The 72,089-nt window shown below is 33.5% G+C and overlaps 1 protein-coding gene and 1 long non-coding RNA gene across 8 annotated transcripts; both read left to right on the top strand.

Moving 5' to 3' along the window:
• The first annotated feature begins 25,877 nt into the window (after nt 1–25,877).
• LOC148618140 (uncharacterized) lies at nt 25,878–37,769 on the top strand. Of its 2 annotated transcripts, none has more exons than XM_088586031.1 (10): nt 25,878–25,905; nt 27,291–27,388; nt 27,682–27,736; nt 28,484–28,620; nt 29,390–29,487; nt 30,085–30,242; nt 30,677–30,773; nt 35,202–35,349; nt 36,181–36,292; nt 37,527–37,769. In XM_088586031.1, exons 2-10 carry the CDS (start codon nt 27,362–27,364, stop codon nt 37,598–37,600), a joined length of 906 nt encoding a protein of 301 aa, XP_088442157.1. In that variant the 5' UTR covers nt 25,878–25,905; nt 27,291–27,361; the 3' UTR covers nt 37,601–37,769. The 2 variants fall into 2 exon arrangements, with proteins under 2 accessions (XP_088442157.1, XP_088442156.1); XM_088586030.1 differs by lacking the exon at nt 25,878–25,905 and adding an exon at nt 26,518–26,674.
• Nucleotides 37,770–39,584: 1,815 nt separating this feature from the next.
• Nucleotides 39,585–47,571, top strand: LOC148618139 (uncharacterized). 6 transcript variants are annotated; one of them, XR_015922661.1, is made up of 7 exons: nt 39,585–42,231; nt 42,494–42,567; nt 43,281–43,438; nt 43,953–44,047; nt 44,285–44,435; nt 46,568–46,734; nt 47,196–47,571. It is a non-coding gene; the product is annotated as an uncharacterized LOC148618139 (long non-coding RNA). The 6 variants fall into 6 exon arrangements; XR_015922659.1 differs by having other exon boundaries at nt 43,953–44,435; XR_015922658.1 differs by having other exon boundaries at nt 43,890–44,435.
• Nucleotides 47,572–72,089: the final 24,518 nt, after the last annotated feature.

Here is a 72,089-nt window from a genome sequence, read left to right as displayed (position 1 = left end):
ATACTATGAAAGTATTTGTATTCGTGGGTACCAGTTGTTGTGATTTTATGATAAAATATCATGTCGAAGTCTTGAATTTGTTGATTTGAAAAACACTATCATTCCAATGAATGGATAATTTTCTTTTCGTTTAGAACCAAATTTCGTGGTTTACTCTACCCCTGAACAATAATATCTTCAAAGTATTTGTTTAGACCATTGTATTTCTTCACCAAAATTGGTTTGTTTGTTGGTTGGGGTGTAACGTCCGAGCAGCAATATTTCAGCTATATTCAGATGATGAACATGAAATGGATGATAAAATGAACATGAAATGAAAAAAAGAATGGGACACAAGGAAAATAGGATCGACAAATTTTGATTGCCACTAGAAAAAGGGGGATGGGTAAGGTCGGGCAATTTAGCCTCCTGTGGCGGAGCGCAAAGGTTCCTACTCCTATCGAATACCACGGCAGGGTTCTTTAACGTGCGAGGAACGTGACATCTTTCCCAACACGGTGCACCACTATGATTTGCGGTCAGGTTTTCCGTATTATAGTCTAACAATCCCAGCATGTAACATGCCCGGGGTACCCCATTCCACCACCTGGGGCACACATCCCAGTTGCTTTGTGGGCAGAGCGCCCTAGCCCCCGGCTAGGTTTCTGAGCACTATTTAGTCGCCTTTTACGACAAGCTTAGCGCTGCTGTAGGCCTGTTCTTTTAACATCCGGACCTGCACGGGGCCACAACAATTTGAGTTACAAGTCAATATCAAATAATGCAAATGAACATGATAATCATTTACTGCATTATTGTCAACACAGGTATAAACAAATCTTTCGCTCTTACTTTCACAATTCTGCAAGGGATATATGTAAGGTAAAGTAGATCATTCCAACTTTAATGGGTAATTTGCCTACGAAACAAATAATACCTCAGTAAGCTCTTTACTATGTATATTAATATGAAGTGTTCTTTTTCTTTTTTCCCCCGTGCAGGTCCGGGTGTTAGAAGAATAGGCCTGCAGCAGCGCTAAGCTTGTCGTAAAAGGCGACTAAATAGTGCTCAGAACCCTAGTCGGGGGCTAGGGCGCTCTGCCCACAAAGCAACTGGGATGTGTGCCCCAGGTGGTTGAATGGGGTACCCCTGGCGTGTTACATGCTGGGGTTGTCAGGCTATAATACGGAAAACCTGACCGCAAAACATAGTGGTGCACCGTGTTGGGAAAGATGCCACGTTCCTCGCACGTTAAAGAACCTTACTGTGGTATTCTCCCGGAGTAGGAACCGTGGGGCTCCGCCACAGGAGGCTGGATTGCCCGACCCTGCCCACCTCTCCCTATTTCCAGTGGCAATCAAAATTTGTCGACCCCATTGTCCTTGTGTCCCATCCCTTTTTCATTTCATCATCATTTCATGTTCATTTTTATCATCAATTTCATGTTCATCGTCTAAATATAGCTGAAATATTGCTGCTCGGACGTTAAACCCCAACAAACAAACAAACAAACAAACTTTTTCTTTTTTTTCTTGTTTTGGGAAGATATTGAAGCACTTATTACATAACCTTTTTGATTTAGTGCATTATAAATTCTTCCCCTAGAAAATCCTGATGTATTCTAGTCTACAAAAGAAACGATTCAAGGTTTAATTTGTCAAAATTTATGTATATACATAAATTTTGACAAATTAAATCTTGAATCGTTTCTTTTGTGAAGCGTTAAAGTAGCTGAAAGTTAAATATATATTTCAGCTACTTTAACGCTTCACGTCAGTAAACAAGACTACAAAAGACCATTGAATCCATTTTATTCCAAAATGTTTTGAAACGGTACAATGAACATCCGGAAAGTTACTTTTTCGTCCGGTCACCGAGTTCGTCGTCAATGAAAACAGAATTATAATTGTCTGGTGTCAATATCTGGACTCAAGCTGTGCCTGGTAATGCTCTTTAGTCAATATAAGTCATGAAAATTTTATACTTGGTAACCTTATTGAATATTAATATGATTTTAGTCATGATGATTAATTATCAAAAAAATATTTCAATGCCTTAACCTACTACCATAAAAAAACATTTAAAAAAACACGGTGAACGACTCTGTTTATTAATTAGCATATGAATAGTCCATATAATATCAGTTTTGTACGAAAATTGAAGTATGATTTTTTCTACAAAATAGAGGATTTTATATAAGCCAATAGCTGAATATACCCCCCCCCTTCTTGTTATTTTGATAAATGAAAAGCCTAGTATCTCTTCTACAAAATGAAAAAAAATGAAATCCGATATTAAATCTGATATATTGATCCTTTTAAAGTGTACATGACTTACTTTTCAGTTATTTTTCTTTTAAATATATTGTCAAAATGACCCTAAAATACCAGATATGGTTCATTTTGGCCAATGATTCAGATTTAAAAAAAAAATAGCAATATTTTAGTTCTTATTGTTCACAATTTGCACGGTGAATTTTCATTAAAATTTGACAAATGTTGCCCCAAATTAGTGTAATACAAATGTACAAATTTAAAGAAAATTGAATTATTGGAAAATTTTAGGGGTAACCCAGGTCTACTACTTTAAAGCGGATGACCGTAACGGCCGTTACGGTCATCCAAAGATGGAGGATGGAAATTCGGATCAAAATATTTTTTTTCTTTAATAAAGTTGTCAATTCAAGTTATTCAACAAAATAATCATGATAAACAGAAAGTCATTCATCAATGCTTGATATTTGAAGCGGAAAACATATGGGTAAAATTTATGATTAACGAGAAATTACAAGGTAAAAATATCGGCGGGATGAGCATAACGAAGAATGTGGGCTGACCGTAACAGAACTAGAGTCTAACGAACGGGATTACCGTAACGGGTTTATTTGATACGAAATACGAAATATTGACCAGAATATTGTAAAAGATATTGATATGGGTAAAATAGTTATTGAATAGTTCAGGTGTTAATCCACAACTAAAAGAAGAAACTACATCGGTCTTATACTTGTTGAAGTTAATATTTGAGAGGTTTTGTGCTTTTAATTTTATAAATTAAAAAAACTTTTCCTTTTCTCTCTTTTTTCCCTACGTTATTATAACAGTATCAAATTAAGTGGAATATGAAAGGATGTTTATTATACTTTTGTAATAATTTATGTTATGTAATAGAGAATATATATAAAAATGATGTATGAAAAATGAATTAAACAGAAGCAAAATATCTAACTTAGTTTGCAGCTTAGTCAAGTGGATGGTGCACGATTCATAGAGGCCTTTACTGTCCCTTCTAGATCCTTGTACATACGTGTTATTCTGTTTTAAAAATATTGTGTCGGTAATGTAACATTAAACAGACATTTCTTTTCTAGGCCAAAAGATGTCATCAATTAAATGAAGTTTGCAATATATAAATTCAATCAGAAAAAATTGGTAGAAATTCACCAATTTCATTTTTTAGTATATTTTGTAACATGCATTTTGACACTTTTACATACTATTTTGAACCAAGAGATTTTTGGCAAGTAAATTTACCACTTGAATCTGTTGAATCACAAAACACTCTACTACTTAATTTTCTGACATCATTTGATATTAACAAATGTTTACTTCTTGCGTCTATTTTATATCTTATTTATCTTATCATAGCTGTTTCTTATTTCTCTTATAATTATGATCATATTCATAACAGTTCAGATCTCACATAAAATTATATTATGAAATTCGAAATTGTATTCCACGCATACACTGCCGAATGCATGCCAACAGTATTGCCTACCGCACGCGTCAGCCATACATGTACATTATCACAATGTTTCTGCATTACTTAATACGGAGAAACTTTGCTGTTCGGCTATTACGTTTAAGTTTTTGCTCCACGGAAAGATCAGGAAAGAACAATCGCCGAATCCATTGATTCAACGTGTATTATTTTTTTTAGTATTTTGTACAAAACACTGCTTGTAGTAGAAGCCATTTGGAATACATTTATTAAGTTTATCAATTTTAACACAATTCAGAGAAAGTTTGTGTAATTTAACGTTTGTCATTATGGTAAAGTACAATTCTCATCACGATATATTTCTATTTCTCATGTTACGGACATCTCTTATCGCATGTTACGGTCATCCTTACAAAAAGAAGATTCTTCGTTACGGTCATCTCGCCGATATTTTTACCTTGTAATTTTTCATTAATCACACATTTTACCAATATGCTTCCCGCGTCAAATATCAAGCACTGATGAATGACTATTTCTCATATTTATTTTGTTGAATAACTTGAATAGACAACTTTATTAGAGCAAAATATTCCGACCCGAATTTCCATCCTCCATCTTGGGATGACCGGAATATGACCGTAACGGCCGCTTTACCCTAGTGATTATGGAACGTCTAAACTGCCTGATGCGATGCACATTTATTTATGTGTTGTCACTTTTAAATTACTAGCTGTAATTTAATGATAACATGTCGCTTTGCCTTTTCGTTCTGCCATTTCCTCTTTAGGTTCTGTCATTACGTCTTTACGTTCTGTCTGTCATTTTGTTTTTACGTTCTGTCAGTTTATGATTACGTTATTTTAATATACTTTATGCCGATAGCTCATTACTTTATATGCATTCTTTCTTATCTCTACGTGCATTGATTTCTTGTTAAAGTATGTGATATGTTTTCTTTCTTTTACGTACAATGTTTTCTAATTTACGTTTTGCAGGAAGTATCTAATGACAAATACGAACCGAAATTTTTCTGCGCTGCTCAATTTCTATTATCTCGTTTTATTTTGTAATAGAAGATATTTTTAGAAAACCAGGGCTCAAAGGACTTGCAGAATACTTTAAGAAAGAAAGAGTGAGCTCAGATATTATTGTGAAGCTTTTAATTTAACGAAATGGAATATTTAGGCGTTACAGACAGGGCAGAGATGATGAAAATTATACTGGAATGCTTAACCTTTGACAAAAACAAACAAGTAAAGATTTGAATTACTCTAAAATTTGACATACCAAAGGAAATACTTCTAGGTTGGTCAATTTTACCGTTTTCAGGCATTGAGTCTCAAGAAACCTTTCTTCAAGAGATTATGAGATGGAAAACAAGATTGGAAATTCATCACGCACAGAAACCATATGTCATTTGTGAAACTATTAATTTCATCGACAAGAAACTGTACCCGGATATTTAGTTTGACATCGATTTGAAAACTGTTAATGACAATTTTAAGTTTGACCACGCAAAAAATCGAAAAATGTTGTTGGCCTGACAGTAATACACCAAGCTCAAACTAGCGAACAATAAGCAAGTAAACAATAAGCTTGATCATGCTAGTAAACAATAAGAAAGCGCGGGAAAACTTCAATACCTAAAAACCATAAAACATAACTAACCCACATCGGATTGTGCCATTCACACATATCATTGGATAATTTCGTAATAAAATTTGTGACAATGCTATTTTTATACACGTACTTCAAATGCATTTCAAATTGCTTTATTGAAACTGAGATTGAAAACTTTAAAAATGAGAAATTTTGAATGCTATTTCTAAACTTAACATTGGCTGGATCTAAAGGCAACAGAATGTCCAGTCTACTTATTAATATTTTTTTTAATGTTTTATTTTCCATGTAAAAACAAACCAAAAAATTGAATTCATTAGTTATTTACATTTGTAGCTTTCCTTAGACAGGCTTTAGAAAGTAGTTTTCATACTGATATAATTTATTTTGGACTTAAGTTTGGGACCCTAAGTTGTAGATCCGTTAACTTTAATATTATAACTCAAATCAGTTACTTGAAGATAGAATAATGTCGAAAATAAGCAACTCCACTTCTATATAGATACAACATATATACACTGTAGATAAAAAAAATAAATACCACCAGCTTTTTGTCAAAACAAACAAACAAAAACATATAAACAGGAAGACAAAATAGAAAAAAAACAAACGTAATAAAACAAATGATTACCCGTCACTATTAATTTTCACATCTCAAAAGATATTTCTATAAATCATTCATTCATTCATTCATTCATTCATTCATATCTTTGTTTCCTCATGAACAGATTTATGAATACAATTATAATGGTTAATTACATTAAATACAACATAATTATAAGTAAACAAACTGAATACAAAAACTATATACATCAATTTACATTAATAAAAACTATGAAATATAGCAAGGTTGCTTGCATGCGACTGAGCATGTATCGTCACATCTAGTAATCTAGTTATCAGACCGGAATATGTTATAAGTGGAAAGACATTGAATGATATGTGCATGGCACAGTTTCATGATTTCAACTTGCTCTCTAGCTTCCAGGGCGGTTGTCTGTTTATGTCCAAGTAACATCTGATAAAGAATTTCATCATCATACTGTGAGAGTTCACAATATAAATTCAAATCAAAATTTTCAATTATAATGTTCCATAATACATCACGTAAATGTTCTGTTAATGTACAAGAGCAGCATGCATGTACATACACATCAGTAAATGGTATATCACATACAGTACAAGCACCAGGTGTAGAGTTTGGTATAACTGTCCATAGTTTATAATGAAAAATGATCTAATAACAAATTCCGGTCGTAAAGTTTTTGGATGCTTCCAGAAAGAGGCTAGTTGTATTGATTTATGCAAGCGTCGAAATCTGTCGAAGTCACTATCGTTACTCACACGATCATGCCGTTCAGACGATTGTTTCGTGTTTATAGCATTTCAAATAACGATTTCTATATAGCTTTGCACGGAAAATGTCCATCTGAAATTTGGTCATGAATATAGTTTTTGATAAATAAGTTGTATCCATATTGCAAAGTTTTTGAAAGAACATCAATTTCCGCTTATGTATGTACGTCTCTATTGGATATATCCCTAGAATACTTTGACACATATCAGAACGAGTTAATGTGGGAAGATTTAGAATACGTTTTACGATGAAGTGTTGAAACCTGTTTAGTACAGAAACATCATTAAATCTCATTTTGGACCACATTTCGCAGCCATACAACACAGTTGGCAGAACGACAGTTTTATATAATTTATAAGTACAGACGGATTCGTAGTTTTAGCTTCAAAGCAAAGTATGTGTTTCTTCCCTTCCTACATGCATTCTGGGTTCTATCAATCGATTTGAATTTTGAGTTTATGTCAATCCCTAAGTGAGTATAACTCTCTGCAAAAGGTATAAGTTCTTCACCTATACGCCACGAAAACTGCACAAATCCTTTAGACAAACTATGTGAAAATAATATTCGATTTACTTGCATTAAAACTAAATCTCCAACGTTTAGAGTATTCATAAGATATATCAAGCATCATTTGCAGATGCAAAGGAGATGTGTTTATACATGCTACATGTATGTCGTCTGCTAACATGGGGGGGGGGGGTGGGGGTGGTAGGCACAACTTGTCACGTTGAACATGCTACTGTTTCGACATACATTTTCTAACTCACCAATAAGGTCATTTATAAATACAATATACAATAAATCTGATAAAACACCCCCTTGACGAATTCCTTCATCTGCGGAGAAAAAGTCAGATTTACTTTGATTAACAATTAATGCGCTGTTTGTATCAATATAGCAGTCCTTTATTATTTAAAGATTATATTTTCCCTTTAACACCCAATTTATACAATTTAACTATGAGACCCCTTCTGCAGACTGTATCAAATGCATTACGGCTATCAAGGAAAGCTACATGTACTTACACATTGCTAGGTATTTCTATATTGTGATATAATGATTCATGTAAGTTGAAAGAAGGAGTTGTACAACCTAAATGCCACTGAAACCCTTGCTGTTGTCTATTGGGATTTTTTTCAGAATCTAACAAATGTGACATTAATCTGGGTTTTATCAAATGTGGATGGTAGCTGTCTGTTGATATTTTAGATTTGTTGTTTCCTTTGTACAAAGGCACGATAAGTCCATATTACCAGCTTTCGGGTATACGTCCAACGTCAACCACTAAATTGAAAAATTGAACTAAGCAATTCTTCAAAACTATACTGCCATACAATAAATGTTCATTTACGACTTTACCATGACCACCAGATTTACGTTTCTTTAATTGTTTATAGGCTTCACGTATCTCGGTCATTTCACGTCCAGGTAAGTTGTTGTCTTTTTAGTATTTCTTAGTATTTCGTTATCGCAACTGTCAACTTGTTCTTTATGATCTTGTTTGAATGAATTTTCACTATGTTTGTACATTTCACTATAAAAGCCTGAAAACGCATTAGCATGTTATATTATCATACACTATTTCTGGATATATTCAAGTTACAGTAGGATTTAATTGTTTGATTAGCTTCCAGAACAACAGAATTTCACATTCAGATGCATTGTTTATGTCATCATAAGTTTTCTGGATATAAGATTCGAAAGCTGCCTGCTGAGCGTCTCTAAAGGCATATTTTGCCCGCTTATAATTTCGGCAAGACTCATGGTGTCTGTGTTGGGGGTCCCAATTTTGGGTTTTGTTAGTCATCATACCGGTTACTTCACCACCTAATATCCAAGGTTTGCATATGGTCCGTTCTCCCAAACATGGAATTGAAATTTGGCAAAAAACGTCATGTAGGGGACCCCTCTTCAATGTATCTATATAGAAGGGGAATTGTTTATTTTTAACATTATTCCGTCTTTATGTAAATGAATTGAGTTATGCAATTAAAGTACAGATCCAGATATTCACAAATCGGGCCCTAAACCAGGGTCTAAAATTAGTTAATTAATCATATCAGTATGCAAACTAATATCTTACGTCTATGAAGGCATTCAACATTTTATTTCAAAAGTTGTCAATCTCAGTTTCAATAAAGCAACTTGAAATGCGTTAGAAGTATATGCATAAAAACAATAGTGTCAAATATTTTATTACAATATTATCCAATGGTACATAAATGATATGTCTTCAACTCGTGTATCCATCTGCACCATGAAAACTGATTTATTCAACGGGCCATAGTTTTCCTTTCCTCGTTTGTCTACTCCGGACTTGACTTTTTATGAGCAACTCGGCGGGTGTTTCTAGAAAAGCAGGGGACGCTTTACCTACCGGTGCACCTGGTCCATGCTCCCAGTTTTTAGTGGAGTCCGAGTTGCTCATTTGCTTTTGTTACTTTGTATGTATGATTTTAGTTACTTTATGTTCTTTGTTGTATATGTCTATTTTCCATGTCTGGTCTTTGTCCCTGGATTACATTCTTTTGATTACCGCTATAACCTTGGTTCCCTTGATTACTCTTTCAAGGCAACATCTGGATGAAAGTGAATATAGAATATTCTTATTCAAACATTTAACAAAGTCTACAAATAAATCTATAAATCTTCATAACACAATATTTTGTTTTAACTTTCGACAGACTAATATTGGAATAATAAATTTGTATAAATTTAATACATGTTCTTCGAAATTTGTATTTTATTATTATTTTTAATCATATAAAAAGGATCAAGGTCATTACACAAACTTAAAATTTCTTTGTATTTCAAGCTTAACTTAAAGTATTAACGTACTAATTTAAAAGAATAAAATATCGTCTCTGGCCCTAATACGCTTCCGTATTGGCGGGAGAATTGGTCGGAGACCATTATTAAACGTGACCAATTCTCAAGTGATATTAATGGATTTTTTTTAAAGTTTGTATTGTTTCTGAATAATGTGGAGAAAAATAATTTGACTTATCGCCGGAAAGAAAAAAAATTGTTTATAAAAAAATGACAAAAAAAGTAGTGAGATGACAAAATTGTTTTCAGTGGATGGTGAAAACAATTATTTGTTTTTGATTAGCCTGAAAAGTTATTTTTTGCTCAATGTAAAAAAAAAAATGTCTCGGAAAAATATCCATGCCCCTTACCCCATAAAAAAAGAAAAAAAATTCAAATAGTGGCTGCCTAAGACCAGAAATGTAAAGAATTGTTCATCTTTTAATTGAACTAATACCTTTTAAAATTATACAATGTAACTATGATGCTATGATGCCCGGGATTTTCTGTGTAACGCGGTATTTACTGTCTAAATATGTATCTATATAGGGATGTCCAGCTTTTTATCAGTAAAAACCACTATTTACGATCTTTAAATGCAAAACAACCCCATGCATGGTCTAACATTTAAACAACAGCATAGCGAGAATATCACGATAAATAAACATGTATTAATAATTTTCAATTGTCATTAAAATAGGAAAATCAAAGTACTCATGTACTGAATCAATTTACATTGACTCTTTTAGTTGCCTTAAAATAGCAAGATCAGAGACCGACTTCTTGGTTATCAAAATATTAAAACAGTTATTGTACAGTAATTTTGTAAAGTCACTTAGTTCCGACATTGTTGTTCCAACTTGCACAATGGAGGTACATTATTCACACTTATACACAATACTCATACTTTTGTAGAGACTTAAAAGTACGAATTTAGAGTTTACAATCTGAGTGTTATTTTGACTATATTTGTTCAATACACACTCAAATAAGATCTTTACAATGCATAATTCTAGGTAAAGTGTGTTTTAGTACTTCATAGAGGGGTGGCCATTTTACCTGGAAGTGACAATTGAAACATTTTGCTTTGCAATACTCTATAATTATCTCCCTTTGAATTTATTTATTTTCATGGAAATCACAAGTTCATTTTGTTCTCAACTAATTGTAATGATGAAATTGACAGGAAAAAATAGTTTATTACAACACAGTTACTACAGAATTCATCTTTCTTATAAGAGTTAGAACTATTTTGCAAATTTAATAATTGTCAAAAACCTCATCTTTTCATATACAAGAAATAAATATCATCGATTAAGCCAATTATACAGGCCAGAACACAATAAGCCATTTGCCGTGAGGCAAAAATCATTTGTCATGAACATGATAGTTGTCAGGAGAGAATTGGCGGGAAAGACCTTTCAATTGTTCTGGAACAAATGACCTTTTCTTTATTTTTTTATTATTATTATTTTTTTTTTTTTGTATTTTTATTATTTTTCTCAATAATCAAATTCTTCAGTCTTTTTATTTTTTTCCTTTTAACTCGTCTTTAATTGTTTGTATGCGACTCTCGGAGTGAAAATGTCATCATCAAAAGCTTGTTTCATTTGTGAAAAAAATATACAATACTTCTTTTTGGTAGTTTAAAAATTCTTGTGACACATTCCTAAAATGGTCGTTGGAAAAAGGGTTGATTGATTGATTGGTGTTAAACATCCAAACAGCAATATTTCAGCTATATCCGGGTGATGAATATGAATTGGATGATGAAATAAACATGAAATGATTATGAAATAAAAAAAAAAAACGGGATGGAACACAAGGACAATAGCATCGACGAGTTTCGGTTGCCACTGGAAATTAGGAGAGGTGGGTAGGGTCAGACAATTTTGCCTCATGTAGCGAAAACGGGACTCCTTCTTCAGTCGAATTCCACAGCAAAATTCTTAAACGTGCGAGTAATGTGTCATTTTTCCCAACACGGTGCACAATTTTGGTTTGCCTGACAACCCAGTATGTAGCATTCAAGGGATACCCCTTTCCACCACCTGGGATACACAACACAGTTGCTCTGTGGGCCGAGAGCCCGCGCCCCGGCCAGGGTTCTAATGGCTATTTACGACAAGTTGAGTGCTGCTGCAGGCTTATTGTTTTGACACCTGGATCATCACTGGTCTTAAAGTCAATACTTAATTCAACTTCATCTGAATTAATTGGCTTTATCACCTGCCTGGTTGAGTCAACCCATTCTATTTTGAGAGCTTCCTCCAAAGGAAGGGTTCCATCATTACTATTTTTATCTTGCAATGAATAGTTCAGGTTTAGGGTTACTTCACGGGAATCATCAATTTTAGAACAGTAAAATTTCCGTTGCAGAAAAACTTCCTTCTAGTAAAACTTGTTTCATTCTAACGGGAACAGCAGCTTCAAAAGTTCTTTTCAAACTTTATTTCAATCACCGAAACAAATTACAATATATCCCACTTTTGACACCATTGTAGCGGCTTCGCACTTTCTACCGGGTGGTAAACATGTCCAAACTTATTCAGACTTTATATGTATTAGGTTGCAGAATTACTTAGTTCGGGATTATTAAAAGATATGTACATTAATCATCATATTCAAAGGTTAATAGAAATGACATTAATAAATTTGCCTTTTACCATCCAAATAAGAAAACTTGTGCAGTCTTTCGAAGGTTGGATCAAGTTGAAGGTTGACATCAAAGACAGTTGAGGTTGAAGGTTGACTTGGCCGGTTGACATATTCTTACTATCATTATTGGGTAAAGTAGGGTTGATCTTTCAACCTTCAAACTTTATCAAACATGTAAATTCAGGAAAACATAAAAAAAATTCCCTTAAAGTATATGAAATAATATTCAACCTACATATACATAGGTAAATGGTGTCTTAGTGACACGCAAATGAATCTATCGGGACTTCCAGGTGAAGCTTGACAGCTTGATATTTACATATACAATGACAGTTCAAGAGAGAATCCAGGGGCGGGGTGCAGGGGGTTTGCACCCCACATTTTTATTGGAAAATTTGTCATGTTCATGTGTAAAAAGTGACAAAATTGGTAAATAATGTCATAACACCTTTTTTTCAAAGGAACCGCGGTTGGTACCCTTCCTTTTCAAAGTATTTGGATCCTTCCCTGTAGGCTGAACTCTGAGCGTAACTTTGGCTCTGACATCATGGTAGCTGTATAAGTTTACTTTATTAGCACTGGAATAAACTATATCTCAAGATGTGTTTCCGCTCTTGCAGAACTGAAATAAAAATTGTATGAAAGAAACGCTGCGGTATTTATATGACTCAGTAACCAATCGGCAGACCGTATTTGTGATCAATGACGATTGAAATGGGATTACGAGCATCCGATTTTTGTGGTTATTTTTATTTTTTAGCCCTTTTAGCATTTCCTATACAATAAATGTTTTGTTATTGTCATGCTGTCCATTTATTTTTTGGACAAAACTTAGCAGACATGTATGTAGAGACTGATGATGCAGAAAACTGGCATGGAGAAATATATGCTTTAGAATTTAGTGTGCCAAAAAAGAGACTGGTTACAAATGTTATATGACATCTAATTTGTACGAAATCCGGAAAGACTTAAGGGACTCTATTACCGTTTTGTGAACTTTCCACGTGTTGTTAGCCATTACCTTGTCTACTAAAATGGTAATTTAATTTCTGAATGTATAGCGTCGATAAATAGTCTAGTATTTCCTCTCACATTTCCTTCCGCTTCCGGACAAAGGGTTCTAAATTTATGCCTATCAGAACAAGACAAAGCTTACCACGGATATGCTCCGCTTTTAATATCATATTGTTTGTATAGGCGAACGCCAACTTGAAAAAAGGCTATAGGTTAAGGATTTTAATGCACCTACCTAACACATGGCTAATTTTGGTGTGGACTGAAAGAAAGGTCCCCATAGTAAAAGATTTGACTGGTCGTAAAAGTTTCCCATGATCACGTTTCTTAAAAATCTCGCGAGATCAATGACTTATCGAAAGCTTCTAATCATACAGTGAAATTCAACCTAAAATATTTGAAACTTTTGGTGCTTATTTATTTCTCTTCTCAATAGAAAGATAAAACATTGCCATAAAAAGGAGAAAATCTTGCTAAAAACAATATTGAACCATAAATTATCAAATGAAACCACATTATTATCGACCCAAAGGCACAAAGGCATTATATTGCTTTAGATTTCTTATTGAAATAACCTAAATGAACTTTCATAAGTCTTTTTAATCATATTTCGAATACATTGAAGTGATTGATTTACTTAATGAAGGTCAATGATGTTAATTCATATTTTACAAGCCTGTAAAGGTAAGATAGCACTTGATTAAATTACAAATTTGACATAATTTTAAAATATCGTTTTCGTTTTAAACGACATTTATCTTTAAATGTTATTTGATTTTGAAATACTCATTTAGTTGTTTTTGCAGTTAAAAAAATTGTGACCACTTCCCATTTTACAACCAAGCAATTCTAAAAGTACGATAACAGAACTTTCCGAAGATATATAATATAGCGGTGTGTTAGATAGGTGCATTACATGTAAAAACCTTGAAATCTCTTGTTCGGTACTCGCCTAATAAGGATTGATTAAAAAACTATTTAACAAAATACATAACCCTTGTTGACTTCGATGACTTTTTCTTATTTGTTACAAATAATAGACTCGTTATCCACATCGAAGATCATTCTCGTGTTTCCTATTATATGACCCATACATGTATAACTAGGAATATTTTTTTTACGAATATCATTTTCCACCTAGAATTGTTGTCAGAGGGACTGTGCGTACTTTCCCTGGAAATTTACCCCGAATCCCCTGTTTTTACCACATGTGCTATCACTATAAAGCTCAAGATTGTCAGATCGTGTCCACAAGGAATCAAGCATGACGGTTACCCCATTCTACTGAGGTAAAAATTGACTACCAAACTTTTTTGTCCTCCTGCATGTACATTGTATTCCGGAAGTCAAATTGTGTAGTGCGGATTCTCCACATGGTGTCGGTCAGTCTTCTACAGAACGGTCAACCCGGAGCAACAACCTGGCAGGCAAAATCTAATTGCCAATTTAGCCACTGAAACTGAACACAAGCTCACCTTTTTAACGGATATAAAATGCTCTAAAGTTCAATAAGTTATAACATTTTCATTGCCGGATTTTTTGGTTGTTGTAAAATTCAACGGCCAAATATGTCAAAATTAATTTCTATAGGTTCAACAGATATGTCATCAGCCAAAGGAACTACGATCGAGTTCAATTTCAATTTCAAATATTTTATTGACTTAAAGTAAGTAAAAGGGATTGGATATCAGGCTATGCCTATATACATCCTCTCCTGAAACAAGATGGACCATAAAGTGTATAATATCAAATATTAATAATAATTGTTTAAACAGCACGATCGACCAACAATGCACTAAAAGGGAAATTTTCAAACATAATTTTAAGTTATACATATTTTAAGAAATGGAATATGTAAAATTTATAATGTTACAATGTATTATACATTCAATGAACCATTGGTCGACCGCCATGTTCAATTACAGTATAAACGAATATAAACATAATTGTATAAAACACCATATATTATGTATCCACCAGGCGTATACTTAGTTGTAGATATTGCTAAAATTAAACAGGATTTTATTTTTTCTGGACAAATAAACAATAATTGTAGTTTATCGAGATGATAAAATCTAGAACTTTTAAATCATTTTATAAATTTTGGATGTTTGATATTATATTGATAGTTTTGAAGAAATATATGATGACTAAGTTAAATTAAAGAAGAACGTAAAGGTTGGAGAAGCAGCAGCCGGTAAAATGTGGAACAACAATACTATGTTTATTATAAATACAAAAAGCGAACCTTTAGTATTATTATAGGTTATACATTTATGGACATCTGATCATAAGACTGAAGTCTATTAATCAAATCGTTTTGTGTCTGATATATATTGTAAAACAGTAGTTGCGATGTGTGTATTCTTCTCCGGAGACAGATCATCCGATCCACATAAAAGGAAATCAAGAATGGGGAATCGATCAGGATAGTTCCTGAGATCATCTAGTAATATCTCACGCTCTCTGGTATAAAGGGGGCATATATAAAAATAGGGATAAGCATTCTAAATATTTTCACCGCATGCACACTCCGAGCTCTCAGACAAGTTTGAACGAAAAAGATGATGGTTTAGATTGCTAACTTCATTGCAAAGTTGACATAAAATAATGTTCAGTTTACGAGGGCCCACCGAATAGTGACTGGGAGGTTTCTTTATATTTGTATTGTTTTTTTTTTCTTAAATAATGAAAGTGACGGCACGTTTTGAAACTCATGGTCCAAATCATTCCATAGATCCAGAGCACTCGGGGAAAAAACTGTTCTTGTATATTGAATAGGAATATTGAAGAATCGTGGGTTTCTGATAGGATAGTTTTCCTCAATATGTATGCATGATATAACATGTTCAGATATGTTATTGGGAAGAAGTGCACTCAAGGCTTTATACACAAATATAAGCTTTTGTTTTCTGCGCCGTTCCTTGAGTGAATCCCATCCTAGTTCATTATAAAGTTTTAATCTGGATGTGCCTCTTCGCAAGCCAGTCACTATCCAAGCAGCCTCGCACTGCAAAGATTCAATTAGATCCGATTCTTTGTTAGTGCAATTATCCCATACGAGATTCACAATTTCCAAAATGGGTCTCACGAACCCGATATAAAGCTTCTCTAGAAAATCGCGATCAAGGCTGTGTTTGAGCATCCTCAAGACGTTCAACCGAGCACAGGCTTTCGAGTAGATATCGTTGATATGGTCTCTCCATATACCCTTCGAATTAAGATTCAAACCAAGGTGTTTATGAACCTGTGTATTTTCTAAGGCGTCACCATTCAAGTATAATGTCGGAATATCATCATATAGTCTCCTAGTAAACTCCCCAATCCGCAGACCATGTATATAAACTATCAAGGTCAGAGTTAAGTGATTCGGCAGCTATTCCTTGATTATCAATGATACAGTATAATGAGGTGTCATCTGCAAATAGCTTTATTTTATTAGAGACAACATCTACAATATCATTGACAAACAATTAAAAAGGTAAGGTCCTAAAATGGATCCCTGCGGTACACCAGCATTGAAGTTGAATGGTATCCATCCATGCATACGCGTTGCTTTCTATCGGATAAATAACTTCGAAACCAACCCAACAAGTTATTTTTTACGCCATATTTTTGCATATAGAAAACCAGAATGCCTGACTCGATCGAACGCCTTGGAAACATCACAAAATATAAATCGAACGTTCTTTCCCTTATCTAAATTTTTCATAATATCGTCATAAGTAATCAATAGTTGATTAACGGTTGACAGAATCCAGATTAATGATCTGTCAAAATATTATTTCGGCAAATGCAGTTATGAAGGTGCTTAAAAACTATTTTCTCCAACATCTTACAAAAACAGTTGGTAACAGATATGGGTCTGTAGTTACTAGCACTCCCACTACAACTTTACCTTTGTAAATTGCAGTAGCATTTGCCATCTTCCAACCACTAGGCACAACGTTGTAACACTACTATATGCGAGAGCTCACAGGGCGAAAGTGGTGGAATATTTGGTAGATATTTTCCAGATACACATGCAAAATAATCATTAATAGCACATGCTTTATCTACAGGATGATAGAAAATATCACCATTTGACTTAATAGGAGTCTCGACACTATTTACATTCTTAAATTTTGTAACACTCTTGGCAATGCGCCACCGTTTACCTGGAGGAACTGATTTGTTAACAAGAGAATTTTGAAAATTAATGATATACATCTTTTTGGTATCTCTTTATCATATCAATAACTTCATTTCTCAGTTTCCTGAAGTTTTCCCAGTCACTTGCAAGATTTCTACTTTTAGCCTTTTTGTGAAGACGATTCATTTTTCTCATTTTACATTTTATATGTTTATTGATCCAGGGCTTATCTTTTGGTCGGATACGAACCGTCTTTTGTGGGATAAAAGTATTCAAAGTATGATTTATCTCCCCAATAATATTATCAAAAATAAAATTGATATCATTTATCCCTTCAAATCTACCCTCCCAATCAACATCTTGCAAGTGCTGATTAATGGATTCATAATCACCATTGTCATAAGCATATACAATTTTAGTGTAAGATTTTTCACATGGAGTTGTGAAATTTAATTCTATAACTGTTGGTCACTACAAAAGTTCGTCAAGACATAACTATCTTTGACTATGGCTAAGTTATTAACAAATATAGGATCGATGAGATTAGAAGAAGTGGTAGTAATTCTCGTGGGTTCTGAAATAACGTTTGTCAAACCAAATCGTTCACAAACTCTTGATAGTTTACGATCATTACATATGGTGATTAGATCCACATTTACATCTCCAATAATAATTACATTATCAAACCCAGAATCAATACAATTTGACAAAATGTTTTCTAGATGATCCCAAGATGAGGACCTTGCGTTTGGAGGTCTGTAAAATCACATAAGTAAACATTTTCTATTACCATAATAACATTCAACACATACAGATTCAATTTCTTGTATTTCTAAGTCAGAACGACGATTAACTAGGAAAGTGTTCTTCACATATAATATAATACCTCCACCCCTATCATAATTTCTATCCCTTCGAAAAGGTTCAGGATGGGGTAATTTTTATTTTGATTATAGATAAATCATATCATGCTAACTAGAATGCACATATAGAAATAGTACAAAATTCCCTCAAAAGTACGAAGAACAAGTTTATGGTCATTGCAGCAATGAAAGATTTTGAACTCAGGGGAAAGCGGAATAAGTCTAATTGGAAAGTTATGTACATATGTACAATGACTTTTAGGTAGGAAGAAAATAGATTTTCACTGAATTTTTTTGTTATCCATTAACTTGCGTAGTAGGGTGAGAAGTTGGTCATCAAGTTAGTCCTAGCCTATGACCGGGCTTTGTGATCTTGTTCTGGATCGATTGTCATCTCTGGTTGCAGCTGGTGTTGATGTAAAGCTACCTGGTGTGAAGACCTGAGAACCAGCATTAAGGGCTCCTGCAAAGTCTAATGGTTGGGAACTGGGATTTATTATGGTCAGGTTCCCATTGGAGTTTTGAATTCGTATGTTGATGAACTGCAGAAGGTCAGATTCTGTGCTGATTAACACAGTTTGTGTATCATCCTTATTGCGCACAAAAATCCTGCCGTCCGAAGTCGTCCAACAGTTCGTGATCAACTTGTCGTTTTAAAGCTTGCGAGTTTTTTTGGTTTTTTTTAACAGGTTAACTCGCTTTTGTATTAACGCTTCATTAACATAGATATTTTGGTTGTTTTTGGTAGATCATTTCTCTCTCTCAAGAAACGCTTATTACGATATACTAATGCTCGATATCGATAGGTGGAGAACCTGACAATGACGTTTCGCGGAACTCCTGGTTTACACTGACCAAGACGATGCGAACGACCAATGTGTTCGACAGATAACTTCTGTTCTGAGTGTTTTAGAATGTCAGTGTTTATAATGTTAAGTACTTTTTCGTCGGTATTTTCCAATTGATTGACGTTTGTCGGTTCGGGGATCCTGCTAAATTTCAGACAAGTGCGTCTGGAATATTGTTCCATTTCTTCTAACCTGTTTTCTAGTTGTTTAATTCTACTTTCGAACTGCTCCGTGATTTCTGATTTAAATGTAGTAATCAATGTATCTTTGATTGCTGGAGTTTAATAGTTCTGATATGAACGTTTTAAGTCTATTTTCATCTTTCGATACATTATTAATGAAATCACTGATATCGTTTGAGGGACATGGAACGGGGACGATGAAAACTAGGGATCGAACCCTGCCTGGATGAACCTTGGCCTCTAGAAGGTTCCCCGCGTCCGTTTCTATCGCTCAGATTTTGTCTTGTTTCCATATTTCCCCATTGTGCTTGGTGAGAGTTCAAAATATAGTACGCAATGTTTAAATGTCTATATTTTTGTATCTATATATAACCACTGATCACAGGTCCATTCAAATAAGAAACAATCAATTTTGCAAGAGTCTTGGAGTGTTTTGGAGTGTTTTGTGAATGAATGTTAGATTGAAATATGATATTATCTCGTTATATTCACATATTATGGAGTATGAACGTTACTCTCTCTCTCTCTCTCTCTCTCTCTCTCTCTCTCTCTCTCTCTCTCTCTCTCTCTCTCTCTCTCTGTTTTACCGTGTGCGGCTACTCCGCCATCTTAAATCACTGATCAAGTCGCACACGCTTTTGAAAATATCCAGTGTATTTTGAAATACGTAACTTGTCTGCTGCTACAATAATGTAGTCCTCTAAATAATCAATTATGTTTTCATCGATACTTTGAACTTGAGTAAACCAATGATTGGCTACCGAAAATTGAGGAACTTACAAAGGCGCCCATTGGAAGACATTTGTCGTTTTAGAATTTTCCATGAAAATATAACCCAATTGACTGAAGCCTGATGGAGAAACAGAAACTCTTACCAATCCAAAAGCACTCTTAATGTCTGCCTTACCTAGTGTTGTGCCTTCCCCTATAGTTTAATCAGTTCTACTGCATCATCAACACTATTTAACGAAGCAAAATATTAGGTCGATGAAATTGTTTGACGAGTTTCGGAAGAATAAGACAATTTATAAATCATCCTAAATCGCAATTCTTTTAAAAAGCTAAAAATATCGGTGAAAATCGCAAAGTAGGGAGTTGAACGGTCCTACATGTACACCATTCAAACTTGACCGCTTTCTCATATTTGTTTTTTGCGATCGGGCCACTTGGAGGTACTCAGCGACATTTACGTCTTGAGCCGGACTATTTAAATGTGTAGCCATAATAAATCCTTAGCCCCATGCTGCTAAGAATATTTTTGAGTGATTTTTTTTACCACATTAACCAAAATAAGAGCAGATCCCGAAGAATACAACTGATACTTAAGATAATTGTTCTCTATTTATTTGCTCATTTCCATTTGCAATACAAGACAGGGTGGTATTCCATGCATTTTGAGCATTTATGTGCAAATTTGCACCTTGTATGCACCTTGAAGCTTGTCAGTTTCTTCGAAATCGCACTTCCCTTATTGTAGCTCCCCCTATTGTAGTTCCAGAAGGTATCAAAGGAACGAACACTTCTTGTGGCTTTTAAATTTGCCTTTTTTGTATGCTATGAGCCAGACATGGGATAATTAAATATGTAATGGTACTTAGTTGTAATGATTTCTAGTTTTTGAAGTAATCCAATGTAATGTGTAATTCAGTGTTGTTTTTTTTTATTACATGTAATTAGGAGTAGTGCATTACTTTTCATATTTCTGTATGCAATTACTAATTACCTTTTCAATTATATGCAATTACATTGTCACAAGTGGTAATGTTATCATATTATAACATGATTTAAAACGACATTTTGTCCATATTTAAAACACTTGTCCTGATTGTGAACGGTCTACGTGAAAAAAAAAACTTTACTCGAAGCGTAAACAAGAGAAAATATACAATAATTTCGGCAGGTCAGTTGCATACGTTATATATTTGTTAGCATGCTTCTCTATTTTGGAACAAATCCGTTGTTTCATATACACGTGGCAGCTTATAGTCCACAATATGCAAAAGTCTCATTTAATAAACTATATAGTACATGTATATATTATAACCTACCTACCTACCTATCCTCTTCGTCCCCGGTTTGACATACAGGTATGGGCGCAACAAGTTTCCCCCATTTCCCTCAGTCGTTCGCCACGTGTTGTGCTTGTCCCAGGCTATATCCAAGATCTTGAAGCTCGGCTAGGACTGGTCTCCTCCAGGTGGTACGGGGTCTGTCAGGATTTCTCTTCCCAGGTGGTGTCCATCGTAGGGCAAATTTTGGCAGGCGTTCATTTGGTATTTGTAACACTTGGCCCAGCTATCTAAAGCTTCTCTTTTTTAGTTCAGTTGCGATTGTTTGGCAAGTCATCGATTCTGATTTTGTCTGGCCAAAATGTTTCTTGGATTCTCCTCAGGCAATTTTTTTGGAATACTTCCAAATTTTGTAAATCGCTCTGGATGATGCACCAACAGTTTGACCCATACAACAAAACTGGTTGAACGTCACTGTTGTAGATCTGTATTTTTGTTGTCTTGCTATATACCTTTGACTTCCAGATGGTTTTCAATCTTGCAAAGGCTGAGCGCACTTTAGACAATCTAGTTTTGATATCTTTCTTGGTGCCGTTTTCTGCACTTATTACACCTCCAAGATATGTAAAAACATCAACCAACTTTATTCATTGTTGTTTATAGTGATGAGTCCAGATAGTTTGGGGTGCAGGTGTAAACAGTTACCATTATTTGATACGAGCTGTTATCCAACTCAGGAAGCTCAGGAAAACACCCAAACAAGGAAATTTCATTAAGAAAATGGACATACCACGACTAAACATCCTATCAATAAGAAGAACATTTAATTTGGAATAAAAAAATAAAAAAAACACTTCAGCCCTATAGAAAATTTCAATGATTTCAACATCCGAAACTAAATGCGTTATGAAAGAATTATATGTGAAGACAGCAAAAGATACATCGGGATTGTAAACTAAAAAGAACAAGGAATGGTCATCTAGGGATACATGGAAGAAAATAGAAGAGCACAAAGACACCAAGCAGAAAATCCTTAATTCAAGATCAACTAGGATACAAGAGCAAAGGACAATGAAAACATGAATGCTAGGAAAGATAGGCGTGATTTTATAGATGCTATGGCCAGAGAGGCAGAGGTTGCAGCCAACAGGCGTGAAATGAGAACGGTATATATAATAACAAACAAACAAGGTGGTGCAACAAGATCACCAAATACTCAAGTGAAAAACAAACTGGGCAAAATACTGACTACTGGGGAAGAACAAGCCAAACCCTCGTAGAACACTTCAAAGAAATTCTGAATTGTGCAGATCCAGCTTCCACAGCAAACCCAACACCACATGAGGAAGACATTGCTATAGATCATATACCACCAATAATATATAAACTACAAAATCTATAAAATCACTCTAAAAAGCTGCTGATGTAGAATGCATCAATGCTGAATTGCTCAAACACCTCCAGTAAAATATTTTCTCATCCTTTTTTTTCTATAAAAATCTGAGAAAATTAGAAAATACCACATGACTGGTCGAAAGGGCTTATTGTCAAAATTCCGAAAAAGGGAGACTTGCAAAATTGTGACAACTGTAGAGGAGTAACTTAACTGTCTGTCCCAAGCAAAGTTTTCTGTAAAATCATTTTTGCTAGGATTGATGATGTGATTGACAACAAGCTGAGAGAATAAAATCTGGCTTTATAAAAGGACGTGAATGTACTGACCAGATATTTACTTTGCAAAATATCATTGAGGAAAGTATTGAATGGAATATGCTATTATTTATAGCTTTCATTGACTGCAGAAATGCATTTCATTTGTTCACAGAAACACCTTGTGCAAAATAGTGGGAGCACATGGAATGCCAAATAAGATCATTTATTTGGTGAAATGCTTCTCTAACAACTTTGGCCTCGTGCAGATCCGGATGTCAAAAGAATAGGCCTGCAGCAGCGCTAAGAGCTCGTGGTAAAAGGAGACTAAATAGTGCTCAGAAACCTAGCCGGGGCTAGGCGGTCTGCCACAGAGCAACTGGCTTGTGTTCCCCAGGTTGTGGAATGAGGCACCCCTGGCGTGTTACATGCTGGGGTTGTCTGGCTATAATACGGAAAACCTGACCGCAAACCATACTGGTGCACTGTGCTGGGAAAGATGCCACGTTCCTTGCATGTTAAAGAACCCTGCAGTGGTATTCGATAGGAGTAGGAACCTTTACGTTCCGCCATAGGAGGCTAAATTGCCCGACCCTACCAATCCCTCCCTTTTTCTTGTGGCAATGAAAGCTTGCCGACCCTATTATCCTGGTGTCCCATCCCTTTTTTCATTTCATCATCCTCATCATTTCATGTTCATTTGATCATCCCATTTCATGTTCATTGCCTGAATATAGTTGAAATATTGCTGCTCAGGCGGTAAACCCCAAAATCAATCAATCAATCTAACAACTTTGAATGCAGTGCCATTCTCGTGAACTCCATCTCCGAATCTTTTAGCATTAGATCTGGTGTGAGACAATGTTGTATATTGTCACATATACTGTTTCTGATGACCATCGATTGGATACAACGAAAACAATAAGTCAACATCACGGAATACAATGGACAATGTTCAGTCAGTTCGAAGATCTCAATTTTGCTGACGATATTGCTGAAATTTTACAATTAAGGCAACATCTGCAGGATAAAATAACTTCTCTAAATGGTTATGCAGAAGAGGCTGATCTCAGAATAAATACTACTAAGACCAAAGTGATGACTAACAACTAACACCACACTATATAGTATTATTAGTCCCTAATATTGATTCAAACAAAACTTATGACCTGCTGTTGAAGTCATCGTAACCAAAAACTAAAATAAATACGTGACAAAGTGATAATTTACAAAATATTAAACAAGATTTCCTGGTTTAGTAACTCCAAATCCTAGATTATCTCTAATAGGATAGATTAAAGATTAATAAACAATTAATAGAACATGTTTAAGCATTTGCAGAGTATATATCAAGTACCATACAGATAATATAATATAGTATTAATGCGTAAGGTTTTCCATATTGGCTTCGTTAAAGGTCCGTGGCGTCCAATATTGCTAGCCAAGGATCAATTACTCAGCCAATATGGAAAATCCTACGCAATTATACTTTTATTGACTAACTAGTCCAAAACGTCATATTGGAATAGGGCAATATGGATTTTAACGTAAACGTGATGACTTTTTATTCAGAGTTGTCAACAAAATGTTATTTAGCCAATAAAATTGCAAAAAAAACAGTATTATATTTACATATGTAAACAAACATTCAATCATGTATAAAAATATAAAAAAATAATAATGTCATTTTGGTGTAATGTTTATGGAACTTTTAGACTTTCATCGTTATAAAGGCGTTTTAAATCATATTATCGAAGAACAACATTACTACCTGGTATTGTGTCAGGTCCTTAGTGTTATGTTAGTGGTGCAAATTAATCAGTTCTAAATGAAGAAAAGTGCTTCAAATCTTTAATACTTTTAGTTATTGTATAAAAAAATCATCCAATTTTGTCACCCATATGAAGGCAAGTGAGATATTGAAGTACACAATTTTTATTGACAAATTTTCTTAATCATTGAGATCTATATACAAATGTCCAACTCCCAGCCTCTTTAAATTGCTAACGAGTTACTTCTGTACCCCGCTGTTTACTGCTTCTGTTGAAAGATTTTCTTCCATTGCTTTGTAATGTGTTAAGGTCAGAGAGATGTTCTCTTTCTGACAATACATTTCATGACCTTATGATGATCAAATAGGCCTATGACATTCGAAATTTATCTTGAAATTGGTCTGACTATAAATTGTAACTATTTAATATTCTGTATAAATTTTGTATTTCATTTTTTCCTTATTCATAATAAAGCAAAAGTAATTGAAAAATAATTGATAACTGTACCAAAGTAATTGTAATTTAATTAATTACTTAACAAATTTTGTGTAATCATAATTGTAATTCAATTGAAGAACCTGACAGGTAATTGATTTGTAATTTTTTCTGTAATTGACCCCAGGTTTGGTATGAGCAGAAGTTGCTGTGTAATCATTACCTACCAATGACTGGTAATTGGTGATTGGAGCCATTCAAGGCCTTTGGAAAGTGGTTATTTATGACAACCACAGCTCTATATCAATAGCAACCCATTATAATTTGGTGGACCTCACTGTACGGAGCATATATTTTTTTCATTGTGTGAAACCGAGCCTAATTCATTCCGCAGCATATGCTTGACCTTCCGAAGCACCTGATATCACTCCCGGTTTTGTGGTATTTTTTTTTCTTTGGAAAGATGCCAAAAGTAGACGAATACTTCAGGCAGAGCAGAACATGATTACCTGCCTTGATTCCTGATGTCATTCACGGAATTTTTATTGGGCTCGTTTGTTTCTTATCTCCATTTTTAATGCAATTGTAATTTATTCTGATCACAATACTGTGTTTGTAGGTCGTCTCTATTCCTTGTTTTGTTATGTTTAGGTCACAGTTATTTGTCTCATGCGGAAAAATATACCTACATGCATACCTTATCAAATCACAAGGTTCTTATCTGAAAACAATTGGCAGGCTAATTTATTTATTTCTTCATCGCTTGGCAGAATTTTTTCTATTTCAGTGGGAGATCGGAAAAATGGCTGAGTTATGGTGTCCATAGGGTCCTGTGAAGTTGATGATAGACAGCCAAAGTAGGTGTTTCGAACATTATTTTGTAGATAAAAAGATATTGGCAACATACTACTAATGACACTTCCCATGGACTCTAGTGCTAAGTTTGCTAATTAGATCAATGTTATGGAGCTTCTACCTGAATTTGTACTACCTTGACGTGCGACATTGTCTCCTAAAAATTGATGAGCTAAAATAGAACGGGAATTCACCTGCATTGCACAAAAGGGAGCCTTTATGTAGAATTCATAAACGTATTTTAATTGAGTCTGTTACAGTGACTATTTTACATACAAATAAATCAAACAAGATTCTCTGCGAAAGACAGGTTCACATGTGCAGATTTGATATGAACATTATCCACAATGGCATAACATAAGTGCACTAAAATTTGTGTAGGACTATTTCTGCCTAGATTATTAAAGTACAGTGGTTATATTAGTGGTGTATAACCTTTTCTTTTTTTTCTTAGACCAATATCTATGGGTTAGGGAATTTTTGTGTTTCTTAATTTTTATATCTTTAACGCTTCGGTATACATTTGTAGAAAAGAAAGATTGTATTTACCACACTTATCAATTATGTACATATCAAATATTTGACACAACTAGATGTCACGTTATCTCAGATTTTAAAAACACTCCTTACCGCCCATTGTTATGAACAATATTTTATCTTATCAATACAAATAAGAAACAAATTATGCTACCATTCAGGTAGTTATGATGTTTTCTGTAAACAGCTATTGTTAGAGTGGAACTTACTTTTGCATTTTCTTTTCTAGAATTGGTGAGTTTAACGTAACAAATGACAAATTTAATTTTCATTTTCATATTTTGTTGAGTACTTGTACCTCTGGAATGAATTTGTCATCGTCATAACGTAATCTCCATTTACCTTTGGTTTCTTTTACGTGTTTATGGGTTATTTCATGTTCTTTGTTGCGTGTGCTGTTTTCTTTATCCTGAATATGTTCTTCTGAATTGTGGTCGAAATGAAGTTCACTTGATTAATTCTCTTGCCATTCCCAAGATTAATTGGCAAAAGTTCATTGTACGTATTTTACTCTTGTCACAAACTTTGGGAGCTCGACTCATACAATGAAAAATAATCAAAATAAAACAACCTGCTTTTTACAAGCAGTGTTTGAGTACATGCGTTCAAACATGACTAATTAGTAACGTTATCATATTCTTGGGTTCTTTTTCCATTTTGCAGTCTTAGTCTTTCGTTTTGTCTATCACAATTTATTGTTAAATATCTTTTTTGTTACTGAAAACTTAGTTTTTACGAGAGTTTTGTACTTTACTGATCGAAGCCTTCCCCACTAGGATTTCATTTAGAAATATGTTTATAAAAAACGATAATCAACATAGAAAAACCTGATTTTTGTTTTTGATTTTAGAATAGACATGATTGCCATATAACCTATTCCTGAAGCCATTTACAAGTGTTTATTACTGGACTAGAATTAGCATGAATTTAATTTTAGGCTGCCTGTTAGTAAGTAATCGTTCAGATTTTAAAAAAAATCATTGACATTTAATGTATTTTGGTTTCGCAAAATTAAAGTTCCATTTATCATTTAATTGTAAAAGAGGCACTTAAATTTACATTACGCTTGCATTTTATGTAAACTGTCTGAAAATAAGGTAGAAAACTGTTCCTTTTCTGCATCTAGAACAGATAAGAAAAACACTTGACTTAATTCTTAACGTATTGTTTATTTTGTTTTAAAAATCGGTATCGTGAAACACTTTATGAAAAGAGTTTGTAAAAACTCATGCTCTTTTCAGAACATTTTATTAGTAAGAGTGGAAACACAATCTTGCAGTGAGACTATTGAAGTTGGTAAGTACATTTATGTGCGTTTGAAAAATATCATTATTATAATGCCCCTCCCGAAAAAAAGAAATCTGGAACATATTGGAACTCTCCCGAAACGTCTGAATGAATTGAAACTAAACTCGAAAAACAGCTGTTCACGACGAACTATATGAAATATCACACATGGCCAATATTTCAAAACGATGGCCGTTGAAAGTTGAAAAATATCGCTATTATGATGCAAAAATTAATTTGTAGAAATTGCCGCCATTCCAAAGCGGCCGAAGCCAAAAAAAATCAAGGAGTCGTAACAAATAATTTAAATGCTCCTATCAATGACTACTGGGGAGTTTCGGCAACGTCTATTACGCAGTTCTTAACAATCAGATATAGCTACATTATATTTTGTGGAAACTTTTTAATTTACATATGGTTCAAGAAATTATATATTCATAGGACATATTAAAAATATATTTCTGGAACACCTGCATAATGTATTTTGGTATAGAATTAGCATATAAACGCAAGTCTTGTTTGGGAAAATGTTTCGAAAGCAACAAGAACTATTACCAATTTGTATTACCAACAGTTTTTGAAATAGTTTGCTTTAAGTAATTTTTAAATTTGAGAGTTGTCATAACTATTAATGAATCAAGATATTATACGGCTGTCTATCAGAATATATATTTGATGAAAAAGTTAAATAGGGAGTACCCAATAGAAATGTAACTCTTGTATGCTCACTGTTTTCTTTTGATAATATTTTTTCAGTCTGCAACCGTAGCTCAATGACAATTAATCTAAATGATTCAACAAATCCAGTATTTATTAATAACATTTTTCACAATGAAACTAGGAAGGTTACAAACAACCTCACCGTGCCAGAAGGCTTTATAGAACACTCACAGGTAGGAATAAAAACATGCCATTTTGTACATCTAAAAATGTTCTCCTTACAACGTTAATTTCAACTATCAGTAATCTTCACTCCGTTCATGTGTAGTTCGTTCGCTAGCAATTTTGACTGATGGAGCTAGTACTTTCCTTTGATTTTAGGATATGTGCCATGATAAGAAATGCCACTCAAAGCCGTAGAGTTTGTGTTTATGAAGATTTGAAATTGTTAAAAAATGATCTTCATTTTTTTGATTTTGGTGCGTACATCGCAGTTTTGCAGATTTTCATAATTTCTTTAAAATAATACTAGCTTTGTATGTTATTGCATATACATTAGCGTTTAGCCAGTTTTTGTAAAAAGAAGTAAAATGAACACAGTCATATCCAGGAATGGTGTTTTCCCCTACAATTCTGATATTTTATAATTTGATTTTCTATGATTATACCCTTCTATTAAGCAAACATGAAATAAATTCCGTTTGCCTTCGTCATCCTCTAAATCCAAAGTTATCATATCTTATGACATTTGTTACTGTTTGATACATATATGAATATATTTTTTCTTGTTTCGTATACTCAAACTTTTTTGCAACATTAACCACTGAATAATAATAAAAGTAAATGTGCGAGTGGAGTAATATATAAAAAAAGAACAATTGGAATAGTAATTCAGCATTGTTTAAAACAGCACAGCAACATTTAATGTATCGTTTTGTTTTCTTCAAACTTATTGTTTAAACATTGTGCATGCATTATTCATAGACGCAATGTTTATTGTAGTTATTCAATGTAGACTTGGTAAAAGCTACAATTAACAGTACAAATAAGATTACTTGTATACTGACATGTAGAGAGTCAACACGAAGTAAAGTTTTTGGGTAACTACGATAGTAGTCTAGCGTTTAATACTAAGATTGGTCATGAATGGGAAATAATCTAAAATATTAATCACTTTTATGACAACGTAATGTCCGATATGACTATTTGACGTGAAATGTGGCTTCTTGTTTTCTTTGCTAGATCAATAGAAATTCTGTTACAGTATGAAATACTTGTATGACTGAGTCTTATAAATAGTGCATTACCAAATAAATTTTTCGTACTAGTTACGCTCGAAACGAAAAGATACTCTAAAACTTGAAACGATTAACCCGAAGACTCAAAAATACAACTCATGGTACAAAGCGACCTCAGTTAACATGTCGACTCCAAAAGTATAAATGTATTTTACATTAGATCATATCATTGATCAAGCAACTTTATGTGATATTGGCTTGAGATAGTTAAAAAATTGTTTTTTTGGACCTAAACATTTTTTGTAGAATAATTGTTGATTAGATAACAATGAGTATAATTTTTCATGGCTATTAAGACGTCTATAAAATTATAAACTGTTACACAACATGTAGAAGAAGAATGCTACTAAATGATATGCATGATTTAAATTTGATATTGTAAATTTAAAACTTTTTAAGCAACTTACTAGACACAAGTATTTATATATTGCCGGGGAAGCAAAATGAAGTAGGAAATGTCCTGATGAGGATAAGAGAGTGTGATGATGAAGCCTGTCCGGAAATCTCTACTGCTTATGTTGGTGACCATGTCTATATGTTTCTAAAGTATATTGGAAGTTGGTATTTAAACAAAAAATAATCAATATTTTTTTTAAATGTTTTTATACGTATTTATACAAAAATATTTGCAAACCTATCATTTGAAAGATACAAGTTTCATCAATCAATTTTATGTCGCCATCTTTAGTCACGAGGTCATTAAGTTTTATCTTTCTGCCTACGTATTTGTGTTTGTCTTTAACATACTTTTTCGTACACACATCGTTGCAACTGTTGATAGAATCCATATGAAATGATACATGCAGCCTCGGCTTAAAGGGATATACCGCGTGAAAGACTTTTAGCTTTGTCTTGCATTTATAACTTTCACATATAACTTTTACGAGTCAAAACTTGTATCTTCAGGATGCAAATTATATAACGTTATGGAGTATTCATATTTGTTTTTATTTTGATCAACCTGATTTCCTGATTTTAACTTTTCTTGTAGAAACCAAGTATACAATTATTCCAACAAACTGCACAGCCTATCCTGGTAATATTCTTAGTCAAGCAAACGATAGTTTTAATTTATGGGATTTGCAAACGTAAGTCATACTTCTATCCTCTAATACATGTTTTTATATGTATACATTTTTTGCTTATGTGGAGGGCATTAATATGATAAATTAATTGTTCAAGGGACAGTGGAAATGACTGAATTGCTGATAACGCCTTCCGCTTCAGGTAAGGACATGTTAATTGTTGAAAACATATTCTGTTTCCCTTCCAAGGGGTATATCGAAAATGCCCTTTACATAAACAACTATTGTGCCTTTTTCATTGAGGAATATGAAAGCTCTGTTGATGGTGGTATACAGATTACGGATAAATATCGCCCGAGACGGAGATGAAGGTGACATTAATGTCTGTGGTGACCTAATATACAACACTCAACTGCAGGCAATTAAATAAATTGTTAGATAAGTTTCCAAAATGATCTGGTGCATTGTTCTTTGATAGAAACTTGTGGAGCAATCCCATTACTCTTTGCCTAACCGTTGTGTTTTCTTTAAAAAAATGTTAATTATTTCTTCATTCACATGTTTTATTTAATTATCGTCTGATGTTTTTGTTTGGGCAGTAGTATAAAAAAAAACGGACTACAGAACGGAAAGGATAAGACAAAAATTACGGTAAAGGCGAGTGTTAATCATAAGGTTCTATTCTATAGATAAGCCACTGCAGACAATTCATGACATATTTTGGAAATAAAACCTTAGATACTCAAACAAGCAAATACAACAAGTTTTTTTTTCTGTAAAAGGTAAATATTTTTCAAAACCTTACAAAGTGGAGATCCATGAAAATGATTTATACTCTTTTTTATTTTGTAATAAAAATCTGTAGCTAGGGTAACAGTGAGCACAAAATATCAGTTTGAATGACAAATGTTGGGTGCCTTCTCAAAATTAACTGTCAAAGGACAGGTTTTCTAAAATATCAGGTAATTTAATACTTCAAGGAAGAATAAGCAGCCACGGTATTATTGTATAAAATCAACAACAAAATGTGTGCCTTTTTCTGTTCATTTGTTCATGATTTTAATTCTTAAAGTCCGTGCGTAATTTTGCATTTTTGAAAAAACAGCCAGCTGGTACAGAGGAGTAAAAACCACTGCGGCAAGGACCTGATTATTTCCAGAAAGCTTAAAACATGCATTTTATATCTTTGTATCTGTATTGCATCTATAAATGTACAAATGCTGTATTACCCAAGATTAAAATATCCACCAAGTTTTCTAATATTTACCAAATTAGACCGGGTCAACTGTACGAAACAGTGCAACGCGATTGCATCTGTATAGTACACCTCATGGAAGGGGGTTTCATGTTCCGCAGTGGGATAAACCTAAACAATGGTTGGTATACTAGAATAATTCATCTTTGTGAACCAACAAAAAAACTTACAATTTCATATGAGGTATGATATTACTGTATGATAATGCCAGGAGCCCGTCATATGGAGAGGCACCAACCATTTATATATTGAGGCTGGGGGCATTGGATATTTTTGAAACAAAACATATTAATTTCACTTTGAAGAAATATAAAAAAAATATTTTCTGCTGTGGTCATAGGAGGTACGACATTCCAACTCCCTCACAATGGTATACACAAAACAACCCGGGTGTCTTCAGAGATGAAAACTAAACACCAGATAGGCCATATTACAATCGCCAGGAGGTGGAGGAAGATTATGACATCCGTTAGAGCTTATAGAGGTGTTGATCATAAACTTGTGGTGGCTAAATTGAAGATAAAGATAACCGTGGCAACCAGACAAGATCAGATTAGAAGCGAAAGTATAACATAAGGAAGAGGCGCAGTAGACAAACAATGGAAAGAATAACATCCACATATAACACCACATGCCAAGAAGAACTTGGATTCTCAACTAAGGAATACAAGCCATGATTATCTGACGATACAATCGAGACAACTGAGAAGCGTAGGTCAATTAAGATATAACTAGACCAGGTCAAGACAAGATTGCTGGAAGAATGGTTGACGAGCGTATAGGTATTAGGAAAGAAGTAAAAAGATAAGAACAGGCATGCTAAAACAACCTACATCAACGAGTTCGCTTCAAAAGCAAAGATGCAATGGACAGAAAAAAAAACCTGAGTACAACATCACACGCAAACTGACAGGCAGAAAGACCAACACATCCAAACCATTGAAAGACAAAGATAACAATGTGATAACAAACCTAGCTCGACCACTTTTAAATGAAGAAGATATATCAGATGCTCCTGATCTACCTCCTGAAGAAGACCTTGATGTTGATACTGGCCCAATATTGAAGGATGAAATCATAAAAGCCCTACGAATAAGGACTGGAAAAGCCCCAGGACCGAACCAAATTTCCACCTGAGGTCTTGAAGATCAACCTGGAAAAAACATCTCGATTGATTGATTGGTTGTTGGGGTCTAAAGCCCAAGCAGCAATGTTTCACCTGTTCTGTTGACATTCGGATCTGCACGGGGCCCTAATCACCTTATATCTGGGAAACAGTCAAAATCCCTGAAGAGTGGAGTTTCAGCTACATCATTATGCTTCCCAAGAAGGGCGACCTGAGGAATTCAGCTACTATCCAGATTCCGATGCGGTCGGTCATGTATTGACCAAATTGCCACATTACGAGCCATCATCGAGGAGTAAATAGAATGGAAATCACCCCTCTACATAAACTTTGTTGACTTCAAGAAGGCCTTAGCATAGTTAACTGATATGCACTTTGGAATGTACTAAGACACTGTGGAATCCCTGTCAAATTTAAACTACTGATTTGGGTATGAGTGGCCGTTCATGTGATTTGCGTGATGGTGTACACAATTATTTTTGCTATATACACGTAATATGTACCTGTTAAAATACACACGTGTTTCTCGCATGTATGTGTTGATATTTCAAACAAATCAAAACTATCGTTATTGCCAGTTTTTTTTTTTTTTTTGGACAAATTAACATAATCTGCTGCTAATTATATACACATATATTAATAACTCGTATGTATGCGCGTATATTTTGCATATATACACGTTTATATTATACGTCAATTATATTGATAATTGACGTTTAAACCATCACCTAAATGAAATGAATGGCCAGTAATACCCATGGATTGGAAACTTAGTTTGCAATGTGAACAATTGTTCAAGTGTATATAAGACAACACCATTTCTAAATTTGAATAAATGAAAGAAGACAACAGCACTAGAAGTCTTTATGTGCAAAGTGATATGACTAAGTTTTCTATCACATTCGTCATAATGCTCCCGTATTTTCTTGGTACACTCTTCAATAATGTGAAAATAAAAACATTGTTAATTTGATTATGAAGGTCAAGTATAGTTTGTTTTCTTTATTATACACAAACAACGTGGTAGTTTCCAGAAGGGCACGATTTTGGATTCTAGAATTGTTTGGTACTTTCGCTTTGTAGACACAAATTAGGCCTCTAAAGAGCGTAAATCACTGTTCACACTTTGTCAATGTAATTATTGTAATGAATAGGTGACTTTATTGTATTCATCGATATAATCTTCCGCTTATTATGAAAGCGATAAACACAATAATATTTTTTAAAATTTTTAACTCTATTCTATTACGATTTTAGCGTACTACATAAAAACATATCGAAAAATAAAATATTTTGGTCAAACCCTTAGGCTGTTCTATCAACACATTTACGTAAGACAAAAACATATGGCTTCACAACCGACACCGCCGTTGAACTTTTGTTTAATTGTGAATTAAACCAGGATTTAAATTACTTAACAATTCACTTTGAAGAAGAACAAAATCGACAAAGGAACCTGCAAATTGCATTGGCATTGAACGTGTTCAAAATGTCAGTTGTCGGACGCATGTGAAATGACGGTTTCGGCCAATCCATTGAAGGACATGATAATGCTGAACCAAGCTAACACATTATCGTTGGTAAAATCAACATTTATGTTATTCACAAGCAACAATGATTTTTTTTTCAGAGGACCGTAACTTGTTAATTTTGTTTGACAAACCCTAACGACCTGGTGCGGCATTTCCACCATGATCGTATTTACCTCACATGATGCGACGTACGCGATGACACAATTCCGTTGGATTATTTATTTGTAAATGTAGATGTTTTCATTTTTGGAGTCAATTCTAATCATGATTATATACATGTATTTCAAAATATTATTATAGAAAAAGGTAAAATAATAGTTCTTTAAACTAGTTTGGGGAGCTGATTGTAAAAGCCAAATATTTGGCTTTCCGAGGAAAAGTCCAGAAATTATTTCTTAAACAATAATATTATCTCACATTTTTTAAGGCTTGACACACACAAAAAAACGAATTCAAAACGGTAAAATGAATAAGCAGTGTTTAGTTTTAGATATTTTAATTAGGGACAGGAGAACATTTCAGTATAAATGCTTAGAAGAGGATATTTATAATAATAAATACGATGTAATTTGTTTCAGCTGTAACTCATCACACACTGAGTTTTTTTCTCCATTTAAAAGAAAAGATTCAACGACATTGTCATCAAGAATTAAAGCATTTCGATTTAGATCAGCTCAAGATGTAACGTTCACCTGTAGTGTTTTAGTTTGTTCGTCATGTTCACAGGTACTGTATAGGTTTAATGTGTTAGTACTTTGTATAATTATCTGTTTTCGTCATAGGAAAACAACCTAGTAATATATGCATTGGTTTGTACGGAAATTATATTAAATAGAATCAAAGTGTTCTAAAATTGAATCAGATAATATAACTTTGTGTTCATGTGTTCATCATCAAAAATGGCATATCCATCCGACATGCATTTATTCGTTGTTAGAATTATCTGATGGATATTATTAAGATGAGATTTATTTTGAAAAAAAAATCAATAATTGCTGAGAGGGAGAAGTTTGAATTGTGATTTCGAACCAGAAAATTCTGTTAATTTCATATACATAAATAAATATATAATATAATACAAAAAATGTGTTATAGAATACAAAGACTATATAAGAAATTTATACCTTTAATAGTCATAGTCATACGGTGAACGGATTTTTCTGATACATATTATACGTCACGGAGTATAATAGTTAACATGCAAGCTTATATCTTATAAAATTCTCTTTGGGCATTATACTTGAAAACTTTCTCGAGTAGATTTAACAATCGTGCATTTGGTATTCAAAATTTATTTTTAGTTAAACACTCTGTAAATTGGGTTTTTATATATTTTTAACTTGCAGTTGATGGATTTTGTTTCTGTTCTTTGATTGTATTATTGTATTCAAAAATATATTCCGAAGACATAGTGTTCTTACATTGTTATTAATTACACAATTCTATACTAAATAGGAGTATTTCAAAATCATCGTGTTGAAACCGCGAAAATTGACTTTTCAAGGATTTTGTACATCGAGGAATAAAACGATTGTGGTGTTCAATAATTTCTTGCAGGGTCAAAATTGTGATAATTTAAAGATAAAGAGAACAGGTCATAATACAGATATAATAAAACGAAGAACTTTACAGATTCGCGAGAGATCATACGTAGAAGAGAAATCGCTTGGTACGTATTTCTGATCTATAAATTTCGTAAAATTGCATTTTAATAGCTTATACCATACATATATAAAGTCAATAATCAGTAAGGGCGTCTATTCATACAATGTTGTAAATATTTTGTAAGTGGGAGGTAGTGTCAAAATGGCATCGCTTTGCAATTTTCAGCATATTTCAACAGATATTTACGACGAATATACGTCGGTCTTTTCTCAGCCTACGACGTTTGTGATTATTTAAAGTACTTCTTTGTGCCTTGTTTGTGACACTTAAACCTGAAAGGCTGTTCTCTCATATGATCAATAAGGTGCATGCCTAGCACGTGCGCTTTGTGTCCTCCGTAAGACTAAATTTGTAATTATCTATAACGTTGAATGTTGGTTTTTTTATTGACTGCAACCGTTAAAAAGAAATGGTTTACGTAGAAAGCATTGAAATTCATTGTACAAGGGAGATGACTCTTTCATTTTGTGCAAAATTTGGTTGCTTTCTTAGGGAAATTTAAAATCATTTTCATTCAATTGTCGATTAAATTAATCTTTGAACATTCTGACATACATATGATATGAACATTACACTGGAACAAAAAATGCCCTGGGATAATTTTTTCCAAGAGCCACTCATATCATATGAACTGCCTAGTTTCTACATGGACACCTCTTTAATACTTCAACTTATTTGAACACTCCATCAACATTAGGTCTAAAACCATGATAGTGCAAAATTGACGATAGCTATAGATCATAAACAACATTCTTAAATATTTAAACAAATGTCAGTGTATGTTTGAGTCACTGCAATTTATAGGGACGTTGGATGAATTAATATATTTAGCAAGTGTAATGCAAGTTTAAATTGGTTTTGTTGGATACATATGTTCCACCTAACTCAACAGCTCTGATATTTATGATGGGAAAGGAATTGCCCAACAGGGCAGCAGCTTTTGCTTCGTTTTTTTCTACAATTATCTAACATTTGCACATAATAAGCGCTTACCGAATCGGGACTTAAATCACATTTGTACCATAACAACATAACATCATTATTCATTCAATTAATAATTACATGATATAAACAATTTACGATCCCAAACCGAAAGAAAATGAATAATTATAAATCCAAACACTTATTATATAGTTTAACATCACACTTACTGACATGATTCGAACAAACTGTTGACTTTGTTATTGTTAGCCTGCTCTTACACCTTTTTTAAATGAATTTTGATTAATTCTTTTCAGGTCTGACAATTGGCAGCAATGTTTATGTACTTATGAAGATTTATACTTTGACATTTCTTCTTCGTTATTATTAGTCCCCCATGAAACAGAATATGGCAATGTTTTATACGTGTATTTCATAAGTTAAAAGAGGAAGTGTTTTAATGTTCTAAAATGGTTTAAAAAAGTTCAAACATTTTGAAATACATTGTATATGTTCATTTTTAATGGTTATTTTCTGAAATAAAATATACAGTAGGGCTCTTTATTTGTTTTTAAAATACGCAACTTTTGAATGGTCCACATATACCTTAAATCGTACATACAAGACATATTTTTTTCAGACAGTACAATGATGTCAATTCGATGCATTGAAGCACAACATCTAAATGAAACCAATATACATGTTACATACATACATTCTACACCAGACTACGGACGGACTTTTGATAAAAGCCTGTAAACATTTTGTTGCAGGATGATCCAAACAGTCATGTTAGAAGTTGATTTATAATATTACGTCTAAAATAATATTTAAGACTATCTTAATCATACATCAAGCACCACTATCTGTTTTTCTTGTATAGTTTTGCTAAAGAGTAGATAATTAATAAATATGTATACCGAAAGTAAGAAAGCAACATTGAAATTACGTTTCTATATGTTTGAAAGACGTTGACTAACGATACTTTCTGATGCATATCAGAAGAGTTAATCAGTTGTTATGAAGTTAAAATTTGTTATCTTTTGATCTGAAAGATTACATGTTTTAATTAAAAGAACAAAGTCTTCGGGGATGGGAGCAAGACTCAAGTAATCTTAATGTTCAACAGAAATATTTCATTTTATAAATTTGTAAATGAGATCTCTTAATGAGAATTGCTTATAAAAAGTCAAGTCCGGGGTAGAAAGAGGAAAGGAAAACTATGACACGTTGAACAAATCAGTTTTCATGGCGTAGATGGATACACCGTCATGATCAACGAGTTCAGCAAGTTACATTTAGCAAACAATACCGTCCGGAAGTTATATTTATATTTTCTGTTTGCCATTTTTGAATTCACAGTTCCAGCATTATGTAGTAGTGTTTGTAGTTTCATATTCCTATCCGAAATTTCAGATGTAGATCATATTGAAATCCAAAGACCGATCTGCGTTTTATTTACTTTCGGGATCTAGAAACGCTGCATTATAATGCAATATTTTCCATTTGAAGCACAACATCTAAATGAAACCAATATACATGTTACATACATACATTCTACACCAGACTACGGACGGACTTTTGATAAAAGCCTGTAAACATTTTGTTGCAGGATGATCCAAACAGTCATGTTAGAAGTTGATTTATAATATTACGTCTAAAATAATATTTAAGACTATCTTAATCATACATCAAGCACCACTATCTGTTTTTCTTGTATAGTTTTGCTAAAGAGTAGATAATTAATAAATATGTATACCGAAAGTAAGAAAGCAACATTGAAATTACGTTTCTATATGTTTGAAAGACGTTGACTAACGATACTTTCTGATGCATATCAGAAGAGTTAATCAGTTGTTATGAAGTTAAAATTTGTTATCTTTTGATCTGAAAGATTACATGTTTTAATTAAAAGAACAAAGTCTTCGGGGATGGGAGCAAGACTCAAGTAATCTTAATGTTCAACAGAAATATTTCATTTTATAAATTTGTAAATGAGATCTCTTAATGAGAATTGCTTATAAAAAGTCAAGTCCGGGGTAGAAAGAGGAAAGGAAAACTATGACACGTTGAACAAATCAGTTTTCATGGCGTAGATGGATACACCGTCATGATCAACGAGTTCAGCAAGTTACATTTAGCAAACAATACCGTCCGGAAGTTATATTTATATTTTCTGTTTGCCATTTTTGAATTCACAGTTCCAGCATTATGTAGTAGTGTTTGTAGTTTCATATTCCTATCCGAAATTTCAGATGTAGATCATATTGAAATCCAAAGACCGATCTGCGTTTTATTTACTTTCGGGATCTAGAAACGCTGCATTATAATGCAATATTTTCCATTTGAAGCACAACATCTAAATGAAACCAATATACATGTTACATACATACATTCTACACCAGACTACGGACGGACTTTTGATAAAAGCCTGTAAACATTTTGTTGCAGGATGATCCAAACAGTCATGTTAGAAGTTGATTTATAATATTACGTCTAAAATAATATTTAAGACTATCTTAATCATACATCAAGCACCACTATCTGTTTTTCTTGTATAGTTTTGCTAAAGAGTAGATAATTAATAAATATGTATACCGAAAGTAAGAAAGCAACATTGAAATTACGTTTCTATATGTTTGAAAGACGTTGACTAACGATACTTTCTGATGCATATCAGAAGAGTTAATCAGTTGTTATGAAGTTAAAATTTGTTATCTTTTGATCTGAAAGATTACATGTTTTAATTAAAAGAACAAAGTCTTCGGGGATGGGAGCAAGACTCAAGTAATCTTAATGTTCAACAGAAATATTTCATTTTATAAATTTGTAAATGAGATCTCTTAATGAGAATTGCTTATAAAAAGTCAAGTCCGGGGTAGAAAGAGGAAAGGAAAACTATGACACGTTGAACAAATCAGTTTTCATGGCGTAGATGGATACACCGTCATGATCAACGAGTTCAGCAAGTTACATTTAGCAAACAATACCGTCCGGAAGTTATATTTATATTTTCTGTTTGCCATTTTTGAATTCACAGTTCCAGCATTATGTAGTAGTGTTTGTAGTTTCATATTCCTATCCGAAATTTCAGATGTAGATCATATTGAAATCCAAAGACCGATCTGCGTTTTATTTACTTTCGGGATCTAGAAACGCTGCATTATAATGCAATATTTTCCATTTCATGCTTTTTCCTTACACTTTAGTAGAAATAGATATCTGTTATTTTTATCGGTACATTTACACATTCGTGCGGGAGATTATGTGCTAGTGCACGATGATGATTTCAACCAAATTGACATTAAAACTACGTTACTAGCACTTGTAAAAGAGTTGAATTGCGATAAGGACGGATAAATTCAAAACGCAGTGCTCAGAAACTGGAAACACAAACCTCCCATATTGTGAAATTGAACCCTAATGATTCAATCAACTATGATGATCAACAATTAAATCCCTAGCTACAATAACTAATATGACGGTCAAACCATGAGTAAATGACTTTAAAATTTTGGCCCTATCAAAATGAAGTCAAATGTAAGTATTTCAAGTATTGCATTAAGGTCACGCAGAAACATGATGCAACCATTTTGCATGTCATTTGCATTGTAAGTAAAATTCTGAAAATTCCACATGTGCATGAAAAGAATCTTAAGTTTTGTTTTTCGTTATATTACGTCAAAGCCTATAAATGCATCTGCTTCACGTGGATCGGTTTATTGGAAAAGCTTTTAAGGTGATTAAGACTTATCAAGGGAATAAAGATTCTAGTGGAAATCAAAAGAACACAATGCAGGGATAGACTAGAAACATACAACAAATAATATGAAATAACTCGAATAAATAATCTTACTATTTAGTAATAGTAAAATAACAAAATGTGGGCAAATTCGGTGCATGATATTTCCAAGATGTCTTACATTGATGTTCTTTATGTTTTTTTTTTTTTTTTGTTTGTTTTTTTTTTGTTTGTTTTTTTTTTCTTTTTATTTATCTTTTTTTAGTTTGTCTCTTATAGGGTCTCATATATATGTCATGGAGTTTTACAAAAACTTAATAAAAATAAATGTCCTTTATTTCACTCACATATACTAAAGAGGGAAAACATAATAGTTCATACATTGTTGATCAATATTATTCTACTTCAAATCTGAACTAATTGTTGTACTTATAGCCATTTGCTGTTACAATACTATTACTATCGTCAAAACCAGAAACACCGGATTTTTTCTTGAAACAATCTCAGAATTCTAGAACTCAAAATGCTACATTTCTAAAGTAAAGGATTGGTCAAAGATGATAACTGCACTAAAGACTACGTAGTATAAATTGGAAATTCAAAGTAGTAATGTGTGGTTCTACGAGTGGAACATTTGAATAAGACAAAAAGGAAATTATTCGAATTATAAATATATGTATGAATATATATATGCATATAAATGTACCAAAGCACTACAGAAGCTTTTCAACGGGAGCAAACTGATATGCAAATGTAACTGCAAACTCCAAGTGATTATATAGATATACCTTAAAATGCAATTATTTTCTGGCGATATATATCGACATAGTATTCTCCAAGGTTACCTGTTTGTCCTCGACACACTTGCAGGATATTTTGTTAAAAAAAAACGTATTGGAGTCCTTCGGCTTTCATTAAAATATTTAATTAATGATTAAATGATTATCTACTCATGTTTACGATACAATATCATGAGACATTGTTTATTTAAATTGACCGAGTTATTCATATACAAACACGTACATAACTACACTCACCCAAAATTTATTGCAGGTAAAACATTTTGATGTACATATAAAAATATCCTATGAAAACGATAAACTTACATATTATAAATGACAAATCTTTACAAGAAAAGAAAATACTCGAATGAAATATTAAATTTCAAATTAAATAAGATATGCTTTACTCAAAACCAAAAGTGTTTCATCAATAATCAGATATAGACTTTCGATAGATAAATGACCAGTTGATACTATAACAGATCAGCAACATCATAGGTAAGTGTGATGTAGTTTTTAATTCAATTAACTAAAAGCTGCAGTCTTAATGAAAATCAGACAGGAGGTGTCAAATCAACAAAATTATGTATTTTATGTATTTGACCCTGAAACTGCTGATGAAAAGTAAATCCTTGAAAAAAAGGATCAGGTATTCCAAAACTTACAATATTTATACTTACCTCATTTTTTTTTATTAAGGTAGATTGTGTTCAGTATCATGTACAATGATTGAATACTTAACTATTTTGTCATATTCTAGGATGAGATGCGGATGATATACATGTAGTTATTCTTCTACGGGAAATGAAGATGACAGGGTTGTTAACTTTTATCGTACGTACTTTTATTTTAATGCCGAGTAATATTATGTATACCTTTATTGGTTAAACGTATTCAATTACTACATATAATAATAATAAATAATTGAAAATGTAGGTAAAAAGAAACAAAAAACGAAACAAAACAAAACAAAAAAAGAAATAATGATAAATAGCTAATTTCACTTATTTATCATTCATATTTCACAGTTAATTTAGTCATTCCACAACTTCTACCATAATTTTTTTCACTTACTGTACATCAGTTTCTATATAGCACCGAGAGGTTGGTTTTCTCTTCACAATTTTCCACACTTCATTATGGTAATGCATCATACCATTCCCTTCTGACATATTGTACACAACCATGTTGTGGTATTAAAAGCTATTACCTCGGGGTTCGGGAAAATAGACTGCCTAACTATGTATCTTTGTCTCAGTCTAGTGTCATTAGAATACACCGTGACACCAATACTAACCAAGAAGTATGTGATACCGAAAAAAATCTTATTTTTTTACATCATGTATTTCAACCACTGAACATATTTTCAGATTAAATAAATAATGTAAAATGCGAATAATCACGTTTGGTACTATTAGAACCATGGGCTTGTATGTCAAATTACTATACTATACACAAGAAACAATGCAAATATCAATCTTATTTAAACCAAATTATTTTCGATAAAATTATTTTTCAAAAAATATTGTGTATGCATTTACTTTTAGTACAATTGGTGGATGAAATGTTTTAGTGAGGACATAATGTTATTGTAGACAATCGATATTTGTTTTCATCCGTCAAAAGGTGATCATTTGGTACACAACGGACAACACATACACAGTCACCCCACCTACCCACCGCCAAGGTCCTCAGTATACAATAAGTAAGTTGTCAGATATGAATGTAGTACAGGAATTTATTTATGTTCGAATTATAGCATAATGACTTTTAACATTATAATTGTGATACACGTGGTACGCAATATTCACATAAAGTGAAAACCAGAGGAGGAAAATATGCCTCTTCAAACTAAAATAGCACAATGTACTTGTTCGCTTGTTTATGTGTAGCTTTTTTTATCAACCAGGTCCTACTATTTTCGAGAGTTTACTTAATTCACTATATTATATAGACTTACCTAGACGAATATTTTGAAACTGGTTGAATTGTTGACAACAGTAACTTTTATAGATAGTGTGCTCCGAAGCTGGTTTGCCAAATTCTTATTGGAAAGGAATTTGAGGTGAAATCCTGAAAATTTGGTATTCTGCTGTTCTTAAATATATATGGTTATATATCATGACACTGTTTTCTTCTGCTTTATTTTCTTTAAGATTGTTTTGAAAATGGTAATGTTGAGATAAGGGTTATTACACAAAATTCCATCATATTGTCAGTAGATGGAAATGTCTAGCATTGCAAAGTTAATCAAAGAGTGATCACATCTACATACATTATACCGAAGACCTGCTATTCGTCAACTGACATTAAGGTATTGTATTTATTAAAAAAGCAAAGAATAACTAATTGTCAAAAAATGAAACCATTATTTAACAAAAACTATTAATGTTTCCGATATTATCCTTTGAGCGCTTCTGATTATATACCTCGTACTAGTATATATACTGTCGATTCGTTCAGAAAATTTTACAATATCTTTCAGTATCTATGTACAATCATATATTACACTTTGTTATATCTTTAACAAAATAATACATTTTGTAGAAAGAGAGGACAGTGTCATTTATTTTACATTATCCAACTTATGATGGAGAAAAAGGCTATGCTATTCGAACAACCTTACCAAGTTTGAATGGTGGGCTTAATTTACATACTGTTACTGTAAAATGTACACCTGTACCAACCAATGGAATGAAAAGGCAAGTTGTACATGGGCTAAAACTGTAAGTTCGTACAATAACGACGAAGAAGGAAGCGAAAGTACATGTCGGATATATAAATGTTTCTCTGGAATCAGAGTATAAGATGAGAAAGTTGCAATACCAAACGTACAAACGATGGGAAAAAAAGTATCCTGAAAAAATCGCCTGCCCCTATCTCCCTTAAAAGTAATATTAGAGAGGGAAAAAGTAGTTGTTGCTTTTGACATGCATTTTAGTTGCAAGCTTATAACTCGAATTGCCAGCTTTTTAGAACAATGAGTGAAAGAGTAATCAAGGGAACCAAGTTACGAGCAGATATCAAATAATGTAATCCAGGCACAAAGACCAGACTGGTAAAACATACACACACAACAAAGAACATAAAATAATACATACAAAGCAATACAAGTAGATGATCAACACGGACTGCCTTAAAACTGGGAGCATGGACTAGGTGCACCTGTAGGGTAAGCGTTCTATCCTATTTAAGAAACACCCATCGAGTTGCTCATAAAATGTCAAGTTCGGGGTAAATTATAGAGGTAAGGAAAGCCATGAAACATTGAACAAATCGTTTCTCATGTTGCAGACAGATACTTTTACGATCCACGAGTTCATGATGCGTGACGACCATAAAACTTTTGTATTGATGACTTCAATTTTGTAGAAACATAAGTCATATGAGGCTGAATTTCTGGCTTATATGACCGCAAAGAGGAACATCGTTTAACAAGATCCTTTGATTTCGGTTTCTTTTATATACATGACGTATTATTGTTAATCGATCCTAGTTTCCTAGATTTTGTACATTGCATCTACCTCCGAAGACATTGACATAAAGGATACTACAGACAATGTGAAGTCATATCTTGATCTAGATTTAAAGATTGAATTGGAAGTAAGCATCATAAGGGTGAAAGAATAGATCAACAAGTAAAAGAGCACAATATGTTCCCATAAGAGTGCCTACCGTTTGTTGAAAGAGCGCCAATTAAAATTCGTGAATATGTTGTCGATAAAATAGTTCCAGCATTTTTAAGTATGATGAATCTCTACCACGAACTACATATTTGTGTCTCGATGTACAGTCTTTTATGAGTAACAAAGATGTATAATGTTTTAAGTCAAGATTTTAACGGAGAATGGGGAATAAAAGTATGAAGAGTTGAAAATCATGTTTAAATGCTATTGAATTGTGATAATAATCTTGAATTAAGGGTTTCCAGAAGATCTTTCCAATATTTTAAGGATCCACATCCACATTTAATTAATACCACTATGTGAGTAACAAGTGTCGTGGTAGGACTGGAGACCCTCTTGGACACGTGTGAGTGAAGACGTTAATATTTTTGGAAGAGGTTTTGTACGTTTTGCAAATCCAGCTAAGTAGATTTGTGCGTATGGATATCGTCTTTGGTCGAGAGACCAGAGGAGGATTGCACAGATTTATGGTTTTCCACTATTTCTTCTTTGACTAGTGTGATAGCAGTTTAGGTCTTATTAATGCTATTATTTTGTACATTTACCTTTGATAATACACATTTGATATAATGCGTTTTGCAGACGAACACAATGTTGCTTATGGCTTCGTCTGCTGGTACAACAGCAAATTTGTCATGTATAGTAGACAATTTATTTGCTACATCGGCGTCTTTGAAAACTGACATTACAGCCTTTACGCCCTCTGACAGTGAATCAATGTATTCTTGTTCTCATATTAGTCTTCCGCGACATCCATGAGAATTTTAAAGTTATAATTCCAATATATGGAGCATGGTTCAGTGTACTTGGCACCTTTAAAAAAGGACATAGATTCGGATAGATTCGTTTTCTATGATGTCAAAATCTCCCGTAATGACATGACCGAAAGAACCTTTTTTGAATGGGGAGCTTTTACAGGAATAGTAAATTGGTTTATAGGCAATAGGTGAAATATAGGAATATAAAATAATTGGTATTGATTTGTTTTTGAAATACGGTTGAATTTGGTTCGTTGATATGAAATTAAAACGTTGAATATCACCAATGCAAATTTTATTTAAAAATATATTACTTGCTTAATGTTTGAATCTACCGACCTTGAATACCTGCTTAAATTGCTTAAATGTTATTTTCTCCTTTTTTGCCAGCAGAGACACAGCGATAGTTATCAGGCCCAATGAAGTCGGTTAAGTGGCAATGTTTTCAAAAGCAGATAAATATTTAAAGAAAGAGGATGTCATCAATTGACCAGACATTTCTACAGTGTATATTGGAGATAAGTTTTACCTTTATCTGGTTTACCTTGGATTTGAGGGTAAGTTATTGTAATAAAGAGTAATAATAATAATCATTAAATAGTTAACAGTGTTTTATTAAATGTTCCCAGTGTAAATAATGTCGATAATTCACACTATGATATAAATTTGGTGATTTTATTTTCGGACTTTCTCCCGCCAAAACCTCACAATTTTGAAATCAATCCACTGATCAGAGAATTTAAAAATCGATAAACTCGCTTGCCAAGAACGCTTGAAAATTTAACTCGTGCGTGGATCAAGTTCCGCTCATCCGTGAAATCTAGGCGTTCTTCTGAACTGTCCAATTAATTATCCTATTATGCACTCGTTTAATAAATCATTTGCTAGTTCATTTTTGGCATATATTCTATCTAACCATAAGTCATTAGGTAATTATAGCTACCATTTTGAATTAATCTATACTTAAGACACCGTCTTGTAATAGTGTTTTAGACTTTACAAACACATTTTATTATAGACTATGCTGTTAAACCTACTAGATGTGTAGCTTATCATGTATCTTATGGAAAGGAACCATCTGATGCTACACCTCGATCTTTGGACGAACAAAGGGTAAACAGTAATTGTCTTAATACATTTACTCCAACTACTTATTTCTAGTGAAATTTATCGCATTCTGTTATCATTTTTTATCAAACTTCTTTTCATTACTGTTGAAGTAACTCTCACTTCACTTTTTTTGTTCTTTTTGTTCAGCTTGTTTAATTGCAATTGATTTTATTTAAAATTCAAACAATCCACTTCTATCATCATATGAAAATATAAACTGGCAAATAACGGTATTGAAATATAGTTATTCCTTTCACTTATGTTTAAATAAAGGCAAAAGTTCTTTTTTTCATTATGTTATTTATGTTATGCCAGAGCTTGCCGAAACTACGCAGACTTTTTTGTATCGCGCTAGAACTCTAACAAATAGGCTATAGGAACAGGGTTATGTTGCTACAAGATTGAAGTCATCACTACAGACGTTTTATGATCGTCTTCACGAACTCGTGGATCGTTATAGCGTAATCTGTACCATGAAAACTGATTTATTCAACGGGTCATAGTTTTCCTCTCCTCGTTTGTCTACCCCGGACTTGACTTTTTATGAGCAACTCGGCGAGTGTTTCTAGAAAAGCAGAGGACGCTTACCCTACCGGTGCACCTGGTCTATGCTCGCAGGTTTTAGTGAAGTCCGAGTTGCTCATTTTGCTTTTGTTACTATGTATGTATGATTTTAGTCACTCTGTGTTTTTTGTTGTGCATGTCTGTTTTCCATGTCTGGTCTGTGTCCCTGACTGCAAAGAATGCGAATGTATTTTAGTGTGTTAATTACAAATTGTCAAAATTTATCTCTTTTTTTTTCTATCTAAATCTTATTTTTCAATTCCGAATATTACGTAACCTTTTCTAATATTACTAATATTACTATTACTAATCAAGCAGGTAATACCAGTATTCAATGGCCTAACTACAAGCACTGATAGTAATGATTCATTCCCTATTTTATCCTTGGTTTCTTTGTACGTTGCAATTAACGGTGCTGACGGATACACCATAACGATCCACGAGTTCATGATAACGGCCATCAAACTTATGTAGTGATGACTTCAATTTTGTAGCAACATAACTCTGTTCCAAAAGCCTATTTGTTAGAGTTCTAGCGCGATAGAAAAAGTCTGCGTGGTTTCGGCAAGTCAAGCTCTGGCATAACGTATGAGTTGTGATATGAACACTCCATACACAGATGAAAGGAAAGTTGACAATTCTGAATGAAAAGTCATCACGTTTGTCGAAAAGTTTGGTTAATAGTTTTCCTTTACCATCGATTACTAATGTAGGTCAAGATATGAGGCTGACTTCACAGTGTCTGTAGTATCCTTTATCTCAAGTTCTTTTGGGTAGATGCGATGTATCAAATCCCCGAAATTGGGATTGTTTAAAGATAATACGTCATCTATATAGCGGAAACTGGGATTGAAGGATCTAGCTAAACGATATTCTTTCTTTCTGATCAGATCAGCTGTAAAGTCAGCTTCATAAGAGTGAAGGAATAGGTTAGCAAGTAAAGGAGCACAATTTGTACCCATTGGAATGCCGACCGTTTGTTAAAAAACACGTCCACCACACTGGACAAATATGTTGTCGATTAAAAATTCCAGCATTTTGTAAACATCTTCCCCTGTATATTTGGAAGATGATTTGGAATTATTTCTTACAAAGTATGAGGAATCTCTACCAAGAACTATATATTTGTATCTAGGTGTACCATCTTTTTTGGAAAAACAACGATGTATAATGTTTTTAAGTCGGGATTTTAACTGAGTATGGGGAATAGAAGTATACAGTGTTGAAAAATCATAGGTTTTAATGCTATTATATTCAGATAATAGTCTTGAAATGATTGTCTACAAAATATCTTTCGAATTTTTCAGGATCCACATTGAATTAATACCACTACGGGAGTAACAAGTGTTGTGGTAGGACTGTAGACCCTCTTTGACAGTTGTGAGTATAGAAGTTAAAAGGTTTGAAAGAGGTTTGGTGGTACATTTTGCAGATCCAGCTATGAAACGTTGTTTGTATGGATTCTTGTCGAGTTTAGGAATCAAGTACATAGACGGTAAATCACAATCATCGTCCTTGGTAGAGAGACCAAAAGAGGATAGCACAGATTTATGGTTTTCTACAATCTCGTCTTTGGAGAGAGTGGTAGCAGTGTAGGTCTTATCACTGCTATTAATTTCTACGTCTACCTCTGATAATAAACATTGGATATAAAACGTTTTGCAGGCAAAAACAATGTTGTTTTGGGCTTTGTCTTCTAGTACGACAACATATTTGTCATGTATAGTAGACAATGTTTTTGCTACATCGGGGTCTTTGAAAACTGATGTAGCCTTGGCACTCATTGACCTACTTAAAACTTTCATTCGTTTCAAAATTAAAGACCTCACGGCCTTTAACCACTCTGACAGAGAATCAATGTGTTCTTGTTCTCGTTTTATCCATTTTCTTGCATAGTCCTCGACGGCATCCATAAAAATTTAAAGTTATAATTCCAATTTATGGAGCGTGGTTCACGGTACTTGGGACCTTTAGAAAGGATATTATGCAGAGATTCGTTTTCGATAATGGTTAAATCTCCCGTAACGACGTGACCAGAAGGACCATATTTGAATGAACAATCAGGTGTTTTAGCCTTGAAGTCCTCAATCTCGAGGTTCTGATTGCAATAGTTGATCCTACGATACGATACTACTGCCCGTAGGTAAAGCCACTAAAATCTCCGATGGTCAAATGAAAGTGAAAGTATAGACAAATCATAAGTCACAACCAACCTGTAGTTCTGATGCTATCGCCAGATCAACAGCTCCTGTTGACAGTACTTATATATTACATACATTATAAAAGGTGAAGCGCAATGAAATTAAAAAACGTTGCAAACTAATCCTTATACTTCAAGGAACATTTACTTTAGCAATATTGTTCGTAGTTAATCATCATTTTAGTAATTCAATTTTATCAAAACTATTCCTTAATAATGGTAGAAAATCATGTTTTTGCAAAAAGATACATTTAAAGGAAGGCAATAAATTAAATTAAGCAACAAATGCATCACAATAGAAATTCGTTATATACGCATATAGTCCTTAATATCAAAGAAGTTTCGTCTAATAATTCAACAAAAACAAAGGTTTTGAGTTTCACTGAATGCCTAAACAGTTTGTATCATAATAAAATGCATTTATTTTGATAACACCATATGTCGCCTAACATGAATTGTGGTAATGAAATCTAAGAATTTACGGGAAAAAATAATAATCAAAAGACTTACAGAAATTTCCTCCCTCTGTGCGGAAAAAACCTCTAATAAATTTTTTGGTAAACGCTTGCAATGACTTACAAGAATGACTTTTTGGTGTCGTACCCTCAAGGCAATGATTTTTTTTCATTTTTGCAACTTTCGTGAAATGTTGTGAATCGATGTTAGTTCACCAATTTCCTAAATTAACCATTTTCAAGATAAGTGACATAATGACATATCAAACGATGCACAAAAAGCTGAAAAAATTATTGGGGGCAGTTAAATTTATCTTTCGTTTTTCCATTTTACGGAAATCTCTAAAAACTGTTTCGACAAAAGTTTTTTGGTTGAATTATCGAATGACCTTGGTATTCGTAAGTAGCAATAAGGTTTGATGTTGGCATATCACCTCTCTCACTTATAGTTTTTGCTATGTATATGGATTTTAGTAAAAACAAAATCAATTTATGGGCGATAACTTAGATGAATTAAAAAAAAAGGATAGTAGATCTCGATAAGACGAATATTTTTCCCATTTCATGTTTGGTTCTGTCTTTCTGTCTATTATGGGTTAGGGTTACAAGGCTCAAGGTTTTCGGTTAAGGTCAACGTAGGTCATCAATTGTCACATTTTTTAAAACGCCGTATGTCAATTAGGGTGAATGGTGAAAGTTTTATGCTTCTACGTCTAACGGTTTTCGAAATAAGAAATTAAAGTTAACTCATACAAGATATTTGTTTGTTTGTTTGTTGGGGTTTAACTTCCGAGCAGCAATATTTCAGCTATATTCAGACAATGAACATGAAATGGATGATAGAATGAACATGAAACGAAAAAAAAAGGATGGGTTACAAGGATAATAGGGTCGACAAATTTTGACTGCCACTGGAAAAAGGGGGGGGTGGGTAAGGTAGGGCAATTTAGCCTCCTGTGGCGGAGCGCAAAGGTTCCTACTCCTATCGAATACCACCGCAGGGTTCTTTAACGTGCGAGGAACGTGGCATCTTTCCCAACACGGTGCACCACTATGGTTTGCGGTCAGGTTTTCCGTATTATAGCCTGACAACCCCAGCATGTAACACGCCAGGGGTACCCCATGCCACCACCTGGGGCACACATCACAGTTGCTCTGTGGGCAGAGCGCCTAGCCCCCGGCTAGGTTTCTGAGCACTATTTAGTCGCCTTTTACGACAAGCTTAGTGCTGCTGCATGCCTATTCTTTTAACACCCGGACCTGCACGGGGCCATACAAGATATAGTTTGTTTCAAATGACCGACGGAACATCTTTGTTGACCAGGTGTGAGACAAACATTTTGCACTTTTCAGATCGCTTTACCTCTGGCTCTAGAACGACACATTGTGTTAGGGGAGATATCTCAAATCCCGTTAACATGTCAATTTCTGGCAAGTCAGTGACTCATAGTCCTAGTGATTCAGAACTGTAAGCTAAATTGTTGTTACAATGTGTCGCATACTTTTCTTGCCAAATCAATTCTAAAAATTCTATAACTTCACCGAAGAAAAATAATGACATAAAAAATATAACAGCAAGATCCTCCCCTGTCGGGAAAGACCAAAATAGTAAAGAATATAAATGTGACAGTCCTTTTTTGTCTAAAAACGCCTTACGAAAGTCTCCATTTAGGAGAATTTATATGACTAGTTACTGCCCCTGAAGGAGTCAAAATAAACGATTATTGTTATGTAAGCGTAGAAATTGAAAGTTATTATTGATAGAAGATAGAAACAAACTAATCCATATAACAAGGGCTAGAAAAGTCCTCATAGGTTTTAAGTTGTTTCTTTATAAGAGTTATTGCCCTGAACGACAAAAAAACTCACAATTTTTTTTGCCATAGAAGGAAACTTAATGTTTTTGAAAAGATCCTTATTATAAGGCCGACAATATTACTTCTTAGGTCGAAATTGCTGTAGTTTCTAGCCAATATCTGGGGAAACATAACTGATAGAAAGAGACTTTTAATTTATGATTTTATGATAAAACCTACAAAGGTCTGCAGTGGGTTGAAATTTTAGGACGACATGGTGCCTCGGAAAGAAAAATGACGTCAACACTTTTTATACAATATCATAAAAACCATATTTTTGTGTGGTATGTTTTGTGATAATTATAACTAGAAAAAAGTAATATTTTGGAAGACAAATCCTTGAAAGCACCCTTATGATTTTGACACATAAAATCGAGATTGTAGCAAGATTAGAAGAAAGTGATTGATACATATCTAATACTCACCAAATTCAGTTTTATTTCCTGAACACGAGATGATGTGTTCGTTTGACTTTTTACCGAACAGATCTTTCTGAACGTATCTATAAATAAGCAGGATCTGTCTATATGGTATAACATTTTTGTCTTATCACGGACTTACGTTCAATAACATTGTATTAATAAATCAATACATTGTGCAGTGATCGTTTGTTGTTTATTGAACAATCAACCTTCAATTATGGAGATACATGTTCCCTCGACTCACCTATAATATATAGTGTTCATTTGCTGTAAACAGTAATAAACAGATAACTGATCATATAATTCAATGGAATGTTTATATACAAATTGAAGACAATAAAGAAAATTTGACATGTTCATCGAATTTCAATTTCAGTGCATGAAACAGTAAGAAGGCAATCTATCAAAATTGTCTTAGATAATAATGTCAAGTTAAGATCTAGGACGCACGCATAAAAATGTTAATATTGCAATTATTTCAATACATTCTCTTCAACAATTGTTAATGTTTTTACACTGTGCATACTTCAGATTTTCTTTTCTACAAACGTGTGAAAATGTGGTTCTACATGCAAATATATCCTTTGGTAATTTTAGAATATGCAGGAAATGTTAAATAGCGAAACAAAGAAAACCTGTGTCTTTGACACCTTGCGGACGTCCTCCAAATCTTGCTTTTATGATGAAATGCATTTAATGTGAAATAAGTGAGTTATTGTTGAAGGGGTACATATCATTGACACTGACATATTTTTTTTTTTTTAAATCACATTTCTTTCGGGTGAAATAAATTGAAAAGTATTTACAACTGTTACAGAAGATTCCCGTACAATATTAATTAGATTGAAGATATTGGTAGTTTTAGTTTTATGAGCAACTCGGCGGGTGTTTCTAGAAAAGCAGAGGACGCTTACCCTACCTGTGCACCTGGTCCATGCTCCTAGTTTTTAGTGGAGTCCGAGTTGCTCATTTGCTTTTGTTACTTTGTACGTATGATTTTAGTTACTTTATGTTCTTTGTTATGTATGTTTGTTTTCCATGTCTGGTCTTTATCCCTGGATTACATTCTTTTGATTACCGCTATAACCTTGGTTCCCTTGATTACTCTTTTCCGAATATTGCAAATTGGTATGATGATACTTTTGTATTCAGGAACCGTCCGGGTCGATGCCACAGCTGATCAACTATATGGGCCTGAGTTTAACTTACCTATCCAGCAATCAGATTCATCTCACCCGAACAACATAGCATGTATCATATACTGAAATTTTCTGTAGCAAAAACTTCGAACCCCTTACCCACTTAGGTTTCATTCATTATATTCAACATGGGACTACAATTTTGTAGCTTTTTAATATAATATGAAGAGCAATAACAAAATGGTAGAACTCATGGGCTTTCTTTTTCAATTTATTTTATTTTGGATTTGAGTACTTCAAGTATATGATATATAATTGAAACCTCGGTTTTTTGTTCTTTTGTTACTTTTGGGAGGTCACTCCCTGAAACACGTGTACAGCATACCTAAATTTGCAATTCATTTATATGATTTGTATGTTTGTATTATGACATAATCAAAACATATACACAAGGAATTATTAATAAATGATAGTGCGAGTGTTTAAACCCTACTTATCTTTATTCAAAATATAGATAATAGATAGTGTTTGTAAAATGGTTCAAATCATTTTGCTATATTTTGATTTACAAATGTAAGTTTGATATTCTAGATCATCTTCAACATAGTTACACCCAGATTATAATAGTATCAATAATGTATGACAGAACGATATCTAAAAATCTGTGTTATCAAAGTTGTAACAAACACCGGAATATTCATAAATATGCACTCAAGTAATCCTAAATAGATTGTAGAGATCACATTATATGTAAGCGATACATGTGAAGCGAAGACTCGAATCAAAGCAAAATGATCTAGATTGTACTTCTAATATTAACGGTAAGCTATATCTCTTTTCATTTTTGAGTAGTCTTATACACTTGCAACAGCTACATATATTTTATGATTAATCAACTAATACTGCCTGGTTGATCTGGTGAAAGCACGATTGCCCTGAGTACCGAAGTTTGTGTGTTCGATCCCCGGCTAAGTCATATTTAAATTACGTTGACAGTATTTTGACGGAGGTATACAGAAAATCAATGGACAGCTTCTTTGCTCGAAGTCAGAATAATATATCCAAAAAGGTTGTTATGTCCACCTGCAAACTGTTGTTTCTGTGACCCAACACATTAAAATCTAGTCGGACTCAAAGGCAGTATCGTTTACAATTATACCAATAGACGCATGAAACATCCGATTTTTGACACATAATGGCAATTTTTGGATCAACAATTACCGATGTGTTCGTACTATTTGTTTTTTTTTTATTTGTTTTATTTTATACAGTAAAATTGAATAAATATTTAGTAGTCATTTGACAGTTTTAACATTATTCTGCTGATCATTGAAATATGCCGACTTATATTATTTGTCTGTGACGCTCACTTTGTTTAATTCGTAAACAAACTATTGCAATTAATTAACAACTTTTCGCCTACATACAATCAACAAAACAATTTGTTTGCAATGATTCTTCATGCAGCTTTTGTGCCAAGTACTCTTATAGTAAAACAATATAGGAACACTTTGTACATCAATAGGAAAACAAAAGATTGAAAACAGAAGGCCGTGAGGTTTTTGGCCACTAATTTACCAAATAATATCTAAACTATTTAAGTTTTAAGTATTTAAAATTTGTGATATCAATGGCATGGCCAAATATAAGTACTGACTATTCTTTCTTTTCTTTCTTATTGCTCTGACTTCTCATATGTACATGAGAAAATACACATTCCGTCTTTTGCTAGTTCCATTTCTATTCGTAATCAAACAAATTTTGAAGAAAAGGAAAACATAAAGATCACAAATATGCGTTTGTTTAGTGCTTGCTTCTATGCAATTTTAAAAATCTTTGTGTTTTTATCGTGTATGGAATATGGCAGAATAGTTTTACGCGATTTAAAACTATACAATCCAGTATAGAAATTACCAATGCAACGCAAAAAGGTCATGTGATTTCACTACCAAATGATTGTAAACTTTTAAATGAAGGAAAGTTTGACAACATTCTTATACCTGCAAAATGTAGGAATGGCACAGAGAGTTCGGTAAGAGAAATTTATAATAAATGATAATTCCGTTATTAAGTTTTTTAAACATGCATGTGTCAGCTCTATACTGCTAAAAACGAAATACTTGAAACTCTTTATTATCTTAGCCTTATCAAAGACTCATATGCTTTTAATCATTTATTGGGTTAAAATTGTAATTCGATCTATTTAAAACTTGCAACTATATTATCGATTAATGAAAAAAATGATAAAATGAAATTTTACCACTACTGGCAATAGCCTCGGTTTAATTCTACCACGATGCAGTAATTTATGTGTTTTATGTTGAAGGAGGACAGGATTTTAACATTTCGGGCGATTGATAGTGGTATTGATGAAGTTTTTGATCTCGCCTTCTTTTGTGGTGCCCAATTCAGCAGGACAAAGTCACCACAATTTCAAAATTGCATGCACAAAAATTCACACTGGATGGGTAAAGAATCATGTCATTGGTCATGTAGGTGTAGGATAAGTCATACATTTCTATTTAGGTTCTTCTATGTTCTATGTAATGTCTAGCCTCTTCAAGCGGAACCCCTGTCTCATTGATGCCAACCTCGTTTGCGAATATGATTCTTCCGTCATTCCCATTGGCTTCGTATGTGTAAGTATATAATAAGTAATTTGATTAGTGGTTTAGGGCGGATATAGTGGGAACTTTTTCGATTACTTATTTCACGAGAAAATTTATATAAACGTCAAAATACATCAATACACTCATTATTTTAAGGTCGGTTTCAATGCCTTTTAAGCAACATTGCTCACTGAAAATCGAGTAATATATTTTACAAATGGGGAGTTGAACATCAAATTGGAAACGAATGCGTCATAGCATGCAATCGAATCATGAAGACGACCATAAAATTTTTGAAGCGATAAAATCACATTGTTAACCAAGTAACTTTTTTGTAAACCGTTTGTGTCCTATACATTAAACCAGTACAGTATTTGTAAAAAGGTATGAGTTCTGTCAAATTTTACGTAAAAATTGTTTTCTATTAAAGAGAAGTCAAGGAAACCAAAATTCTAGCGGAAATCAAACGAATATATTCCAGGGACAACACCAGACATGTAAAACAGACACATTGGTTGAAATATTGACTGTATTGACCTTGCACAGTCCAAACAACTGGGGTATAACAAATAATGTCTCCTCAAACGTTCATTTCGTTTTTCTTGGTCATAATTTTATCATATCAACAAATGTTCGTTAAAAGACAATTTGTCCAACATCAAAGCAAGTTAAGTTTTGAGTGGCACACAAAAAGTCTAACGCAGCGTATTTGTTTGCGTTGAGGTAAACACATTATCTCTACCATAACGCAAAAGTGTTGATATAAATATTTGTGTCTTACTAATACCAAAAAAAAAAGTTGATATCGACACTATTTGACAAACTCAACCTGAAAAGTGTATAAATAGCAAAACATTTCTACATAAACACTTTTTGTTAAGATTGAAACAAAATGACTAATGCAATTTTTTTTGTAGTTGTGGTAGACAAAATGTATTTCACATGGACTGACCATGCGTTAATTGAGACATTGTGTGTTTTTAATAAGAAAAAAACGACTGTGGATAGTCATGTCAGTCATTATTTTGTAAAGTATTGATAACCCAAATAATACATACAAAGTTGAGTCGTAGTCAAGACTTGGCGTTGTGTTACTTTATAGCAGGGTGTGAAAAGAAGCGTTTTCCATTGCAAGATTCTAATTATATCAGTAAACGTTACATATATAAATCAAGTCACAAGTAAAGCGGTCGCGATGCGAAAATCGACGATAATATTTATCGAAAATGATCTTTAACCAAATATGATAAACAATACATATTTTGAAAAAAAATGTCTTTCTTAAAGCATTCACAAAATATATCTATTACTAGAGGGAACTAAAATAACGTACTGAAAAATGATTTAACTTAAACTATTCTCAATTTAAACAGACTATTTCACTATCACATGTCGTTGAATTTTTTTCTTCCGCCAGCAGTGGTTCATTTTGGCTCATTTTCATTGTTTCGTACTTCTAATAGGAAGTTTCACAATAGGGCGATTTGCAATTCCAATTTCTGTTCCAATCACCGCAGACCTGACTTATCCATTTCTTCCACGTATAAGTTCTCAGATAATGGCAAGTTTCAACTTTATACGATTCGAATCATTATGGACGAGTACGATATATTCAACGTGTATAGAATGATTGCTTTTTTTCTGTCATGCAACGATATTATTTGAGAAACGTTAAATGCTCATGATTCCACCTATTTCAGGAGTGTTGTAAAAGTTCGTTCTGTCTTTATAAGTTCCTGGTCTGTACTGTAAGTTCTTGGATATAACACATCACTCAGTCTGGTAAAAAATATAGTCTACGTCTATGTAATATGAATGATGGAGTTAGAGATGTCGCATCTTTGATTTCGGTCACAATAGTTTGTGCTGATACATGCTTTTCCTAGAGTATACTTAATAGCCCTCTTTGTTAGACCAATTAAGAATTCCAAAAAGCCTCCAAACCACGGCGCACGGTTGGGAATAAATTTCCACTTGTTTTCGTTGTCGATTTGGTATTTTTTTTAATTATAACGCTTGGTTTTGATCTAGTAATGCGCTCTGGTTGGAATTGAGACCTTACGAATCGTTGAATTCTCGGAATCTAACACTGCTGCTGAGTGTTAGCTATTGTACTTTTGTACTTTTATCTCTTCCATTGTGTGTCCTTTTGTGCGCTTTGGCTATTACAAATTTAATAAAGTTGTGAATAACAGATGCGTTATATATTCTTTGGGCACATCATAGTATACTATATTTGTCTAAGAAAAGTTGAAGTTGACGTATAAGCACAGTTGCTTTGGTTAATAATACCAAACTCGTGCAATTTTTGGTTCCAACTGGGTCAGTCATCTCTATTTGAACTCCAGGTCGGCTTGTTTGTCCAGATACTATTTCTATTTTTTTGCGCTTTACCCACGTGCAAGACAATCTGCCGGATTATCATTGGTCAGACAGTAGTTCCACACAAAATTGTCTACGAACTTTCTTATTTCTGCAATTCGATTTGCACGAACGAACGGTTTGAAAGTTTTGTTGACATGATCCAATTTAAGACGATTTGACTTTCGCTCTAAAAAGATGTGTTTATTATCCATCTTTTTTGTTAGGTGACTGGCTAATCTTGCTCCAATGACTGCTCCCATTAGTTCTTAACGTTGTAGTAAAAGGTTTTTACGGGTGCAACTCTATTCTAGGCATAATGATCAGCGACTAATTTACAGCTACTGTATAGACGAATGCTCTTTGTTGATATGTGTAGGTATGTGTCTTCTAGCTTATTCGATTTCAACAGAGATTGTGGAAAATTCAAATGATTGCGTCCTCAATATCTATAGCGATTTCATGTCATTTTTTGTTGAGATCTTCTGGTAGAACTTCATCCCTATCTAGCTTTAGTTTCCATAATTGCTGCATAAAAAGTTTGGCTTTCACTTGCATGGGTGTTATTAGCACTAACGGATCAAAATTCATCGATGATAAGCTCAACATCTCTCGTTTTGTCACCACTTTCTTCCTTTTAGCATTCTTACACTTGGATATCCTAATGTGTTGGATTAAGTATTCAATTTCATACCTACTATTTTCGTGTTATCATCTTATTCTGCATTGTGATCGTTCTTGACTCGGGTTAGTTTTTTTTTTTTTTTTTTTTTTTTTTTTTTTTTTTTTTTTTTTTTTTTTTTTTTGCTGTTAGAATTCCAATATCAGAAATTGAACCCTGATCCTGCCAGTAACTTCCTTGATTCAGTGTAAAATCTCAAGGCTAATTGTTCATCCACACTAGTCAACAAGTTGTCTATATTTTCTGTAGTTCTGTTAAAGTATTTGGTATGGGTTGTCACGAAAATGTCTCATAAGTGTAGAACTTAAAATAAACGGCGAGCAAGTACACAAAAAATACAACTTTAAAACGGTAAATAATGGGCTCTTTGGGTCAGTCAGTAGGTTTTTTCAGCCAGAAGAATCTTGTAACGTCTCGTTTTTTTTTAGATCTATTTCTATTCGAAGAAACGGCTTCTCTATATCGACCGTCACGACATACTTGTGCGTCCTTAACCGTACAAGAGTTGCAGTAAAATCTATTATCATAGATAGGTATGGAGCAATACGGTCATTCAAACAAGGGACCTCTCTACCATTTCTACAACTGCAGTTATACACAATGCATATTGGATTTGGGGCGGAATCCTTACGTATCGGATGGTGTATAATGTAGTGTATCCTATTGTATACTTTTTCTATAAATCCTCGATTTTCTTGTTCTGCAATGATATCCTCGGTTTTTTTCGGAACATCTGTGTGTTTTTCTTTAAACGACGAATTACGATTTCAGTTCTTCTCTTACCGGTGTCTTATTTGTCAGTAATTCTGACGAATCGTATGTCCAAGGCAATTTTGCGACGTACTTCCTTGCTTTTCTATTGAGTTTTGGACGTAGTTTTCAACAATTTCGTTCAAACTTGAATCATTCTGTTCTTTGGCTTCGATTCCTAACTATTCGAATTTCCAAAACTTTTCAATATCACATTCCTCTTGCTGGTGACATACAAGTATATTCTTCATTGAGGTAGATGTGTCTTTGTGCATGACTGTCTACGTTAATTGCAATCCACGTAAATATGAATGTTGACTGAATGTCTTGGGTCTGTAATGGAGATGCTATAGAAGGTACAGTTAACACTATGGTTGGAGTAAAATCCAGATTTCTCACCGTTTTGTTTATGTTTCCGAATGTAGATATGCTTAGACTCTCATAACCTTCTTTTTTTACCTTCAATTGTGTGGCAAAGGCCTCAGTTATAAAGTATCGCTGGGCTCATTCATCGAAGAGAATATTTGTGTCATTACATGTATTTAAATAGACTACGGGGCTTATAACCTCTTCAATAAAACTACGGGTCTGTTTTAACTACTAGCTATGTAAAACATTGACGTATCGTCGTCTGATTTCTTACTCTGTACGTTATTTTGTGAATGTTGATTACTAGTATTTGTAGTCTTTTTACATAAAGATGTGTGTTTTTTATGGTGACACGACTTACGTGTATTTTTTAGTTTCATTCAGTTATTCTATGCGTACCAAGGCAATTAAAACAGAGTTTATTTTCCTTTACAATTGCTATTCTTTCCTCATAGTCGACGACTTCTTAACATTCATTTGAACCAATGACCTCCATCACAATGCACTTCTTTTTTTCGTAAAACGTGGTTGATTCTTCTTTTTCCGTCCTGCTATGAAGTCACTGCACAAATGTGTCGTAGTCAAGACTTAACGTTGCGTAAAAAGAAGCGTGTTTTAGTGCAAGATTTCTAATTTTGTCGGTAAACGTTACATTTATAAATTAATTAATTGGTAAAGCGACGTTAATATTTAGAGCAATTTACAATATCAGTAGCAAAAGTAAATGCGCAACTCGGTCTAAAAACTTGGAGCATGGACCAGGTGCACCTATAAGGTAAGCGTCCGATGCTTTTCTAAAAATACACTCCGAGTTGTCTCATAAAAAGTCAACTCCAAGGTAGACGAAAGAGGAAAGAAAAACTATGACACGTTGAACAAATCAGTCGTCATGGTGTAGAAGTACACATCGTAACGATCCACGAGTTCCATGATCACAAAACTACAGTGATGCCTTTAATCTTGCATCAACATAATGCTGTTCCAGAAGCCCTATTGTAAGAAGTCTAGCGCGATGCAAAAAGTCTGCGTAGTACAAGCTCTGGAATAATCTATGAGTTGTGATGAAAACACTCCATACGCAGGTGCTGAAGAGATGTTGCCACAGATGAAAAGAAATTTGACAATACGGAAGGAATGAAAAGTCATCGCGTCCGTCGTATAGTTTGGTCAGTAGTTTACCTTTACAATCGATCTCTAAATGCTGAAGGGATGTTGCCACAGACAAAAAGAAAGTTGACAATACAGAAGGAATGAAAAGTCATCGCATTCGTCGTATAGTTTGGTCAGTTTACCTTTACAATCGATCTCTAAGAGTAAATCAAAATATGACGCTTGCTTCACAGTGTCAGTAGTATCTTTTATCTCAAGTCTTTAAGGGTAGATACGATGTGTAAAATACCCGAAATTAGGGTTGTTTTACGATAATACGTCATTTAAATAGCGGTACCTGAGATTAAAGGACATAGCTAAACGTTGTTTCTTCTTTTGGATCAGATCAGCAATCAGCAATAAGGTAAGCTTCATGAGAGTAAACGAATAGGTTAGCATGGAGAGGGGAGCACACTTTGTTCTAATGAAATGCCGACCGTTTATTGAAAAATGCATCCACCATAGTAAACAAATATGTTGCCAATAAAAAATTCCAGCATTATGAAAACATTTTCTTCGGTATATTTTGAAAATGATATGGAGTTGGTATGAAGAATCCCTACAACTACATTTTTGTGACTAAGTGTACCGTCTTTTTTGGAATAACTACGATGGATAATGTTTTAAGTCATAGGTTTTAATCCTATTGTATTCTGATAGTAATCTTGATTTGAGGAATTTTAGAAGATCGTTCGAATTTTTCATGACCCACATTGAATTAATATCTCCACGGAAGTAACAATGGTTGGGCTAGGACTGGAGACTCTCTTTGACAGCTAAGATGATGGAAGTTAAAATTTTTTTAAAGTGTTTTGGTGGTACATATTGCTGAACAAGCCTTGTAAAATTGTTTGTATATCAAAAAACGTTTGTTGGAAGAATGATTAAGGGAACCAAAATTCCAGTGGAAATCGAAAGAATGTAATCCAGGGACAATGACCAGACATGGGAAGTAGACACACACTACAAAGAACATAATATAACCAAAATAGTACATACAAAGTAACAATGGTAAATATGCAATTCGGACTAACAACTGGGAGCATGGACCAGGTGCACCGGTAGGGTAAACATTTTCTGCTTTTCTAGAAACACCCGAAGAGTTGCTGATGAAAAATCAAGTCCAAGGTAGACGAAAGAGAAGAGGAACACAACCCAAGTATTAAATGTGTCTAGCTATAGATATCGTACAAAATTACTTAATGGTCTTTGCATCTAAGGCACCGACAATTTCTATACTGAGATTGGGGCTGGGATTTCCGATATTGCTTAAATTTTTTTTCTGCTCTTCTTAATTTTTTTTGTCAATAGCCTTTGAATTATATTTTTTTTTTCAGGAATATGGCAGATTTTTTTTTATTTGCCAGTCAAGTTACGATAAACAATAAATGGAAAATATTATTATTATCAAGGGATTAAATATGTAGGTAAAGACTCAGATAATCAGTCTTTATTTTATTCTTGTTAAGACCAAATACAATGCATCGATAGATTTACTTCCCCTCCTACTCCTAAAAAATGTCATTTTTTTAAAATGGGACGGGAATTTCGAAATTAGGATTTTTTTCAATTCAGTTCCTTATATTTAAATACTATGATATAGAAATCTTTCAATTCTTGGTGACCAAATTTTTTTTCTTCTCTGAAACTGATGCGGCTATGGAATTAGAACATGTCTATACACCAGAAAGACAAAATTAGGCCAGCAAATATCTGGTATGAAGTAAAAAATAATAAATCCTCCAAACCACCCCGTATTTTTGGTGAGCGTTGGATGAAATTTACTTGGCCTAAACAAGGCATAGCTTTGTCTGTAGCCAGGAATTGAGGATTGTTTGTTGGGGTTTAACGTCCGAACAGCAATATTTCAGCTTTATTCAGATAAGGGATATGAAAAATTCAGATGATGAAAATGAAAAAATCAGATGATGAACATGAAAAGGATGATTAAATGAACATGAAGTGATGATAAAATGAAAAAAGAATGGGACACAAGGATAATAGGGTCGACAAATTTTGATTTCCACTAGAAAAAAGGGGGATAGGTAAGGTCGGGCATTTAAGCCTCCTGTGGCGGAGCGCAAAGGTTCCTACTCCTATCGAATACCACAGCAGGGTTCTTTACGTGACATCTTTTCCAACACGGTACACCACTATGGTTTGCGGTCAGGTTTTCCGTATTATAGCCTGACAACCCCAGCATGTAACCTGCCAGGGGTACCCCATTCCACCACCTGGCGCACATATCCCAGTTGCTCTGTGGGCAGAGCGCCTAGCCCCGGCTAGGTTTCTGAGCACTATTTAGTCGCCTTTTACGACAAGCTTAGCGCTGCTGCAGGCCTATTCTTTTAACACCCGGACCTGCACGGGGCAAGAATTGAAGAGGAGCTGCATCTTTTTTCTTAACCATAACAGAGCATGAGAAATTCTGGGAATCGTGCGGGCCGGTCTTAGAAAATCTAAGGCTTGTGCAGATAAGCAGCTCACGTCACAATCTATTATTTATGACCAATCCAAAGCCCTTTGGCACCCCAAAATATATCAAGTAGGCAAGAAGCAATTTATGAGTTAATTCATGATTGTATATCCTATCTTATAAAATATCTTGCACACTTATATAAAAAATTAGGGGTGACAGGAGACAACCATGGCGAATTCCTTGTATATTCATTGAAGGATGGTGAGAGAGTTAAACTGTGGAAAACTTGGCATTTAGGTGTTTTTGTAGAATCTTTGAATCTTTACTATTTGACAAGGATTCCACAGTGTCTTGGAACCGTCCAAAGTGCATTTCTGTTGAATATGCTAAGGCTTTCTTTAAGACCACGAAATTTATGTAAAGGTGGGTGATTGCCATTCTATTTACTACTCAATTATGACCCGTAACGTGGCAATTTGGTCAATACATGATCGACCGCATTGTAATCTGGAATGTTATAAACCCATATGACCAGAATGATCTGGTAGCTGCACTCTGAGTTCTCCTTTATCGTTGATGTTACCAATTCATTCCTTCCCCATGATGAGTTCTCCCCTTGTGTTATATGTTTGAGCGGTCTTTCTGGTTTCTAGTTTTCATCTCTGGAGACACCCAGGTTGTTTTGTGTATATCCCTGTGAGGGAGTTGGAATGTCATACCTCCTATAACCAGATTGTTCTGGTAGCTGCATTCTGATTTATCCTTTTTTGTTGATGTTACCAATTCATTCCTTCCACGTGAAGAGTTCTCTCCCTGTGTTATCTTTTCAAACTTTTTTCATTTGTGTCATCCATTACAATCAAGATGCCCCAAGTGTTGTTCAATCTAGGGTAGTTTGGAGCTGGTTTTAAAACTATTTTTTGTCTTCTTCCTCTGCAATTTCGGTAGTAGCGTAGCATTGAATGACTGTTACTCTTTGACATAAATCTTGCCACGATAAATCTTTCACTCACAGGATTCCATTCGAAAATTTGAGTGAGATTTCTGTTCCATGTTGATGGTTGCCATTCTCGTTTGGTGTACAGTAGCATTTGTCCTGAAAATAGTATGTCCGTTCCAGATGATGTCCATCAAACTTCGTCCCAAAATATCAAAGTTCGATATTTGACTTCGGGGATGACATCGTGAGAGACGGACTTTTTTTATCAATTTCAATAATATAAATCATCTACGTTAATATCCGTGTAGATATGGAGGTTTAAACTCCCTGAAGTTACAAGTGCACCCTCAGGTGAAACCGTAGGGTGTACAATTCTCAATATCTACGAATATATTTACATGGAAAACGATTTTATCTCCTGTTCTTTGTACAAAACTCGGCATTTAGGTACAAATGGAAACAAGTGTGAAACGTTAAAGTGAAGCCGTTCTTACTGTAGGTAAAAAAAAATATGAAAATCAAAACTTTTGAGATTCTTTTGATACCTTCAGTACAATCCTACCACGACCAAAATATAAAATGTATTTCTTTCAAGATAAGAAAAATCGCCTAGTTTTAATTTGGCGGAGAAAGTTACGCACTGCAACGTCACAACGTATTCGAACTCATACCGTTGTGACATCAATGGCAACACCGCCTAGACGTTTGTATAATATTGATTTGTTGAAATATTATCATTAATTTGATCCTCTATCCTACATAATAACATCTACATGAACTGTCCCGTACTACCATACATCGTGTACTAAGTTACAACCCTAGATTAATCCTACGAGGAGGAATGACCCAGTCAGCGAAATCTGTATTTATATATAGCCCAGCTGGCCGAGTGGTCTAGGGCGCTGGACTTTGTATATACAGCTTCTGAATCTGTTTTGATCTTGAGCTTTGTGAGTTTTATGCTCATATAGTTTTATGAGTTTTATGCTGAGGAATGATATCTGTTATCCGAAATATTCAATTTAAATTTTACCATCTTCTGGTGATGTTAAACATGTTTAGACGTTTATTTACTTTATTGTTATGTTTCGCATCGTTTTTAACGATCCATCACCCCATAAGAGTGATTGTTGACTATTATTTAGACGATTAATTATACATATATACATATACATGTAGACAAAAACCTTTGTTGCTTTCCCGGGTTAACAGCTAGTAACGTCCGGATATATATAGGTAAGCAATACACAGATACGTGAGTTTTGTAAACACGTGCCATCAACCAACCGAAATCCTACATTTTTAATAACTTTTAATCTACAAATACACAAAAAAGAAGTATCGATATTTATTTCTTCTTATTATCAATTTGGTCAACTTCGAAACTCCACAGTTTGTTATTTAATTAATATATCAACAGGTTTTTATTATTGCAAAGATGAAGTTAACATACAACAAAATTCAACGACATCGGTGTGTTGAAATGAGATTTAAAAGAGTAAAACCTGAGTCTGTGGCTGTTTTAGATGTTCTACCTGATACTTCAACTATGTTTATTAGTGATAAATTCGACATGTACTTGAAATACATGGGATCTCAATGTAATTTAATCTTAAAAGCGTCAGGACTAGGTAGTTATCCACACCCATGCTATTAAAATACAAGTTTTTCCAAATGCAACTTTTTCTACACACGTTATAAGTTTAAAAATGTATTCATCGCGTGTTAAAACTAGATCATTGCATAAATGATTGCATAATATGAGCAAGCTATTCAATAAATAAAAAGTAATATAAATGTTTTCTATACAATTATTCACGCACCTGACAAACACAACACCTATACGTTCAAAAAATACAACTTAAAGATGAGGAGGACATAAAGATAAATTCCCTGTTAATTTGTTAATTGGGTTGACTGTACATATATACTTCTTTATAAAGGAAGAAACCACTGATTAGAAATACAGAAATATGAAACGTTTTAATAACTAGGATATCTGTTGGTACACTGTAATATTCAAATATTTTTATGAAGTTTCTGGAATGGTTTAAATATGCCATATTATAGTTTTATTTATAGTTTCAATATCAGTCTGTAAATATCAAACAAAAGTGATACATGTATAACATTCTAATATTGCACTTTTGATATGAAAATCAAAAATATTGTACATTAAATTTTTCATAAGTTTTTTTCTTTGAAATTGATGACATTACAGCTAGTTATGAAGTTTCTTAGAATGAAGTATTTTTTTTTTAAGTTTTGTAGCACTGGAGCCAGATCTGAAGTAGGAAAGGACTATATATTTACGTAACGATGTGTCGAATGTAGTCCCCAATAGTATCGTCTGTTCGGTAGGTTTTACTGCATCATGAATCACCTCTACCATTTGATGTTTAATTTGATTGATTTAGTTTGAAGATGAATGAATGGGTTTCTCCTAAATAGAGACTATTGTTATGATATTATTTAAGAGACTGTCTCTGAGAAAATCATGCAAAATCGTCCAAAGTGATTTCAGCAATTACTAATAATTTATAGTACATTGGGTAGGACTCCATGTGAACAAAAAAATGCAAAATATTTTTTCAGTAAAATCTAAGATACCGAGATATGATCGCCATTTTGTTTTCTGATAATTTTCTGGGAAAATGTCAATTTTCAGGTCAAAAACATGCAAAATTGAGACAACATCAATGAAATAAATTTACTAACAACAGTATAATTAGCCTTTTCTAGAACAACAAGCAGATTATTTTAATCATTGACCAAAATTTTATAAATAAGTTTTAAAATTTGGAATTATGTTAAATTAAAAAAATCCTTATTTTTACCACATTTTAACTTCTCCTTATTACCGAAGTAACGCATTGAGATTTATTTTTATGGAATTATAATGATGCAACCTAGTACCATAAAGAAGTAAAGGCTGCGGCTGGGATGAAATGACAATTTTATACATGAAGAAGTTGGCATGGTGGGGCAAAAATTGTTGTTCATCATTGGTCCTTTACTTCATTTAAAGCGTTTTAACAAGAAAGAAAAATCTAGAAAAAGATTTGCAACTTCACACTTTATTTTAATAACATAAGTAACTCCTATGTACTGACATATGATAGCAAAACATAAGTTGGGAGGGGGTGAAACACTGAATACCTAATGTAGGTATTCTGCTAGCATGTTCACCAGAAAAGAAATAATCATTCATAAACGTATATATCTACAGCACACCCAAAAATAGTGTACCACAAGATCAAAAGCACTCATCATCATGTGGAATATTTTTCCATAAAAAAGTACTAATATCATATATTGCACATCCAAAAAACTGAAAATGAATCATTAACAATTGCTTTGTGTCCTTTAAGGAGAGATAATTTCTTAAGATTTGATTATAGCAATATAGCAGTTTTCGATTTACATGTACATGCTCTTACACGTGTGTCTCCCACTGACAACCTACTTAAATTCTTTGGAATTAAAATATCACGCCAATATCTCTCATAGAAAAGGGATTCACTTAAATTTCCATAACATGACATACATGTACATGTACATTTATGCAATACCGTTAGAGAGTCTTACATGCATTATATATATATACAACGTCTCAGAATGTGAGACTCTATTTGCTACACTGCTCCATCGGATCAAATTGATACAGGGAAGATATATAAACGTATAGAAAGGTCTGAAAAATTCCCAACGATGTTAGAACTGTCAAATTTGCGATGCAAATGTTTGGTCGTTCCCTCCGCCGGACTCGAACTCGTACTGCTGTGACATCTATGGCAACACCGCCTTGGGAATTTTTCAGACCTTTCTATATATATATATATATATATATATATATATATATATATATATATATATATATATATATATATATATATATATATATATATATAATATGTGAAATTTAAACACAAAAACATTTTGCACATTTGTATTATTTAATGAGGTTGGTAATGTTTTGTCCAGTTTGTTTCCAATTTCTATCATAAGCTCCAGAATTCGAAGTCTGGATTCATTTGGTCCTTTTTCAATTGGAGGCTCTTCGTGTTTCAACACTTTCTGCACTCTCACACTCTCCTAGAGGACCCCTTTGCCTGCAATAGAAATGGACAAGCTCTTCATTTTCATGATAATTTAAAAATATATTTCTCTCTTTATTGACATCTTTTAACAATTTTCAAACAATGCCCGTTCATGAATAAATTGTATTACTCAGAATTTCAATTAACAATAGAAATCACCTTCAAATGTATGTACATGCACAAGTATAATAAGAAGGAAACCTCATGAACATTTATCAATTATAAAGGAAATAATAGGCAGGAAACTGCAATGCTTCAATCACATTCTGGCATTCTTTTACACTTGTAAATCAAACTCAGTTTCTTGTTTCCTTGCGAACGACATGTTTAAGATAATCTTTTTTTATTCATTTCAACAACAAAAAAAATAAAATAAAATAATTTGGACATTTATATGCTCATTGCATCTCTTTAGAAAAACTTGTATCTACAACACCGAAAAAACAAATAACATAGAAAACACACCAAAAAAAAATCAAAACAAAAACAATTAAACAAATGCAGTGTTACCTTTTATAGGCAACTTCGAATATAAATATCATAGTTATTCAGCTTTTTAAGGACAAAGTTTTTTTTAGGAATATGTTTTGTTACTTGTTGTCTTATTTGTCAAGATACCAAAGCAGGGAACAGGCTTTGGAAGGGCCCTGCAGCCAATACTACTGAAAATTCTATTGGACCCCTAACAGGAAAAATATCTTTAACGAATCAATTTAAGTGGCACTCCAGCTAAGAATCATGCCAAATGTGATACATGGTTGGAAAGCCTACATCTTTTTATTTTTGAAATTTTGTTTAAAATGCTTTTGTAAACAAAAATTAACATTTGGTTTTTCATATAATCTGTGCTCATAGGAAATAAAAATTGTATAGAATACACTGTAGAATTCAAAATTGAGGGAGATAACTTTGTGAATGACACTACAGTAGAATATATTGGATTTTCAATGTTGATTATCTCCTAAGTTAATAACACGTTTCATAATATAGACCCATAAAACAACTTGATTACAAAAATAAAAATATGTAGCCTTTTTTGGGCTGTATCACTTTTTTTCAGATTTTGCATGATTCTTACAAAGACAGCTCGTAAAAATTTCATTGACATGGTCGGTATTTATCAGTGTTTCCTGTAGGTTGTAATTAATTCTTTTAGGCCATTTTGCGGCCAAACTAGAAAACAGTCCCGGACACTGGATCCCAAAAGGGGTAAGGTTTTACTGTATACTGCCAATACAAAAAGTATTGACCACATCGGTAATCAGGCTAACACTAGTTTTTCACATTTACGAAATGCAAGCCATTTTGCAAGTTTTTCGAATGGATGTACCCCACCACACCCGACAATCTGGTTGGCGGTCTAATTGGAGAAAGGGAAAACAGCAGACAATTTTATTGGAAATTTTGGTAAATACTTAAATGGTTTGAAATAAATTATTCAAAGGAATCCAAGCACTTACCGCGGCTCTTGAATATTTGAAGTCTACTACTGTCCATTGCTCCAATTTGACAGTAAACTAGTCTGTCAGATGAAAAAAATGTAAAAAGTTAATACCCTTTCCTAAAAATCTTAAAAAAAGCCCAAGAAGATGAAGTCAGGAATATGAAAAAAGGACTATTCTATGCCTGTTCAGTACATTGAACCTTACATTGTAAATATTTGGACATGTGCAACCACAAAATGTAATTTGTACTTTTTTCAGTAGTAATCGAAAGGTTTTGGGTTTTTTATATCTTATTTTTCAACATAATGTTTATATATGTACATTTGTCTCCATGTCTTTATTGAATCCATGATTACTGCCGTTATCTAGGGTTTCCGTGATTCTGTCCAACATTTATCAGTACAACATTTAGGTCTATCCTTCACACACATATATCGCAACATTAAAAAATATTGTTCCATGTTCTCCCAAGGCCTTTAAAGCATTGCTATAATTCATGCTAAACAACAGTCTGCGTAGGGTTCGTAGCCAAATTTTTGAATGCATAGCAATCCACGATCTCCACTACTCCAGCATCATTGAGCATGATTACGTCGATATTTTTTTCGTGACAAAGTTAGATACAGACCCTTCCGATAAAAAGATACTCAACTACGATTTAATCATCTTATTTAAACTGTGGAAGTTTTATTTCAACGTAGAATATGAACGTTTTCCTACCAAACAAAGAAAGAACGAAATGCAGATGATGGGACCATCTAATTTTCCAATTAGCCAAATCGGACCAAAGTAATCTTGCCCCAAATGTTGCTTTTATATCAAATATTGATTTCCAACTTGTATTTAACTGCTATTCAGAGTTTTTCTGATTTCAATGTGCCTTTAATGTATAAAGTGTATGAAGATTGGCATATGTAATTTATAACATACGAAAAAAAAAATGCTCAACAAATTTCGAATATTTGCGAAAAATACCTCTCTTTCAAGTGCATAAAAAGTTAAGAAAATGTAAAAAAGTCCAGTTTTTACAAATACGTAATTTAAAGTAACACTGATACTTTAAAAGTAACAATAATTAATTTTCAGCGTTACTTCATGCTTCCGAGTTACCCAAACCAAAACAGAAGAAAACCCTACAATATTTATTTACTTGGCAGCGTGCCAATTTTCAAAATAAACTGTAAAACTGACTTTGTTAAAATTAAAGAAGTGTTGTTCTTACTTTTTTTCAAAATTATTTTGTATTTAACATTCCAACACTTAATTTTTCAACAAAGAAAATATATGTAGTTGCTTACAAATTACTCTTACTATAAATAGAAAAATGTTTGACAAGAATAAT

This window comes from Perna viridis, chromosome 5 (genome assembly GCF_037379345.1).
Source record: "Perna viridis isolate PV_CMFRI_1.1 ecotype Kerala chromosome 5, ASM3737934v1, whole genome shotgun sequence".
Taxonomy (NCBI): domain Eukaryota; kingdom Metazoa; phylum Mollusca; class Bivalvia; order Mytilida; family Mytilidae; genus Perna; species Perna viridis.
The sequence above is the reverse complement of the archived record's forward strand: the minus strand, read 5'-3'. Positions and strand labels throughout refer to the sequence as shown.

Bases quoted from the DNA above. Each gene is read 5' to 3' on its own strand.
- LOC148618140 (XM_088586031.1), top strand. From the start codon at position 27,362: ATGAATTTAATTTTAGGCTGCCTGTTA. The intron at 29,488-30,084 runs GTAACTACGATA...AAACTTTTTAAG, and splicing joins ACACGAAGTAAAGTTTTTGG to CAACTTACTAGACACAAGTA. The intron at 35,350-36,180 runs GTACTGTATAGG...AATTTCTTGCAG, and splicing joins TTTGTTCGTCATGTTCACAG to GGTCAAAATTGTGATAATTT.